The sequence below is a fragment of the Symphodus melops genome, assembly GCF_947650265.1.
Source record: "Symphodus melops genome assembly, chromosome: 3".
Taxonomy (NCBI): Eukaryota; Metazoa; Chordata; class Actinopteri; order Labriformes; family Labridae; genus Symphodus; species Symphodus melops.
Window position 1 is genome coordinate 16,606,942 of NC_136693.1, and position 57,872 is coordinate 16,664,813.

General features: G+C 41.1%; 4 protein-coding genes across 13 annotated transcripts; 1 reads left to right on the top strand and 3 right to left on the bottom strand.

Annotated features, from left to right (window-relative positions):
- Window positions 1-8,460: 8,460 nt before the first annotated feature.
- LOC306820796 (protein mono-ADP-ribosyltransferase PARP6) lies at window positions 8,461-31,075 on the bottom strand. Of its 7 annotated transcripts, none has more exons than XM_079338760.1 (23): window positions 30,755-31,075; window positions 28,164-28,321; window positions 27,578-27,655; window positions 25,781-25,875; window positions 25,472-25,532; window positions 25,177-25,267; window positions 24,937-25,003; window positions 24,489-24,638; window positions 22,002-22,152; window positions 21,569-21,622; window positions 21,080-21,175; window positions 20,756-20,848; window positions 20,376-20,501; window positions 19,942-20,007; window positions 19,688-19,755; window positions 18,990-19,038; window positions 18,738-18,850; window positions 16,550-16,622; window positions 14,809-14,878; window positions 13,325-13,404; window positions 12,579-12,642; window positions 12,038-12,122; window positions 8,461-10,735 (listed from the first exon to the last, which is right to left on the bottom strand). In XM_079338760.1, the coding sequence occupies exons 2-23, from the start codon at window positions 28,164-28,166 to the stop codon at window positions 10,633-10,635; spliced, it is 1,836 nt and encodes a 611-aa protein (XP_079194886.1). In that variant the 5' UTR covers window positions 28,167-28,321; window positions 30,755-31,075; the 3' UTR covers window positions 8,461-10,632. The 7 variants fall into 7 exon arrangements, with proteins under 7 accessions (XP_079194886.1, XP_079194884.1, XP_079194885.1 ...); XM_079338758.1 differs by having other exon boundaries at window positions 21,569-21,700; XM_079338759.1 differs by having other exon boundaries at window positions 25,781-25,890.
- A 3,263-nt stretch (window positions 31,076-34,338) lies between these two features.
- On the top strand, window positions 34,339-48,688 carry pkma (pyruvate kinase M1/2a). Of its 4 annotated transcripts, none has more exons than XM_079338763.1 (11): window positions 34,339-34,454; window positions 39,798-39,973; window positions 40,245-40,336; window positions 42,271-42,402; window positions 42,523-42,709; window positions 42,827-43,097; window positions 43,248-43,398; window positions 43,626-43,778; window positions 45,512-45,678; window positions 47,090-47,271; window positions 47,399-48,688. In XM_079338763.1, the coding sequence occupies exons 2-11, from the start codon at window positions 39,817-39,819 to the stop codon at window positions 47,503-47,505; spliced, it is 1,599 nt and encodes a 532-aa protein (XP_079194889.1). In that variant the 5' UTR covers window positions 34,339-34,454; window positions 39,798-39,816; the 3' UTR covers window positions 47,506-48,688. The 4 variants fall into 4 exon arrangements, with proteins under 4 accessions (XP_079194889.1, XP_079194890.1, XP_079194887.1 ...); XM_079338764.1 differs by lacking the exon at window positions 34,339-34,454 and adding an exon at window positions 35,035-35,242; XM_079338761.1 differs by lacking the exon at window positions 34,339-34,454 and adding an exon at window positions 36,399-36,685.
- A 138-nt stretch (window positions 48,689-48,826) lies between these two features.
- Window positions 48,827-52,567, bottom strand: dhdh.2 (dihydrodiol dehydrogenase, tandem duplicate 2). The gene is made up of 7 exons (XM_079340180.1): window positions 52,432-52,567; window positions 51,055-51,166; window positions 50,680-50,843; window positions 50,314-50,566; window positions 49,629-49,753; window positions 49,262-49,412; window positions 48,827-48,948 (listed from the first exon to the last, which is right to left on the bottom strand). The coding sequence occupies exons 1-7, from the start codon at window positions 52,519-52,521 to the stop codon at window positions 48,839-48,841; spliced, it is 1,005 nt and encodes a 334-aa protein (XP_079196306.1). The 5' UTR covers window positions 52,522-52,567; the 3' UTR covers window positions 48,827-48,838.
- A 1,360-nt stretch (window positions 52,568-53,927) lies between these two features.
- LOC306821639 (trans-1,2-dihydrobenzene-1,2-diol dehydrogenase-like) lies at window positions 53,928-57,148 on the bottom strand (the record flags this gene model as incomplete). Its single annotated transcript, XM_079340181.1, has 7 exons — window positions 53,928-54,151; window positions 54,486-54,636; window positions 54,822-54,946; window positions 55,567-55,819; window positions 56,585-56,748; window positions 56,829-56,940; window positions 57,059-57,148. 7 exons carry the CDS (start codon window positions 57,146-57,148, stop codon window positions 54,042-54,044), a joined length of 1,005 nt encoding a protein of 334 aa, XP_079196307.1. The 3' UTR covers window positions 53,928-54,041.
- Window positions 57,149-57,872: the final 724 nt, after the last annotated feature.

The following is a 57,872-nucleotide window of genomic DNA, read 5'->3' on the forward strand; positions in this document are numbered from 1 at the left end:
TCACTCACAGCACTCTGAGAGAGACAGGCAGAGCGACATAACGACAGTGAGAGTGAGATTTAATGGAAGAAAAAGTAAGTCAAAGGGGGAGAGAGCTGAAGGTAGTCGACTTGATAAACTGTGTGGCCAAAATATTTGGACACCACAGTGCTTATGTTGATCGTCTTGAGCTTTTTTCACCGTTTTGTCTTGTTCACTTTTTCACCATTAAAGTGAGTGTTAATGAAAAATAGTATGCCTAGATAAAACCGCCTGAGAAAACATCTTTCATGTGTCATCATGAGAATGTCCACATACTGTACACAAAGCAAGACCTACAAAGCAATCGAATGCAAGTTTACTCTAAAAAAAAAAAAAAAAAACAGTCTCGCAAAGACCCCTGACCTCAACTCTGTCACCTTGACGTGAACTGAAACATCCCTTTTGAGTCGATGATTTACATATGAAAGTGATAAATATGGATAAATAGAGCAAGATGAAGAGAAAGGAAGAAAAAAGAGAGCAGACTGCCAATTCATGGGAAAAATGAGAACAAAATGAAAAATCATGCGGGGGGAAGGGGAAAAAATGAAGCTTAACTTAAGAGCTGATGTCTCAGCGGAGGATCACAGGTGTGAATTTTGCTGTGACAATGGAAGAAGAGAAAGCTGAAGGAAGAGAGAGACGGGAGGGAGGGAGGGAGGGAGGGAGGGAGGGATGAAGAGCTGTTGCTGATGTTGTCAGGAGGATTGAGGGAAGAGGAAGGATGTGTCCATTACAGACAAGACTGTTGTCCCAGTGCAGCAGGAGACCAGACTGTCATCCTGAACTACCTGTGTGGGGTGTGAGTTTTGTGCAGTGTCTATATGCACATGCACAAAACACAAAAACACACCAATAATGGGCTCAAACATGCACACACATATTGATGCATGTGATTAACACATGCTGTAACAGCACAAGCTACTAAAGAAGCACATATTAAGATTCACCCACATGAAATGTACATGCATTAGCATCTTGTACATGCACACAGACATATAGACACCCCGATCCAGCTCTAACACAGATGGATATACGGCAGCACTATTAGCAGCTCTGGATTTACAGTGGCCCGTCAACCTTCAGCTTTTAATGCCACGTGGGGCCTGTTTTACAGCTCTGCCCCAGGGCCCCAATCGGCTTTCAATTAGCAGGTGAGCTGCAGCCCTGTTCCCAATCAATAGCCCAGTGCAGGCAAGCTGCAGGCACCCAGGGGCCCCCAGCTTGGAGGGAGGAGAGCAGAAGAAGGAGGGGGGAGAAGGGAGGGGAACTGGCAAGAAAGGCTGAGGTGGAATCATGCCACGCTGCCCGGCCGGAGGGCTGTTTGGAGGGGTTGGACCTGACACTTCCTCTTACTCTTTCTATGCACACATGCTCACAAACACAAAGCAAGAAAGGCAGCAAAGTGCAATTTGTCTGCAAATGCAATCTTCAATGGCTGCTTTCCTTGAACAAGAAGGAAACAGGCTAATAAAATCGACACACTTAGTGAAGAGTGTTGACATGCTGTTGGCAACATCAGAGGAGCTTGGAAATAACAGTTGTGTTTCTGTGTGGCTGAAGAAAGGACAAGTGAAAAATCAATTTCTTGGATTAAAGTATCAAAATGAAAGTTTAGCATTCTCAAAATCGACACAATCCTTTTCAAAATCCACAGTTCATTCGCACGCGACCCTAGGCTGGAATTAAAGGGATACTTCACCCATTTGCATGAAGCTTTGTATCATTAGAAACATGGTAGCAGTGTTGAATGGTCATGAGTCCAGCCCTCATTTTGCCCTGAGACGAGAAAAATGTGTTTTTCTTTGCTTGAAAGTGTTCTTCATGTGATGCAAAAAGCGTCATATTGCATCACATGAAGAAAACTTCCAGGGAAAGAAAAACTCGTCTCAGGGCAAAATGAGGGCTGGACTCATGACCATTCAACACTGCTACCATGTTTCTAATGATACAAAGCTTCATGCAAATGGGTGAAGTATCCCTTTAATCATGGCATTTCAAAGATATCTTTAATTGCAGTTTTCTAAGTTGTCCTGCATGATGCAAAAATATATATAGCTACTTGCTTTTTAAGAACATTTCAGTTAACTGAAACTGACTGGGTCAATTTGCTTTACTTTGAAAGATGGCTGATGTAAAGTCAGATAACAGGATGAAACAATACAAGCTGCGTATTTTGGGCAGTATATCTCTGATCAGGACGTTTAGGGAATCCGTCTCCTGCTTCTATTCAGGAGCGTCAATAAAACCAACATCACTCAAGTCAAAGTCAGCTGATAAACTGCCTGACAAGAGCACCACAATTTCTACACTTTGTGGTCAGGACATTTTAATGCTTCTTCACTGGGAGTGAAATTATTTATGACTTTATGACTGAGTACAAATTAGGCCACTTATTAGATTTTTGGCACTTCAGACAAATATCTACAAAAACAAGCGTTCTTATGCATGCACAGCTTTCAAATCCTCACTATCATCAAGGCTCAGCTCTGTCTGACTCTGCAAAGTGTAAGAACCAAGAGAAACTAAATTAAGTTGTTCACTTCTCACTCACCTCTCAGGAACACTATGGCATGCATGGCAAAATAGCCAAGTCATTTTAATTAGACTCCCAGAGCAGCACATGCTTTGGTCCCTACCTCCAACACATGAAAAAAAAAATCCATTTCCCTCACAGTGACAGCAAAGAGGGAGAGAGGAGGGGGGTCTGCCAAAGCTGTCAGCTTGGCACAGAATCGGCATTCGCTGAATAACGGAGCGGGACGCCATTTTACATCATGCTGTACTGATTGTCAGAAGAGCCATCCCTATCAAACAAATTCCTGTCTTCATTTCTGTTATATTTGTGTCTCCTCTTTTTTATAACCTTACAAGAAGCTGGTTGTCAAGCGAGAGGGGTGCTCAGAGGAGAGGTTAAACAAGATTGGAGGGGATAGAGGAGCAGGAGGAGGAGAGGGTAGAGGAGGAGGAGAGGAGCTTCAGGGTTTGAGAAGTGACATGGGTGCCTTTGAAGGCCACACAGCCTGGGGTGGGAGGGGGGGGGGGAGGGGGTGGAGGTGGTCTGGTAGATAGGGGAGAGGTGGGAGAGATAACCGGGGTCCCCTCCAACACCGTAACCCCCATCTCTCTCATCTTCTCGTTTTTATCAGAGAGGGGGCAATGAGGGTCTTTGAAGGCTTCCCAGCAGGAGGTGTTTGATTGTGTCATGTTTATGTGCAAAAATGCATTTGTAGAGAAGTTGATTGGCAAGCGACTCAGTAAAAGCAGCTAAATCATTCAGTTCAGAGCTGTATTTCATGTATATATGTGCATGCATTTTTGTGAATGTGTGTTGGGAGAGCAGCCTGCTACAGTGTACATCTCACTCTGAGCATTTGAGAAGCAGAGCTCAAACTGCTGGAAGGCGGAGAGACAGGCAGGCAGCTCTTCCCTCCACACATCTCTGTTCAAAGGCACCATCAAAGTCTGGCAGAAATGTCAGTGCTGCAGGCAGGGGACCGGCCTCTGAATGTCAGTCCTTCTCAGGTCAACATGGAGAGCCAGTCTGCCTTACATAGACGAGGGAGAGGGGTGGGTGGCTGAGATGGAGGGAGACAGAGAGACACAGGGTGTGGATGGAGATATTAAGAGAAATCAGTGGGAGTGTGATTAGGGGAACATGATGGAGGAAAGAGAGAGTGAGAAGAAGTCATGGAGAAAAAAAGAGTTGCAGAAAGGATAAAAGAGCAGCCTTTGTGGCCTGAGTTTCTGTCATTTCCTCAGTGTGTTTTCGGTGCATGCAGGACGTCAAGTGACTTCAGGCCAGTGATCTAGGGGAGACTTTGACTGAGCAAAACAATGGGAGAAGCAACAGAAACGAAAAGCTTAGCAGAAAGTGCGAAGTAAAGAACCATCCCTGCTTCTGTGTGCATTTCAAAAAGGCTGGGACACACTCGTACAGGCAGATAGATTTAATAGCAGACAGACGCGAGGACCTTGCACCCACATCCACACATGCACACACAAACACCAGTGATTGTCCCAGCGCAGGCCATGAGGAGCCTGTCAGATTACAGGAGGGTAATTGAATGGTAAGGGAGCAGACAACACATCTAGCACAGCCGGACTCCAGAGGCGGCCGCCACCACACCAGAGCTCAGGGGAAATTCAGGGCCCACTTAATAGTGAATTGGAGATGGGACATTGCATGTGTGTGTTTCTGTGCTTGTGTGTGAGAGTATACATATATATATATATATATATAAATTTGTGTGTGTGTCTGTGTGTATCTGGGTGTATGAGTTTGTGGATAAGTGTTTGTTAGGGGCAGGACAAAGGAGAGCGCCCATGGCAGCAGCAAAAATTGGTCCCTAAAAATCTGAGGAAGGCTGATTTAAGAAACCACTTGACATGAGCGAGGGGGGAAAAAACCTTGGTTGAGACAACCAAGAAAAACAACTATGAAGATTATATATGATAAACTTATGAGTCCATCTGCAAATGAGCATCACTAATAGCAGTGTTGTGAGGGAGTCAAAGACATGGAAGGTGGAGAAGTGATCAATGTTAGCACTTTTTTTTTTTTTTTGCCAGTGGTTGTTAAATGGCCATTGGCAAGTGTCAATATTGGTATAAATGACTAGGGAGGGCAGACATGACCTGCACAATGCATTCTGACATATTGTGATGGGGATCGAAGGAGATGAGGAAGTGTGCAAGACTGGCTTTTGAAAGCCTTTCTCTCTAGATAGGGAACCCAACGTCTGAGCGTAGAGCACTCTTCACTCTGGTTAGGAGAAAGAATCAGAAGAATGTACTGACATTGGTAAGGAAGAAAAAAAATTATTTAAAGCATGAAATGAAAGACATGGTAATAGCGAATAGAATAAGAGATAAAGAAAAAATAAAGGAGCGAGACAGGAAAAGAGTGGAGAAAACAAGAAGATCTGCTGGGTGTAAAGTTTCCCCTTGATATGATATGTGGATATGGGGATGTCATGAAGCCTGTGAAGTGGAAATAATAAAGAATTAGGATTGTCTCTGAAGACAGGGGAATTAATCCAAAAAGAATTACGAAGGGGAGAGAGAGGAGAAGAAGAGGAGGAGGGAAAAATCAACATCAGCTATTTCCTTTTCCTCAGCTTGGAGGCAGATAGGGGGAGGTTTGTGCAAGTACTGTGAATCCCATAAAAATTAAATTAATAACAAAGGAAAAACACACACACACACACAAATAGAAGCGGAAAAATTAGTAATACGGGGGCGTAGAGAGTGAGGTAGTCGAACAGAGAGCAAGGGTACAGATGGAAAAAAAAAAGAGACAAGAGAGAGAATTTGAGGGAGCTGAGGGTGGGCACTGTTGCTGCCAGATTGCACTGCTCTTTTGTTCCCCCTTCGTCTTTCTGGAAAGTGCTGCCGGTGTTAAAGAGGAGACGCCATGGAGGCCATTGTAATAAATGCCACTTGTAAAATTGCGTAGTGGAATTATACAGCGTGCAGATGAATCCATACGCCTGAGCAAAACGTGGCCAAAAAACCGGGAGCGATAATTAAGACTTAGGGGGTGAATGACAGAGCCATTTGTGGCGACGGAATATGGCGTCTCCCAGTTCTCTGGGAAACAGAAGGGCTCGGAGAGGCTCGGTGTCACAAAACATTACCCACACAGCTGTTGGCTTTATGAGCAGCAATGGTGCACTCCCTTTTCCTCCCTCCCCTCTCCCTTCTTCTCTTGCCTTCTCTCTTCCCCTTCTACTCTCTATCTCTTCTAAACCTCTACTTCTCCACCCGCAAACACCCGTCTCCCCGTGGTCACCACACAGAGGTGCTGTTCTTTTCACACTTTGTGTCATTTTAAAAACAACCAACCATCAATGCTTCACGCCACAACCATTGCCATTTCAGGGGGACTAGACAAGGACTTGTACTCCATCATTCATATCCAGGGAGATGGAGGAGGAGGAGGAACTCGGCATGCACACAAATATAGAGTAACACCCCGGCTGAAAATCCAATAAAAAGCCCTGACACTGACAGCGGTTGGTGCTGTTTTGAATGGGAGTTTGGGCTTACTGGGGCTCTGGGCTGACTGTAAAGTAGGAAAATCGAATTCTGTTTTTTTTTTTCCCCTTCCCTCTCGTTGTTAAAAGAAAACATTTTTGTATGCCATCCCGGCTCTCACAATGTCCGCACAACTCCATGCATGTTGCACTGCTTGTAAGGTTCAAGGATCATGTCTGTGCTTGTTCATACTGCAGCTCGTTTCAAGTTTTTCTCACAATAATTTACAGGACACTTTTTTTTTTCCCCGTTGACTCTCCTGAGAATTCATCCCACCTCCTGATTAGCAAGTGCATCTTTCGCACCTGAATGCTTATTTTGGTCTGTGCCACTGCATACTATCTCTGACAAAACACAACCTTAAGGAAATTCTTGGACATTTATCCTACTAGGCGAATAAAGCGATTCTGGTTGTGACGTATACCCTAAAATCTGCCCTTTAATCTCAGATTCTCTGTTCAGTCCATCTATCTCTCTGCGTGGCTGGCTAGCCTGTCTCCTGGTCTTGTCCAAACTCTTTGTCACTGTCCCTGGGGCCTGGGCAGGCGTGCAGAGTAGCCTTACAAAGTCTTAACTCAAACGAGACCCCTTCGCGCCCCGTTAAACCACCGACCTTCTCTGTCACTCATGTTGCCTGCTGCTGCAGACGACGGGGGCCTGAGCTGCAAGTTAAGAGACCCCTAGCTCAATAAAAGTGTGGGTGATTAAACAACTCCCTGTAATTGCTCCTTTTGTGCAGGAATCAAACGGTCACACTTATTACGGAGGGCAGAGGAGAGAGGGAGAGAGAATGGGAGCAGTCCCTTCCGCAGAGGGCCAGACACCCTTTGTGACCTTCTGGCCTTCCGTCAGTGCTCCTTTATCTGACCAAACAACCCCTTTGTAGTGTGTGTGTTTACCTTCATGAGTGTGTGCTAATGCCTAAAATGTGTGTGTGCCGAAGTGTGTGTAGAGTATGTAAAGAAAGCCCCTTGGAACCAGGCAAATAAGAGTAACACCAGAGCTCCCCTGAGTGGTGGATGTTGAAACTACACCACAAAAAGTACTGGTTGTGTGCTACCTGCCAGCTGGCTTTGGTAATGGGGACAAAGCCAAACCAGGGGACCGTGTCCAACATGAGGGCTGGGTTTCAGAGATCATACCAGCATGTGAACCATACACATCATCTGCTAGTCACACACATGTACAGAAATCAGTACAAGGGGCTTAGACACAGGCCCCCATCAAATAGGGTCAGCTTATGAGGGGAGGAGCCCAATTACTGTAGCCACAAATACACACATGAAGTGCCTTTCAAGAGTCCATGAGTGCTTCAGCTTCCCCTTAATTATGCTCACTCTCTACACATCCAGCACTTGTCATACGCATGCAGCGCCTCCTCTGCCAACAGCCATCAGACTGGACTTTTGCAGCAGAGTAGCAATGAGACAATGTTTGTAAGAGAAGAGCCTTCTGTGGTCTGAAAAAGGAGGGAGAGAGAAGTGGAGAGAGAGAGAGAGAGAGAGAGAGAGAGAGAGCAGAGTGCGCAATGGGCTGGTCAAAAACTTTTAGTGATCTGCTTTCTTTAGGCTGAGAGCAAACCTTGCCATATTCAACCAGGAGGGATTGGATGTGAAGAAATCAATGTAAACTTTAATGAATTTGTGATGCAATAAACTGAAAACTTTTAGATGTACTTTCAACTAGCCTTTAGGTAGTGCAGTATATGAAATATGAGTGTCCTGCACTCCTGAAGAAATAAATCAATAACTTTGAAGGAAAATAATTATTAAGGGTGAAGGACTGCGGTTTAATTTTTCTCTTATTCATGTGTTCTTTCAGGTTTTAGAGTTTAGTGTGATGTTTTTTTGCGCACAATAATCTCTGACATATCCTTTTTTTCATTCATTACATGTCTTAGTAATAAATACTAGCAAAGTAATTGCGTAACAGTATGTTTCCCCCTATTTTATCAGGTGCAATTGCAATTTTCCCATATTTTTAACATTTTTTAAGACAACTATGTTGAGTGACACAAACAGATATTGAATTAGATTTCAAGAAAATCCTTTTCCATATTTCTATTATTTACTGAAAGGAACGACTTATTGACTTCATGAACAGTAATGCAGATTGCAGGTAATTGATTGAGTCACCACATGATTCACAGGAGAAGGTCCAAATAAACTGATTATACAAACTTAATTCTTCATCTATTGTGAAAACTTGTTCAAGTAATTGTATCATTGGAGTGATGAATAGGGGGGAAAAAGCAGGCTAGACTCAGGGGGTCCGTGAATACACGTGGAGTAATGGTGCCCCCTTCTGCCCAGAATGCTCAAACAAAACCTGAATGAGAATTTCAGAATTTAATGTTCAATTGATTTCCGCATAAGACAAAAAAGAAAAGGAGGCTGTATATAAAACTGTGCAAAATCAGGCTTTATTCTTTTTTTTTCTCCTGCATTGTTGCCTTTCATCGTCATCATCATCATCATCATCTCCATCGTAATCACCATCATTGTCGTCGACATCATCTTCAAAAACATTACTTACAGACAGCCAGAGAAGAGATTCTCAAAGAGACTCGCAACTCAAATCTCTTGGCAAAAAAAACAGGCATCAGCTATTAGCACAGTCCCGCAACACAAAGAGTAAGCTGTACATGTCCATGTCGTTCTGGGCAGTACACTTCAACCAGGTCTCCAGTGTCCTTATTTACAGTTTGCTCTCTTCAGTGCCTCAGAGTCCATTTAGTAGTTCGACTTTTAAGTTCCAGGAGAAGCTGAAAGCCCATCTCAGTACAGACATGGTACAGATGTTTGATAATATAGTCTTGCTTTCTCAGGAAACACTTTCCCCCTTTCTTTTTCTCCAATAGCACCCGTCTACTGCAAGTCAAAGGACAGTCCATTATTCCAGCTTAGGCAAACTTTGAATAAGTGCAATGTCTATTATAATGTCAAGAAAATACAAACCCACACATACATACGCACATACACACACACACACGCACACACACACACACACACACACACACAGATAAAGTACATGACTAACTGATAAACTTGATTAGCTATACAAGGTTGCTGTTCTTCGGGTTGAAACCATAGAGGTGCACATTAGTGCAGATCTTTAACATCAAGTGTATGTTAGGAACGATCGGGGAGAATGTGAGCTCACCTCAACTGGATCAGTTGATAGTTCGATCAAATTGTCCATGATTTTCTGTACAGTACATTTTGTAAGGTGTGAATCCAATGAGAAGGGTCAAAAAGAGATGCAGACCACTGAAAGACATGACTGCTCATGTCATGACTGCTTGAAAAAAATCATGGCAAGCAACCCATTGAACAAAGGCAATGATGTGCCATCAGGTTAGATTAGATTCTCTGTCATTCTTTTTTGTTTTTCCAGGGTAAATAGTAAGAAATTGTTGGAACAAACTGTTTGGCTTTAAGAGGGACACCTCACAGTTAAATATTTTTGCCAGATTTAAGGTTTTTGTCTGTTTTATCTTCCATCAGCAAATTACAAAAACCATAAAGCCAAACAGTAACTTGGCCCCGTCACACCTATTCTTTGACAGAATTCCAGAAAAAAACAGCTCTCATAAATCGTTAACAGAGATGCAGAAATAAATCTTACTGTATGAGCACAGTAGTTGATGGAAAAAAAATGTATATGTGTTGTGGTTGCTTAATTGTTGTCAGTACTTTAGGAACACATTTTATCCATCAACAGATGTAAGAAATATTGAAGAAAAAAACTGTGGGATCTGCAGAAATCGCTGCCCTTTAAAAGGGAAACTGAGATTATGTTATGAGCCTTATTGAGATGGAGAGACTTGCTTCTCTTTTCAATTTCTGTCTGTGTGACAGCTGGGTGTTTTAACGTTTGAAAAGTGCATCATCAAGACTAATTCTGTACTGAAAAATTGTAATACTGTCAATGGCTAGATTTGTACATGTTTATAATGTTATGAAAACAAAGTGCCTACAGTGTATGACTGTAGTTCAAGTAGCACCTTGCTTATTGGATTCTGGGAGCTTCATCCAGTGAAAACATGACAGAGGAGTGTTGCCCCCAAGACCTCACTGTCACAGACCTTAGGTCATGTCATTAGTGAAAAAAATAAAAAACATTTTCTTTTTTGATAATACCTTTGCAAAAACAATAACAGGATAGACTTATATATGCATGTTAAACCAACGCTTGCTTCACACAGGATGTCATTTAGATTTTTTTTAAGAAGATATTCACAAAAAAAAGAAAGATAAACAGAGAAATAAGTACAAAGGATCAGCTAGGGTGCAGAAAAAAAAAGCCAAGTTGACTCAGTTTTGAATTAACTGAGAAAATTGACATAAGTGGCTTGAACCTTACAGTAGTGGGAATGAACATGTAACATGTAACACTCGGAGAAAATAAAGGAAAGTAAGGGAAATGAGCAGAGCAGAACAAAAGGAGTTCAGAAATGATGTGCTCGAGAGCTCCCTCAGCCCTTCTGTAACAGGCATGAGGTCAGCTCATCCAAACATTCACTGCCTGCCCGCCTGTGTGCCTCTGCCAGAAACTGTTGGAAAACCTCCATTAACTGGAGTAGATCTGGGTCCCAATCACGCGCATGATCTCCTTCTGCACCTTAGGCTCCTGGGTGTTGATGTTGGCGTCTCCTACTTGGCCGTCTTCATACCTACACATACACACAGATCAAACAAAAGGTTTCTCGTCATTCTCTCATCAACTGCTGCTATAGTTTTTAATCGCCCTCTCTTGCTGAATTCTTCAATTCTTTGTACAGTTTATTCAACGCAAAAGTTGATTCTATAGCGAATGATGGCATCCTGATGATAAAAAAGAAAGCCTTCTATGATAATGACCCTACTTATTTTATCAGAGAGCTATTGAATTAGGGTGTTGTTGGAGGTTTTTCCTCAAAGCATATAGAGCATTTCTTTCAAGCAAACTCAGCACAGGTTCAGAATTGATTTATATTTAGCTCAAATTCAAAATTTGATTGCAGGCCATCCCAAATCTAATAGAGACTTAGCCATCTGGTGAATACATGAGTCCAAAGTTTGGACTAAAAGCTCTCACATCAGGCGCCAGCCTGGACGATGTGTATTATCTGCTGAGCTACAAAACACAGTGTTAAGTATTTCATTGAAAGGTTTGAGCTGAGAGGAACCCTCTTTAGGGGAGTGCTGATACCACTTGACCATCAGCACAATATGTCCACAGATCAATTTGAAAATAAAAAAAACTATTTTGACTATGGTGTTAAGAATACTGGTGAAGCTTTTCATACCTTTGACGATGTTGGACAGTTCAGTGGGGACACAGGGAGAATTAACAAAGTGCCTATGTGATGAAGCAGGGGGATGCAGGTGTTTGTGGAGGGGAAGCTGCTGTAAATGGTGACAATCACGGGGGAAATGAAAAGAAGGCATTGAAGATGTTGACTGTGAATAATGAGGAGGTGTAACTGAGTTTTCGAAGTTGTTAGTGGATAGACATGAGAGCTCTGGGGTTGAAAGAGCCACAGTGAATTAGGTGTGAGTCATATGTGGACCTTGCTGTGTTGATAGATGCGTTGTGATATTGTAGATAGTCAGAGTAGGTTTTGAAGACTAACTGTTACACTGGTTTTCTTGTGGGATGTTTACAGCTGGCTTTTTCAGGATTTCATTTCATGGATATCAGGAGCGATCCAGGGGTGAGAGGGTGTGAAGGAGACAGTTTTGTTCATGTTCTGAAGGATTGTCTGACAAGGCGGGACAGAAGGTAGTGACTTCACCGAGAATAGAGGCAGAGGAGTGGAACCAGAGATGATGAATGAGCTTCAGGATGCTAACAGTGAACTGTGTTAGTAACAGTGATGATGATTTGAAATCTTGATAAGGACTTCAGATGCACTCATTCCCCAAGAGTTAATTCTATTATTCTTTGGCTGGATGGGAATCATGAACGAGCATGACATGTCGGGCATACTCACACAAAAAAGAAGCGAGTACAGACGTGGTCGGAAACTGGACACACCCAAATGTTGCCATGTTTCTGCAAATCCTTCGATGTGATTACTGTTAAAAAATAAAGACATGTTGAAGTATCAAATGGGTAAAAGTTGTAAGTTATTATACTTTCTTCTTCTACTATTAATTAATTATTCGTCCACTAGTATCCCCGATGTAATTATACTCCTTTTTAGTTTTGTTCGAAACAACATTAAGTATTTTTTCATTAGTTGGGTTTCTGTTTTTCTAACATGACAAAGACAGAAATTCTGTGACCATAATACATAAACAATAATATAAAAAAAATATATATATTTTTTTTAATATCCCTATAAAACAACTCGTAATGTGTTTGTGTTAATGCTTTACAATAACATGTCTTAGAAGTCTCTAAGACAGCTGACCTGGCAACTCAGCCAGTATGTTACTTTTATCACACAAAGCATAATGTTATCTTATATATTCCATGTACCCAGCTTAATCTCAATTGTCAGACACATTAGACCTGTTGTTTGTGGTTACCTTCACACAGAGCGATGCAGTTCAGATTCCTACTTTGGAGAAACCTTGACTGTATTGGGCGGCTCTGTAGAAAAACAGAGGAACCGTTTTAGTCATCTCTGATGACCTGAGGAGTGTTCAAACTTAAAGAATTACAAACACTGAGCCGGCCTCGAGTTCAGAGTTACTAAAGATCACTGGATTTAAAAGTCAATTTTAAAATACCAGCAGAAATTGATCAGTAGAAGTGCTGCTGTTTATGTGTGTGACTAAAGGGCAGACTGGAAGTCCTTTATGAACTCATCCATACTGTATATGCCCCTTCTAAAAAAAACAGGAACACACTGGACTGGATTTAAGACTTGTGTAAATTGATTTCTGCATCCTCAAGATAGGAATACTTGTTGTGCCAGAACACAGCTCATTTTATTTGAGAGCGACACAACGCGGGAACTAAAATGGTGCAAAGGTTGATTCTCTGTTTACACGCTGGGAGAGAAAATAAGAACTGTGACAGATGGAAAATAGTTCGCCAAGATGCTTACTTTGAAGTGTCTGACAGAACCCTAAAACTGTGCAAATTGAGCCAACATTCAACATTAGTAATAATTTTACTCTTACTGTCTTTTAACGTATCATCTTAATGTGTAAGTTGAATCTTAATTCACAAATCCCAACCGTCTCTTAAATGGCACAGTTTATTATTTCCTTTTCCTAAAACAAAGCAAACAAAGTGAGTTCGTAGTATGTATGTCCAGTTCTCTCACCTGTGGTATGGTGTTCATGCGGTTGTAGCGCTGCACCAGTTCATCTTTGGTGGGCATACGGTGCTGTCCTTTCCCCATCCCTGCAGGACACAGCACACAGAGAGCAAACAAGCATGAGTCAGAACGACCTCACCTGCAGTCACTCAAGCTGTGAAAAACCTTCCTCCAGTGCTCTTGAACCCCTTATACGGAGAAAATATTACCCACAGAGATAACCTTCAGCTGAAAGTTATCACTGTGGGTAACCTAAGGATTGTAAAAATCTTCAGTATTCACTCGATAAAGGCGACTAAAACGTGTTCTAATTATTTATGCCATCAACCAAAGCATCATTGTTACTTATATTGTTAAACTTCTTTTAACTGTCAGTGACAGTTGATCTATTTTCCAGCCTTTACCATAAAATAATTCCATCACTTAAAATAGAGAAACTTTAAAGGGACTATATGTAACTTAAAAAAATACTGTGTTTATAGCAATACCACATTGCTGTCAGGGGAACAACCCAACGGCATAATTATTGATGTATAAATTGTTTTTTTTATCACCCACTAATAAGTGAACATTTAACTAATGTGAACAAGTCTGTGTTGACTGTATTAAAAAAAAGCAATCGGGTCTCATTTTCCACCAAAGCTCCAGGCTGTGACATTTTTATTTGTGTTCTGAAGATCCTCCTCACTCCGCTCCGCTTCCAGAAATCAACAGCACAAACTAGAAACTCATCACACACTCCTGCTCTCAGGCAGTGTCTACCCAGACTGCCGTTTGTAGGGCGGAGAGTGAGACGCACAGACTCCGTCGCAGACTCGCACATACGTATGACATCTTACCTCCTCCTGTAAATATGCCGGTAAATATCCGGTATTCCACGGGCGACGTTGATGCTCGTTTGTGTACGTACACGACGAACACGCGAGGAAGAGTGAACAACAGCTAACTGGCTCAGTTTGCCCGACGCAGTATTTTTGAAAGTTACATATAGCACCTTTAACTAAGGGTTTGATTAATTGTGTCAACATGTGTACTCTTTGGCAACAAGACGTCTATAGTGAGACCATACAGCTAACCAGTGAAATCATGTTTCAGGGCAAACAGACAAAGGGAGATAAGGTGAGGCTGAAAGTTCACTCAAAAGGGTTCAACTCCCACAACAACAGAAAAAGTATGTAAAAAGAAAACCAAGCACAATGTAACAAGTACAAACCCACTGCAGTCCCACTTTAGGACAACTCAACATAGCATATGGTATGGTTACTGGCACACAAGCACTGAGAAAAATGGCCCCGGGCCCAGCACCCTCAACGGACACACAACACAGAGCAGCACAATAAGACGGCATGGAGAGCGCCCACGTGTGAAAATGAAGTGATCCTGGATGATAATCAGGCCATGGTACAAACACAGAGCTTACTCAGTCAACATGGGAGAAGAAAGGAGGGAACTGGACGGGGGCTGAGTGTCGAAGAATGAGCCGTTCCTACCTGAGTATCCAAAAGATATGCTGGAGATGGGGCTCAGATAGATGCCCTTTCCATACGCTGCCCCATGCAGCTTGGGTTTGAAAAGAGCAGGCAGGAAGGAAGGGTCACTGAGCGGTTACACAGGAGAGCCTCTCTCTCTCTCTCTCTCTCTCTCTCTCTCTCTCTCTCTCTCTCACACACACACACACAGTGCAATATGTACATATCCTAATACAGTTATATCACAAAAAAGCATGTATTTGCAAGTCTTTGTTTTAGTTTTGTAAAGTTGAACCTTACAGTCACAACAGAAAGGGATTCATGTACACACATTCATTCAAACACACACAATCCAGAGATGGTGGATAATCAGAAAAACCTAACTTTGTCATTCCACTGATCGAAAGCATCTCTGATAATCATTCCCTTAAACCCGCCTACACATTTTTTGGAATGTCACACGCCATACTCCATGCACTGATCCTAAATTTTGGGAATGAAACGTGATCATTTGTTCAAGCTTTCAAGAAATTCTGCCATGAGAAACGAGACAGTGCGCACTATCTTCAAAGTAAAAAACGGTTATGAATCACGGTGGCTGACAATGATGATGAGCCTCCACATACGAAAGTGAAGATTTGCAGGAAAAGAAGGGGTGCAACGTGAAGTCTTCACGAGCCACGGTGAAGCCATTGTGAAACGAGGAAGAACAAAGAACGTCTTGAGAGTTGTGGAGATGAAAGATGTGTGGAAGGTGCAGTGAAGGACGGGGAACATTTGGAAGGAATCAAAAGGAACCATAAAGGAGTGGTTTTGTGTGACGGCAGGAGCCGGCGACGGGCTCCATCATCCTTCTCTTGTGAAGACAATGACAGAGGGAGGAGGCGTCAAAGCTCAAGGTGAAGAGGAGAGGGAAAACGAGGAGGCAGGCGAGCGCTGAGGCAAGATCAAAGACGGGCAGGTTCCCAAAAAGTTGGAGAACAAAGAGCGGCATAAAATTGAAGCGCATCACCGTGATAGAGCAATCAGGGTGGATGTGAACGTTTCAAAGATCCTTTAGATTTAAGACTAAATTGAGTTTCATCTCTGTTTACGACAAGCCGCTTTATTATTTGTCATTACTTTACAGACTGGGGGGGGGGGGTCAACAGAGATCAACTCCAACCTTGGCAGGATAACGTAAAGAGAAAAACATGAGTGAAAAAGGAATACACATGGAAGAAAAGTATGGTCCTGCTTTTCTGCCTTGAAGGCACTCATCTAAATAAACGTTTTCAAATGATTAAAGGATATCGTCGTACCTGTGTTGATAGATACTTAGTGGTTCCAGTTACTGACCTTCTACTGAACCCCTCATTTGGAAGTCTATACTCACTGTAACGGAGTTGTTCCTCCTGCATCGTTCAGCTTCAGACCTAACCTACTCCATGCTCTACGTGGTTAAACCCCGCAGGGCACAGCAGCAGTTTCCTTGCATCACAGCCGACACCACAGCCCCCTCCCTTTGTCCCACAACAGGAAGAGATGTGCTGTCTGCTGCTGCAGGCTGAGAAGGCAAAAATCAGCCAGCATGTGCCAGGAAATGTCCTAGTGTGCCCCGCTCGCTAAAATGCCAAAATTGGAAAGCTGACGGAAGGGAAGCTGGCATCTATTAACTGCAAAAATGAATCAGCCGGACAGCGAGGCTGCTCTGTCTGAGAGCAGGATCCCTGTCCGAGAGGAGGTGCATCGTAACTTCCAGCCAACTGCCAGGGTTACGTACCTGCAGTTTGGTATAAGAGGCATTGACTAGTCCATTTCTCAGAACAGAGTGCCAGTTCTCTATATGGGAACCACTAGAGCAAGTGTAGAGAGAGGGAGAGATAAGAAAAAAGAGATAAAGCCAAGTTCCTTTTGGATAGAAATGGTGTGTAACTAGTGTGGAGCAGCCTGATCCATGATGTTAATGGTGTACTAAAATAGTCTGTCTGTGATGTCTGATCCGCTAATAGTGATTGATATGGATATTAACGAATATTTAACGTACCATTATATTATGAACTGTATCTGAAAGTGTCCGTTAGTCCTGTAAACTATCTACAAATGTATTTATACGTTGGTCATCTTTGGCGTCATCATCACAGTCCTCTAAGTTCATTCAATTCAACAGCACTTTTTAATACAATTTAATAATAGAAGAGTCGTAAAGATGAAGATCAAAGCTGACAGCCTGTCACTGCTGTGTTCCAGTAACAGGATGTGTACCGTAAATTCCGTACTATTGAGCGCACCTGGATATAAGCCGCACCGGCTAAAAAGAAGTAAATAAATGTATTTGTACATATATAAGCCGCACTTGATTATAAGCCGCAGGTGTCCACGCTATAACAAGAGCTATTTACACAGACGTAGGCTACCGGTAACATCCGCAAATACTGTAGCGTCCATACGGACGTTAAAGGACGACGAGAGCGTTCAAATAATAACTTTTAATAACCCGATCATTGTCGGCCGTGACCACGCCGTTTACAGCAGAGAGCAACACATAACTTGCTGTAACAATCCAACTCTCTCCCCCAGCGTTCTCTCATACAGCCACTCAACACGTTCTCGCTGGTGCATTCACTGACTCTCCACATAATCGGAATTATGAACACATTATCAACTACTGACTTTACAACATGAACCGTTACAATACGAAGCCTAGCCGACGGTGTCTGTAACACGGCTGATGAAAAAGATGACCGTAATATATTTCACAAGAAAAAGTCCATCCATTCACTGCCTCAGAATGACTTCATTACTCACTTCCTCAGTCTCTGTTGTCGCTGTCAGTGTCATCTTAACGTGCAGCAGCTCTGTTAGCTTCTTTGACAGCCAGGTCGATCGCCTTTAACTTGAAAGCTGCATCATATGTATTTCTCCGTGTGTTTTCCATCATGAGGGTGCGTGCATGAAGCGCAAAATGACTGATATTAAGATCCGACGTGACGAAGTCAAATGTTTTTGCGGCAGAAGCTCATTGTCCCCCATAAAAAATCCATGCATTAGCCGCACCGGAGTAGAAGCCGCAGTGCTCGAAGTGTGAGAAAAAAGTAGCGGCTTATAGTCCGGAATTTACGGTAATTAGAAAACATCGTCCTGGGCCGGTATCAGGACTGTCTAAAAATAGACTACAGCAGCCACAGCAGTGTCATGAGTGGGGATTTTTTTTTAACTGCTTTTGATAGGAGGCCCTGACTTCCAAAAATAAACAAGGAGAACTTATTCTCAAGCACTCTAAATCCTGCAGCTTGTCACTAAACTGACTCGGTATGCACTTATACTGACTTTCATTCTACTCATATCAGAAGAAACTGATGATGGTCAAGCTTTGGCATTTACTCTATAGATTTACTAAATTGGTACTACAACTGTATTAACCAGAGTTGTAAACACTGCTTGTGAGTTAGATGTACCCTGCAAGTCCACAGATGGGCTGTGTTCACTTAAAATATTCAGCCAAACCCCCATCTGCTACACTTCAAACCTTTATCTCACAGTGTTGGCATAACAAGGTGGTTTCTCTGTCCAGGAGAATAGCCACTGCCCTGTTCTGTTTGTTATGGTTCCCAAAAATATTAGCTTAAGGGACTCCTCCGTCAGCAACATAATGACCAGGTGTGACACTAAGAAGTGTTCATGTTTGACAGGGTGTACTGCTGTAGTGCTAAATTATACATGCATTCCAGGGACTATGCTTGATGCGTGATCAATTATTTATAGCAACTGATTTCTCACTTTATAACTGCCAAACCTCCACACGCCAGACAATAAAACTGCAAATTACTTTCAGGTATTTTATGAACAGATTAAATGATTTTGACTCATTAGCTGTAAAAACAAGCAGATTTAGATCGTAATTAAATGAAAACAGAGTTTCGATTGAAAGAAAGCTGTGTCAGCTAAGGAGAGGAGCACAGTGGACTCACTGGAAGGCGAAGGTGCTGCCGTAGAGCTTCTTGGCAGTGCGAAAACGAGCCTCCTTGGCAGGGGGGCTGCTGAGCAGCAGGAACTGGTGGGAGGTGTGCATGAATTTCAGTTGCTATCACAATGAGGTCATAAGGACCAAGTGAGGACGGGAGAGACAGACATAAAGACACAAAGAGAATAATTAATGAGCATTAAAGAAAAAAAGAAAAAAGATATAGGGCACTTTAGGTGATGTTGTTCAGGCTCCCTACCCTACTGAGAGGCAGCTTGACGATATGAGATCTGTTACTGGAAATAATCCTGCAGAGACACAGAAAGGAGCACAACATAAAAAAAAACAACCAATGTGTAGAACATTTAAAGATGTTGCCACTGAGCTGAAACTTTGAAGCACAATAATATATACAAAAATATGCCTTCTTTAGATGAGATATGTAGACGTTTGAGTTCGCAACAACACTCATGACATTAACTATGACTCTGCTCACTTCAAGTGTCCCAGTAAACTATGATAACGTCCCAATGAGCATATAAGCACAATTACATGACCGTGAGAAAAAAAGAGAAGCTAATGAAATTCTATCATTATATTCATTAAAGGGATACTTCACTCATTTACATGAAGCTGTGTATCATTAGAAACATGGTAGTAGTGTTGAATGGTCGTGAATCCAGCCCTCATTTTGCCCTGAGATGAGAAAAATGTGTTTTTCTTTGCCTGAAAGTTTTCTTCATGTGATGCAAAAAGCGTCATATTGCGTCACATGAAGAAAACTTCCAGGCTACTACCATGTTTCTAATGATACACAGCTTCATGTAAATGGGTGAAGTGTCCCTTTAAATAGAAACCACCATCAGACAGGTTGGATTTGATGAGCAGCAGTAAATGGAATCAAACCCTGTTGACATCAGACAGAGTGATCTCCATTTTCAAACAGTCTCTACTCACCACTGCAGCAGTGGATGGGCCAACGGGTCAAGTTTGTCCATCTGTTTCTTGATCTCTAGATATGAGCCCTGGAAAAGAAACAAAACGACCGTTAAAAAGCTTCATGAGAAAGTGTCCACAAACAGACACACCACGTGTTTAAGCTATTTTACAGATGCATTAATGCCGCAGTGCTTTAACCAGAGATATATTATTAACCAATGTCCCTTTGGTAAACAGAACAGGACTATTTCAATCGTTCCCCCGTCTTGTACCTGGGTCATTTCCCGAATGGACATGACGCTGTCCAATGCTTTCTGCAGTCTTTCATAATTCTTCTTCTGTGTTCATTGGTTGAGCCGAACATCCATTGTATGCAATGAGAAAGGGAACAACATACAGACATGTAAAATCCCTCATACGGGTAAGAGTGTGGAACAGACAATGGCTTTTATTTCTGATCTCTTTCTTTCAGCTTCAGGAAAACAAAATGTATATAGTACTAGTTGCAATCTATTTCACAGTCACAAATACATTACTCATTTTTGTTTCCTGAAAAATACATCTAAGTTTAGGACTACCTATTACTACTATAATACACCTATAGATATGCTATGACAGCAGCATTGCAAAAATGGATCGGTCCTCGTGAAATGCAGCGTTCATAGATATATTGAAAGATCACATCTGAAGTAGTGAGGATGCTGACCTTTGGGTTGAAGGCCAGAGTCTTTGGGTCATTGGGGTCAACGACTGAAGGGTAGGGCTCAAAGATGATGCTCTTACGGGGAGACTCAAGAGCAGCTCGACACATGGCCACAAGTAGGTCCACCACCTGAGGAACGACGGCTTTTAGATCTGCACTTCCTGCTTTATCTGCTGCAGCTTTATTGACTTAGTGTGATAAGTACAAGAGCCTGCCATTGTTCCAGCAGTATGAATGAATTACCACGTCAATATGTCGGACTCATAGTATTTCCTCATACAGGTTTTATACTTGGATATAAGAAAAATCACATTATTTTAATAACCGTAGACAATACAAACAAGCTGAGCTACACCATAAACTGTCTGCTGTCATGTTGTCACCTCTGCTCCAGTGGCCACCTCCTCTGCAGCTCCAGACATCACACCAAGAGTGTAGAAGGAAAACACACACAGCTCCCTGGTGCACACAGCGGGCTTTTGAAACACACATACAGAGAATTGAAAAATCTTACTGCATATACAGAGAGCACTCAATCATACTGAAACTCGCACCTTCACTCCCTCACATCTCTAATAATAGATCATCCATATACAGGATCACACAACTAATACTACTACTTATTCATGACTTTTCTTTTTTTAATTCTTTAACAAATGTGTATCACGTCATAAATCTAAAGCACGTTTCTTTCTTTCGTCTGGTACCTTTAGCATGGATCCGTTCTGAAAGACGTGCTGCTCATCGCACACCACGCAGTACTCGTTGAGCGTTGGAATCCTCTGCTCTGAGTACTTCATTATCTGTTAGTATAAAAAAAAGCACAGTTTTGTCCAAAGTTATCCTTCTCAGCTCTAGTGCTGCCAGATAGAGAACAAAAAAAAAAGACGAGCCTGGCAGCCGAGTTATACGACAAAAAAAAACTTTGATTTTAAATTAAGATTGCAGATGGCTTAACAATGTACCAGAAACCGAATTCCTGCATAAAAATCTAGTATACTCACTTATCAGATACATACTTCTCTTATATGCTAAACTTATTAGTTTTAATATCTTTATCGTGATTAACTCCTCCACAGATTTTGTCCATACCCACATTCTTTTAAAAATGTGAGGTATTTTTACTGTTTCTGAGAGTAGAAGGGGTCCAAAAGCACAGTTGGTATAAGTAGGCTCTTAAATCCTCAAGGTCTAACCTGCACTAAGAAGCCGTACTCCAAGGTAGGGATGTTCTTGCAGTGGCCGCCCGCCTGGGATGAGAAAAACAATTCAATCAGCTGCCTCGTGGTAATCTGCGCTGGGGCCCTGGCCGCCGGGACAGCCACAGTCTGATGAGTCAAGTGAAGACAAAGCATTATGGGAAAGGGCACAGCAGCCATGTTACCGTAGGGGTAAGGAAAGCCTCAAGTGGGAACAGTTCAGTAGGCGGGAGTGACTGAGAAGAGGTTCAGAGTGGATCAGGATGCATGAAAAAAAAAACCCCAGTGACTTAAAATCAGCCAATTACAATGCTGGAGAATTGGGATTTAAACTCCACATCAAGGCATCACGAGTTTCTAAGTTGGCATGCAAGTTAGACATAGAGGGAGGATAATGGACTGGTGCTGATTTGTCCACCATGTCACTGACCTGGCTGTTGGGTGGATAGCTGAAGAGCTCCCCTTTCGGGTTCTTCATGGTACACGAGATAGAGCGGTTCATCAGGCGGGTCACTCTCAGCTCCGGGACACTAAGCTTCCCCTTCAACACTGTATCTTGGATAAGAGGAAAACTTGGAGACCTAGAAAAAAACAAGAGAAGGCACACATGTGTTACTCCAAAATTGCACACTTTGACAGTCTTGTTTTGGTCCAAGTATTTACTCTGCAAGGTCCCCCATTAGTTTCAGAAGTGTATCTTTCAAGTTCAGTGTGTAGTGGTGTGTGTGATAGAAATACACACAGCACACTTGTACTAAACTTAAAGTTAGAGATGCACTGATCCACTTTTTTCTGCTTTGATCCGATTCTGATAAATACAGTATGTACTGATACATACAGTATGTACTGATACACACAGTATGTACTGATACATACAGTATGTATTGATACATACAGTATGTGCTGATACATACAGTATGTGCTGATACATACAGTATGTACTGATACATACAGTATGTATTGATACATACAGTATGTGCTGATACATACAGTATGTACTGATACACACAGTATGTACTGATACATACAGTATGTACTGATACATACAGTATGTACTGATACACACAGTATGTACTGATACATACAGTATGTACTGATACACACAGTATGTACTGATACATACAGTATGTGCTGATACATACAGTATGTGCTGATACATACAGTATGTGCTGATACATACAGTATGTGCTGATACATACAGTATGTACTGATACATACAGTATGTACTGATACATACAGTATGTACTGATACACACAGTATGTACTGATACATACAGTATGTACTGATACACACAGTATGTACTGATACATACAGTATGTGCTGATACATACAGTATGTGCTGATACATACAGTATGTATTGATACATACAGTATGTATTGATACATGTATCATAAAAGAGGAAACCATACTGTATGTATACAGTATGGTTTCCTCTTTTATTTTGGTGATGTCAACTGGCTGCAAGCGACTGTGGATTATTAGGCTTTTTCGGTAATGCCTCCAGAGAAGTTCACTCTCTGCTCAGCATCACCTCAGTGGGTTGTTTTGAGTTTCTTTCTGTTCATTTTTCAATCAACTAAAACACAATGACTGTAATCCTTTGTGTTGTTTCCATGATTATGTTCGGCATTCGAGCCAGCCGTAACAGTACTGATACCAACGCTGAAGGAGCTGCTCCATCTTGCCTGAACGTCTTGATGTCGGAACGTCAGTCTGAATTTCTTTAAAGCCAGAACTGCACAAGTTGTGAATGTTTAAAGTGCGCAGCGATCTGCCTTTCTCAGTGATGCGGATCAGCGCCATCGTTCCAATATCTAATATGCAAATATTAGACTGATATAAGATCTGATCTGTCCCACCTCTACCTAATGTATCTTATTCGCTCAGACAACTGAAGTCTGTTTGTGCATAATCTTTTGGTCAAACACTCTCAAGTAGAAGGACCAATGTCCACTGTCACTGTCCCTCTCAGCATAATATCTGTCAGGACATAAGACTCCTGTCAACTTTTGAAGATGCCATGACAGCCCAGTAGTTAGGGACGCTGGCCTCCTTCGAGTTGGCAAGGATTCACTCCCTTTGCACCAATAACTGTCAAAGCATCAAGATTACGACAGAGGACAGGAAGGCCTTTCTCTCCCTCGGGGGAAAGTGGTGTGTCAGATGCTGAAGTTAAGTCCATCAGCAACATGCTGTGTCAGAGATACCTTTCCCTCGCTTCTCCCTTTCACAGACGCACCTATTATTAGTGTTTGTCTCTGTTTTTATAGCCAGCAGTATTTTGTACGTATTGATGACATTTTGCGTTTGTCTCTCAGAAGCCCCTTGTGAGCCTCCAGGGTGTTAGCGAAGAAGAAAAAGAAAGGAAATTGTAAATATTTTATAAAGGCTGTGACGTTTTACATATAAAAATAGCAGAAATCCAATACGCACCCCCAAAATATCTCTGTCAGACATGACTGTCTGTATCAATATGTCAATATGAAGCTACAAGCAAACCAGAGAGTGCTATTAGCCTGCTAACACAACAATGCAGCTCAAGTTGTTTTGGTTTCATGCTGGCGCTCAGGGGCGACATCTACTGGATCAAAAAGTAGCATATTCAGCCTTCACAGATAGGACACTCAAATTTCTTTTCTGTTTTTCATTCAGGTACGAATTGAATTTTCTAAAGTTTTTGGATGCGAAATACACTGTGCAAGCACTCATTTACTCAAAATGTTTTTGAAGAAAAATAATCAAAAAACAGCCTTGGTTGTTTTTTATTATTTATCAAAAGACACTCTCACTTGACTCATAGCAAGAATCACCATCACAGTTTCCCTGATGATAAAACGCGCTCCATGCTATAAATGAAATCTCAGTACTGTTGTGTAGATGCCTTGAAGGATAAACAAAGAGAGAGAGAGACCTACTTGGGTATGGGGGAGAAGATGCTGAGTCCGGCACGGAACTTCTTGATGGTTCCTCCGGCTTTGAACCAGCTGTGCCTCTTCTCCTGCTGGGCTTTGAGGAACTCATTACTGAGGTGTTTCCACTGCTGTGAGGTGAACGAGCTCAGAATCCTGCCAAGGTACAAAAGAGGAAAGTCACGCGTGAAGACGTGTGCGAGATCCTAGTTGAGGGTGATGAAACTCACATCACATCCTTTTTGTTGTTGGCTTTAGTTGATTTATTTTTTTGTTGAAGTGAGACGATAACTAAATCAAATGTTTGAAGAGAAAAAAGCTTTTCACTCAATCGATTTTGTATGTCCATAGGTCTAGACTTGAAAAATACACAATCTCTGATTTGAATTGTTAACACACTGGATCTTTGTTTAAACACAGGATTACATTTTCACAATAAAACATAATAACTTACTTTTTGAGCTGTAGTCCCAGGCTGAAACCTTCTTTATTAGAGGGCTGGAACACTTCTACTGACGGCTCTGAGTAAACATGACTCATATTATTACACTGTCAACAGATACACACAGGCTCTTTCTTTCTCTCTCCCTCTTTGTATAGCACATGTTGTACTCACCTCCCACGCTCAGTGAGTGGCACAAATACCTAAAGTCCCTCCCAGAAAACCAACATCCACACTGACACCTTTACTCACCAGGTCCATCGAGGTACTGAGAAAGAGAAAAGCGCAGTCTCAGAATAATGGGCTCTGTTCTGATAACTTTCCAAGCTGTTGCAACCTCCTCCTGAGTCAGACACACACACACACACACACACACACAGAGACACACAGAGTTAGCATCCTAATTAGGGCCATTTCTCATGACATAAATAAATGATGAGCACAAGATACATTATAAATGGTGTGTTACTTTGCAAAATGTCAACATTAGAATGGTAATAAGAAAAGACTGAGGAGCTGTGCGCAGAAAAAGAGACTGCTGACTCACGTCTAAGAAACCGATGTTGATATGAAGATCGATGTCCACATCATCGATGGTTCCATACTCCCTGTTCAGAGACAAACAACTGACACAGTGAATTTCACAGAAAAATGGGATGCATTGCCCTCTGACCCATTAAAGTATTCAAACTGTCAATATAGAAAATGTACAATGCAGGTTTTTTTTTTCTTTTTATTGCAAGACATACCCAGTTAGAAACTGCCAACAGTGTACAGAAATAAAATTGCACACGTACTAAATGATATCACTGTCACAGATATGACTCCGGTTGTTGGGTTTGTGTGTGTTTTGTACCTAACAGAGACAGCGCTGTCAGTATAGATGTCTTTTACTGCCTCAATATCTGCATCCAGTTGAGGGTGGCGGTACAGATCAGCAGCACAGCTCCCCTGTAACAAGCAACACTGGACACAATTACAGTACAGAAAATGCTATAGAGTGGTTGTTCTGGAAGTGAGTTTTCACACAATTAAAGACATATATTATGTCTATATTATATGTTATATTTTCTACAACATTTGCATTTAAACAGTGAACTGTTGATGAGGTGAAGAATGCAGGAGTTGAAGCTGCTCAAGCTTTGAAGCACTGATCCGTTACTTTAAGCTATCTATCCCAGTTACTTACCTATTGCATCTGTCTGTTGTCTGTTACTTTAAGTAAACTATTTTAGCCAGTTAACTTTTACAGTTAGTAATACATTGTTGTTGTTTTTTTGTTGTTGTTGTTTTTTTTACCTTAAACCAGCTATTCAAACTATTTACCAATTAATCCTCTAAACTGTGCATTGTAATGTAAACTTAACTGGTTATATATATATATATATATATATATATATATATATATATATATATAGCTTCAAGCTGCCTGTGTTAATCATTTACTCACAACATGTGTTCAACACGCTTGTTACAACCTTTCTCTCGTCCCATACTCAACAATTCATATTTGAGTGCATCTTACTATTGCACTGAAAATTAAGTTTTATACAAAATGAAAAATGATTGTTGTTTAGACAATACGTTGTTTTCAGTTTGTTCTGTAAATGATCCTGGACCTGGTGTCAGAGTCTCTTGTCCTCAGCTTTGAGTGCTAAGAGCACATCCTACACTTTCATCTTTATCTTCACGACGCAGCTTTTATGTTCTTTGACTGCACAGAAATGAGCTTTAAGTCCCAGACTGGATTTACATTTCAATCACAAGGCTGGAAAGATAACAGTGAAAGAGAATGACTCAGATTAATATCCTGTATGGACATGGAGCTCTGAATTTGAGAAGCTGAGAAGATGGCAGCTGGGGAATTAAATTTGACGGTGTTGCTTGGTACCGATACTGAAGGTTGTATAGGGTGCTAGTGATAGTTAAGACATAAAGTACTACATGTATTTTAAGAAACAGGCATTGTACTTTACTACTTTGTAAATACTGACTTCGACATCAAGATTTTACATTTAAATTTTGCAAACATTTATATTCAAGACTTTCCCTGTATTTATTTAACTATTGACACATGCCTCCCACTTGAACAGAAACCACTGCTGCACATGAATTCAAATGTTTGACCCGCTGGCATTTGGAGGATAATGTCAAGTCAGCTAGTCCATCTGCTCTTCACTACAAGAAGAGAAATCTCAGATCAGCCACATGTCCATGACATTAGGTCTGAATATTCATAAATCTCTCAAAAGACTGATTTAGGTTAAAAATATATATTATAAAGGTCCAGACCTGAATGTTGTAAAAAGTATGACATTGCTGTGATGTGATAAATTGTGTACTTTTTTATTTTTTAACAGCCTACGATTTTTTTAAAAGTGTAGGCTGATTTTCTGATAAAATGATGCTATATTAATCTTTCTGTAAATCTGCAGTAGATCTTGTCAAGTCAAAAGTTACTGAACGGTTAGTTGGGAAATAAAATAATACAATAATGTTATATTAAAAAATTATTGATAATTGAATTTTGCCGTTCAAGTAAGATTGTCTTGAATTTTAAAAAGGATAAAAAACATTGATATTTCTGCAAACCTCAGATTACACATACCAATATATTACTGCTAAAAAGTGACTTAAAAGGACTCTTTTGTACCTGAATGCCGTACAAGAACTGTTCCGATTCATTTTCCCCATCCGACTCCTCATCTGTCCAACACTGGCCTTTGATGTCCTTTGAGCCGCCACGTTGAGTAAAGGCCATTATAGTGGAGTGGAGAAAAAAAATACAACCTCTTTCTATCATCCTTTCATTTCACATCCTCCCTCACATCTCCCTTTTTAGCCTTCCATTGGCGGGCTTCAAAACACTGCTATATATAGCATCGCCAAAAGAAGAATCATTTGTTTCAAAAAGAAAAAAAGACGAGATCCATTCTGAATGATGTCCACAAAAGAATACTCAACTTAGTATTAAACAGGACGAGTTATTAAAAATATGTATTTCTTTAATAAAAAATAATCATGTTTCTTGTCATTTCTGGCTCAGGCTGAAGCCCAGAGGTCACATTACATAAAGCTAGAGTATTTAACTACTTTAACACACCCAGATTAAGCTAATACAATATCTATACGTGTATAAAGTCTGCAATTCTTTAACCACTACAATATCTTTTTAATCGTCTTAAAGAAATGACACAGTTTAAACATTTGAAACACAAATAGGATTCTTGCTTTCTTACCATTGGGTCTGCTGTTCATAGGGCTCTCTCAGACAGCTACAGGCCTTTGAATACTGCCAACCATTGCAGCTTATTTCCACGAGGGGGGCAGGAGAACAGAAAACCAGAAAGCTTTGACTGACCGGACGTCTTTTCTCCACACTTTAGATCCAGAAAACCTTGGACAAACACAACAATCCAAATATAAGTAAAGGAAGAAAAACATGAAACAAAGAGTACATGCTCTCGTGATGCCATGCTTAAATAGTGGCCTCCTCCATTTTTCTTTAAATGGTCTGCACTTCACCTTGCCATGTATCCTAGCAACAGCCATCTCTGCCTCCTTTCAGAGTGGCATTAATCACTGTTGAGAGAATGAGTGGGAGATGTGTGCTGTACGTTCGGTACCCAGGATGTTTCCATGTTTTGTTTTTGTTGTTTTTTTAGGAATAACATGTTTAACTAGACAATTCCAGCAGAAATTGTGAGGGTGGTTGCCGTCTGTGTATGTGTTTCTGAGTTATACTGCAGTAAAACTGTTTAACTGTAGTCAGCTAACAGCTAAGACAGAACTCTGTCCCACTGCTATGGTCCCACTCAAATGATGATGTCATCACTCTCTGAATACCTGCTGCTCACTGATTGATAGAATGTTCTGGCAGTTTGGCAGATCAAAGCTGAATGTCAACCAAAGTCTTTGAATGGGCTTACCACTGCTCGCAAAACCTCAAATATCTTGAAAACTAAACATGGTATCACAGATCCGTTTGGACTGTGAGCGACAGAACAAATAGGCGCACGTTTTGATATATTTTATGTGTATTTAACATTCAGATTGGGACCACAGTGGCAATTTTAAAACATGAGTGAAAACTATGAAATTCTGGACATCAGCTAGAGTGAGAGCCCAATGTGTGTGTATGTGGTGCGTGACTGTCAAACAAATTCCTCCCCTGAGAGACTGAAACATTTTATGTTTTTACTTTTTACTTTATGAGTGAGAGGACACTCAGAGCTTTATTTTGATGTATTTTGTTTATATATGTGAGCAACAATGACTTCAGGATGGCGATTTACAAATATGTCTCCAAAACTTAAGTTTTTGGCCGTTACACTCTAGGATTTGAATTTTTGCCATTCATTTTCAATGGGGCAAATTTTTGTCGTTTAAACTCGATTTGTGTCCACATCGTGTGACCGAAGTTTCCACAAAGTAATAGCACCCATGTCATGACCGAGCCGGTCGTTTTGATACCTTTTTTGTGTGTGTGGCGCAAACGCTGTGGGAGGAGTAGCGCGCGTAAATTTGAGGATATAATAATAATAATAAGAATATTTACAATAGTAGTAGTGTGGTTTGCCTTTCAGGCAACCACCCTAAATATGGAAGCTTCAAAGGTTGGCACACCTTTATAGACACACTGGAAAAATAACCCATCTGTTGAAATCGCAGTAGAGCTAGACAGACGTTTTATATTTGCCAGGCGATAAAATAGAATAGCTTTTTGAAATAACACGTCATCTCCTAGCCTAGTATAAGAAGAGCACATTTTGACCACAAGTGTTGATTCAATTATTATGATAATTCAATAAGAATTTCAAAATAAATGTGTCACTTGAATAAAGCTGTTTAAGCTTTCACAAAAAAAGAGCTTACATATTTTTTTATCTTCTAGATTTAGAGAAAACTTACAACAAAATCAAAAGAAAATTAAATAACATCATTGATATAACCATGGCAACTACAGATCCTTGTGTTTTGTTTCAGGCATGTAAACAAAGCGCATGTTGTCTTTCATGCAGAATGTAAAGTTTTCGATGCACAGTTGCAGTTTTCAGGCTGCCACATTAAAATACACATTCAACTGTAAGTAGTCTTTTTGGGATTCAATTAAAATATGATAACAGTAAAGGTTTCAAAATATTTAACAGGCCTGAAGACTGAGACAAATAGAGACTAGATGGCAACACAGCTGAGCACCACACGACACGCTTCTTTCACCAAACCCACAGACATGAAAGGATATGCTGGATGTGGGTCACTGTAATTATTATTCATCAAATGAACAAAAAATAATCCAAATTTCCTCTGTTCGCTTTACCAACAAAGGACGTCAGTCGAATCACTGCCACAGAACAGGCCATTTTCTACATGTCTACACTCAATAATCATATAACAGGGTTTCCCTCTTCCTGATTATGGATGACTGTCCTCTTTCTGTTATATAGGTTGGCTCCTCTCTTGTCTTGAATAACCTACCAGACGTCAGCTTCACTCAATTAAATACAGCTCCCTTGTCAACAGCACGTCCTTCACTTCAGGTCCTCTCCTTTTCTCTATGTGCCTGCTGCCCTGCCATGTCCTCGCCCCTGCTAGCATTTGCATCCCCCCACCACAATACCCAGAGCCGCTGTCGTCTCACATACCAATAGAGCCGCAGACAAACTACCCCCCCCCCCCCCAATCCCCTCCCCAAACCCCCCACCTTCAACCACCGCCATTACTGTCCCAATTCTTCCGTATGTTAATATTCAACACAAACACAGATGCAGCCAAGTGGATTCCCCTCCCCCCCCTGCTCTGCACCCTCACCCCGTCCGTCCACACTTACCTCAACAGAGGATGGAGACTAGGATGCTGTCCTTGCCTCAGCTGCTCCCGCTCTTAAAGGGCACACCTGCCCCGCACTCTGTCAGAGGCTGTTTTCCACTGAAAAGATGGATGACAATAAGCCCATAAACACCAGATACTAGAGAAATCTGAGCAACAATCCCCCCCGTCCTGCCGCGCCTGTCTCACAGTGCTTGTAGTGTGTGTGAGTGTGTGTGTGTGTCTGCGAGCAATTGAGCTGGTGTGTTAGTCTGTGTGTTTATCTATTGCAGATCTCTGCTCCTACTGCTGTCTTATATTTTGCCTGACGACACAGAGGGGCCTGAGCATGCTCAGTGAGGCCAGGCAATCCAGTCATGTGACCTGCAGCTGACTGCACTGCTGCTGTGAAATAAAGAGGAAAAAATGGAGGAAAAATGGCTCTGCCCTTGTGTACGTGTTTGTGTGTAGTTTGTGTCAATAACAATCCTTTGGGAGGACATTATTTCTCACATTTAAGCTATTTCATGTCTTGTTTGACGTTATTAAAAAGTAAAAATACTTAAATAGAAATAATGATACATCTAATACTTACACTTAAGATAGCTTGCAGGCTGTCGAGACAGCTGAAACAGACTCTAATAAAGGAATAATACACTGAGGTAACAAAAGAATAAAGTAAAATCTTATACATGACTGAAACATTACAAATAATCCCACATGTTCTGGGGCTATGATACTGTGTGTCACTGGTTGCATGTGTAAGACAATGACCATTAAGTTAAGCAGTCTTTACCCTAATTATCTCAAGGTAATGTATCTGTTTAAGAACTGACCTAAAGAATGCAAGGATTAATGAATGGGTGAGAGGCTAACTGTGTGCTTACTGCTTGGCTGTTATCATAAAAAAAAAAGCTAACAGTTCCTTTCAAAGAGCGAGGTCAGTAAGAATACCCGGTTCTTCCTTTTTTATGACTTCATGTTCCAAGTTAAAATAAGGGACTCACGTCGTAGGCCTAGAAGAGCCATCTTCTTATACATACAAAACCAATATCCTGTCCATCAGTTTAAATCATTTCCCTAATATTGAAGTATCATTATACTCTTTGAAATCCGTGAAGCAAGGACTGGCTGTATTTTGTAATTTGGTAAGCTACTAACATATCTCAATCTACTTTAAAACATAATTCAGTATGTATTATGTCTCATGGTGTAGTTCTGCACAATGAGACTATATGTTGTGTTCGCAAATAGTTCTTGTGTCACATGAAAAGATTTTACCCAACTACTATTCTGGATGGAGAAAATTATTTTGGATATTGTCACAAATGTTTACAAAAATCTTCAATATCAGGAGGCCGCATCCCGTTAAGACCTTTTAAAGGATTCTGGGAAAATGTCATGTGAGTCCTTCAAATCTGGGATCTGAAAGAGGCAAAAATACCAAGGAAGGTTCTGGATGGTTCATGTTGTCGAACAATAATGTGAAAAACATGATGATAAGAGTTGGGATTTCCTGAGGGTGGAAGTTTCAGTGTCTTACAATTCAGTTAGATGTTTTACATTTGTGACAGAAATTGGCATTGACTGTGATGACTGTTGTTGTAGTTTACTAACAAAAAATGGAAAAATGTCAGACGAGTCAAAACTGGGATCTGAAGGAGGTAGTAAAAGTGCCAAGAAATGTTTGCATGGCTCTTCTCTGTAATTGTAAATTGTTTGTTTCAGTGATTTATTTTAATATTTCTCATTATCCCTCTGTCATAATGCTTTTGATGTTGTTTAAAGCACTTTGAATTGCCTTGTTGAAATGTGCCATTGTTGCCTTACCTTACCATTGTTATTCCCCTTCCCGTGTCTTATTATTGTCATATGATTGTGATATAATCAGTATGCATTTGCGCTGTTTTAGTTTTTCTGTTTTATGGAGTTGTGCGTATGTTGTGCTTTTTTGTTGGACTGTTTGATACCTTTTCATAACTACTGATTAATACTTAGTCACTGAGCTTGTGTCATATTATTACAGTTAGAAGCAAGAGAGGGCTACCTATGGGTTTATCTTTGAGATTAATCTGTCCATGTTCCCTCAGCGTCTTACAGTTCCTCATGTCTAATACTGACTGACAGTCGGGGCTTGGCCAGCAGACAAGGTGACTGGATGGAAGCTCTGTCCCTCATCTTCACAGGTGTGTCCTTTGGCTTCAGGTGTTGGAGTGGCGTACATCCAAGCAGAGGCTGCCAGCAGCCAGTGAGACAGCAGCATGGGCAGTGGAGGCAGCAGTGCTAACACCAAAAGAGCTGCTAACAGGTGAGAGCAGAAGGAGACAAAGAGAAGGAGACTATGACCATGCACCTTTAAAGTCAGTCACAGCTAATCTAGAAAAAAAAAAGTTTTCTGTGTCTGCCAACTAATTCATACTCAGAGGAGTTTATTTGTCAGGCTGTCTTTTATCCTAATCAGTTTGATGTTTACATGTTTCTGTCACAATGATAGAGGTATGGTTGGCATTTGTGTCTGCAATTACTTAGTTTATCATAGCTTCTCCTTGGAAGAGTTGATTATCACAACAACTACATTAATTGTTGTGACAGATGTCTATAGCGTGCACTGGACACCTTATGTCTGGTTATAGATGTGACAGATTGCAGAACAGATCAACAAAGGTTTGTACATTCTATCATAGCCTTGATATGTGGAAAAAAATAATACTTTCATGATATTCCTAATGTATTATAATAAGAATAGAAGAACTGCAATATCGATTGTACGTCGTTCTGGAAAATGGATGAAATGTGAAACAAATTAAATGCGAAGGAATTATTTGAAGAGCTATTCATAATATTCATTATTATATAATATAATATTTTTTATAAGCCTATTCAATATGAAAGATCCAAAACTTACCAACTTAAAAAGGAATTTCAGTGGGGGGCATCTTAAACTGCATTATTATTTTTAACCATTAGATGGAGATCTTGAGTTAAATACGGCATGGCACATTACGGGGTCTACTTTGAGTCATGACCCAAGCCCCCACGCCTTTGAAAAACGAAACATGATAATCTAAATTTTTACCAGCCTTTCACAATCAAACATACTGGAACAAACAATTGTTCTAGCTTTAAAAGAAAATGCTGTGAGTGAAACATGTGGGATCACGCATCCTATATGTGATTATTTGAAATCTGCTCTACTATGAAGCAACATAATACTTACATTGTGACAAATTGTGATTGTTTCAAAGTGGTTTACGGCTACATTCAGTATGCCGATAATAGTTACGGACATGCAACGACTGATGCATCTATGAAAAAACTACAACGCGCCATCCTCAATCACAATCACATGTCTGAGTTCATGCTCCACTGATGCTTTAACGCGACCTGATTGGCTACCCAACTTTACCTAGCACTTCCATAGAGCGTTTGCGTATTCCTCCGCGTCGTTTTAATGTTTGATGTTTTATGTCATTCATGAATAATACTAAAACATAGCACGTGTGTATGTGGCCTGATATGCGTGCAGTTTATTCTTACGCGTAAGAGAAGTTAATTAATATTTTTTCATCTGCCCATTTTTCTCGGATGAATATCTCTCAGCATCACTAGGAAGTAGTTCCGCAGAGCGAGTCGTGCATAGACTGAGGGACTAGAGAGATCACCTTCAGCTGAGCTCACGGCAGTCAGTCAGATCGGTCCAAACACTTCCTCATCCAGACAAGGTGGGTATCCTTAACAAGACCTGTATAACTTGACTTTTGCGCTTTCACATCAATTCCTTTTAAAGCATTTAGCTTTCTCCTGTATCTGAGGTTTCATCCTGTGACCCGGTAAGTGTGGGAAGAGACGAGTCGGTGACTCGTGGCTTGTTTCCTCATTCAACACAGCGTTTACTATCGAAATATTCCTATATATATATTAATATCTGGACTTAATTGATAGGCGTAGATGGACCATTTCCATTCCTGCTTTTGTGTGTTCCTCAACGTTGCATCGTAAAATGCAGTTTATTGAAGATAACTAGAGGAAGATGGACTTTTAGCGCACAAAACAGTTGCTTCTATTTCTTAAAACTAACAGACTTCACTATTAAGTTGTGGCGAAATACGGTTCTTACATCTAAACTGGTGAATTTAAACGTGATGCACAAAGTATGAAGCTTTTAAAAATCGCTTCCTGTTGCCTCCTGATGTGGGTGTGGCCGCTGCGTCTTCTCGGTCTTTCATTGGTCGGTTTCCGTGATGTCCTAAGATCAGGAAAATGTGACGCAGGATGAGAACGTGACCTTTAGCGCATCGTCAGGACGGTGTATCTGTGTTTTATCATTAGATACGTTTGAACCAAACACTTTAATTGTACCAAATCTTAAATTCACAGACGTTTTGAGAGTCATTTGTAGTTTTTGTGATCTTTTACACTGCATTTGAGTCGATAGATAAATTAATAGTCATTTTTTTCATCCATAGATTACATCTTCTCATAGTTTTTCATAAACTTTGTTTGTGAGGAGGTAAGAAAACGTCCTCAAATATGGTGTATTTAAATGTTGCATTGTTTAGGCAGCTTCACTGCATTTTGTCTGTCTCAGTATTTCCACAGATAAAAGGCCTTGTTTACAGTAAATAGTGTTTTCCCTTTAATGTCTTAGGCTTTTAGTTTTCTATTTGTTGTTTTTGTGCTATAAGCTACTTGAAGTTGATAGCTATTCCCGGCTTCTCAGCCTTTCCTTCAAATGAGGAGGCAGAAGACCAATGAAAGGGGCATTTAATGTTGAAATAGTTTATGGTTATATCTGCTACAACATACATAGCATATGCTTAGGGCTTAGGAGCAGCCTGCATAGTCTTTGTTTTGCATGAGAACAGGTTTCTTTGTGAGTAACTAAACTCTGGGGGACACTGTCATTGCTTTGTCCTTCCTGGCTGAAGGCCCTGTCGCAAAATGTGAAGTCACTGTAGAACATTTCCATTGTCGTTCTTTAAACATCACATACAGCTCTCAACACTGCTTATCTACAGATATTAACTGTTTCTGAAATAAACTAAAGCATTATATACTGCTGGGTGAAACTATGAGTTAAGCTATAGCTTTTGATGTTTTCTTCGTAATCAAAAAAGCATTTCGGCAGGTAAGCATCCAATCCTTGACCTGCAGTTGTTGGTAAGCTACTTCAGCTGCAGTTGAGCTGTTAGTCATCACAGTAGATAAGGCCTTTTGCAGCTGGCACTACTCCCATGCTGTTCGTCCCACAATAGCCTGTCTGCTGACTAATGCTACATCGAGCCACGAGGTAGAGCACAACCAATTATGGGTATTCCTCTGTTACTGCAGATATACTGGACTGCACACTGAACTCCATTTGATGTAAGGTGCTTTAGTCCAACATGCATACAGACGAAGTAAGCCTGATTATTTGTATTTTTAAAATATGCACCGCATTCTGTGCATTTCATGAACTCAGGTCCATGCATTGCCACATCGAAGCATTTGGAGTTTACAGTCCCACATAGTGTAAATACCACCGTACATTCTCCCTGTATTCAATTTCTACAAACAGACTCAGCATGCGGTGTGTTATATTTAGCCAAGACTCCATTTTTAACCCTAGGGGGTTGTATAACCTACGCTGGTCGGTACATTAATGTGACTGCTGTGCTGTGCTGTGTCCCAGTCGAAGTCTCATGTGCTCCCATGCTATCAGGTCATGGCGATTGCTTGGTCACAGCAGACGCTCTCCGTGTCCTTTATCCTCATTGAAGGGATTTACTCCAGAGCTCCTGGAAGTGTCTTACGTATGCACGCACGCTGCAGCGGTCACTTCTATCTGGACTGCTGTTGCAGGAAGAGGTTGGCTTATTAGAAGGGGGAGCTCCAGCACTCTGGGATTATATTCGAGGACACTGGTAGTGAGGTGTCTGTTTGTCCCTATAAAGAAGAGGAGGAACTGCTGGGGGTATGTAGAGATAACGTGCAATCTCTGTGAGTGAGTGTGCTTGATAGAAACCAGCTTCTGTCTCTGTCGCGAGCTCGGATTAGCCCAGTGTTACATCACATTCATAGTAGATGGTACTAAATGTCATGTCACACTGACAGCAGTGCTGCATTGGCTGCATATATTTGCAAAGACCTCGTTCAAGATAAGATAAGTGCTTTGTTTAGAGAGTCAGGAGAAATGTTGACTGTGTGTATTTTATAAGAGTGTGGCAGAAAGGTAGAAATTGTGGGAAGGGATTGAAGGGGATTATTAGCAGCCAACTCTAAAGTTAGCCCTGCATGTGTGTCAGGGTTACTCTGGCTGCTGTTGCTTCTGTGGTGGCTGTTCTAAGGTCAGACATGCTATCAGTGTCTGCCGGCCAGCCATTAAAGCCAATGATGTAATTCGTTTTACTAGAAGTTGGCAAGCCAGTTCAGGTAGATCATGACATTGTTGTACTCGGAAAAGGATAGTCACTGTCTCACCGCACATAACTTTCAGTTGTTAGATCAGGCGGACTTGTTTCCTAAGCCAGTTATTTTGCTGCTAATAGCTCCAAAAATAAATTCTCACCTTGGAGATGCTCGCTGTATTTAAGGTTGAGTGGCCTGGCAATGACTTTGTAATAAGTCGACAAAGATACAGGCTGTGAATTCTTCACTAACAACATCTGATCCCTTCATGAAAGTCATGCAGATAGCAGGAGTTCTTTTTTCTCCTTTCAGCACCAGGATGCATATTGGAATGGTCCACTCAGGCCGTCCTGCTATTTTTATGGGAATTTAGTTTAAAATCTGAATGTAGAAAAATGCATGAAGAACCGTTTGTGTCTGTTTCTCAAAGTTACCCGTGATTATTCTATGAATGGATAACACTGGAAACCATGCACTACCTTTCCTTTCCTTCCTACTGCCAGGTCTGAGTCACTCCTCCCCCCTCTGCAGTCTTTCCCCGTGGTTTAGCCCACTCACATCCCACCTCTGCGATGCACTGTGCTCTGCAGTGGTGAGATGTGACTGTGCTCACGTACAGCACTGGTATGGCACTGGTCTGCCCCATTGACTGGGCTGTTACATCATCAGTCCGTGGTTCTGTTGAGGGAGCGTGTTAGTTTAATGGCTCAGCTTGGAATCCCCCCCCCTCACGTGACGCATTTGTAATTAGGATGCGATGAGTAAGAGAAGAGCAAGTTTAAGACAGCTTGTCGAATGCAGCAGTAGCTGACGACAACATTTAGAGCAGTCTGACATTTCCATTTGCAACTTTCAACTCTCCTGTGTGAGTGCAGAACAGTTACTGTAGTGTGTGACCTTATACATGGGAGGGGGTCTTTATGATAGTGAGGGACCCTCTTTTGTAGCCCAAATGGCTGTCTTGCTTTTTGTGTCTAGGGGATCAGAAAACGATCAGGGGGCTTCTAGTGAAGAGAGTTCATTTGTTGTCCGGTTCTGCCAAACGAGCAACTAGTGAGAGTGTCATTTGGTGAAGCTCACTCCGATGTATAATTTAAACAGCCTGAATTTGATCCCTCCACTGGCTGCTTTGGACTCATCTAATGTTGGCAGGAAGTCATTTTATTCTGAAGGCAGTTTCGTACATTTAAGATGGGAATAGTAATACCCATTTGAATTCTCAAATTATAAAAGCTTTATTTTAATAATGTGTTATTGTAGCTATCTCTCCCCATCACTGTGTGGCTTTTTGAACCGAAGATGTGTGATCATGAACACATAACATTAGATCATCCCCTCATCTGTGATGATACACTCAACAGTGTTGCCTGCAGTAGTAAAAGCAGTGTATGATAAGTGCATCTAACACCAAATGGCTACAGATGTAGTCCGAATGTGTGCATTTGAAAATCTTTCTAGGAGCAACATTTTGTCCAGAAACGTCTAAATCACCGGTGATCACATAGCTTGATGCTTAAAATGTGTCAGCGCAGACGGTGTTTGAATTGCACAGATTTCTACTACTGGCTGTGTCGCCAGATTTACTGTTCAAGCAAGCATTTCAGCCCCCCCGAGCTGTGCTGTAGTTATGTAACCGCGACGACTAGAGCCACAGTCGAACGTGCCTCATCGCCGGTGAGCTGAACGCTGCACCCTGCTCAAACATAAATACCTTTTGACTGCATGCTGAGACAAGCCTTGATTTGAATGAGCTATTAAACTGCGTTGTATGGCATTGATAGACTGAAGGGGGGGGGGGGGGGGGGGGGGGGTGTCATCCCGGTGCCTTATGTGCACATGACAGAATTGATCCAATGAGAATGCACAGATTTTAGTTTTTGATCTTTCCTCTTTCCTCCTTTCACCACATGCCACTGTCTGTTCTGTTTTGCCATTTTCTGGTTTAAAAGTCGTGATCAAAGCTTGCCAATTCAACCCGGATGATGAAGATGTCGTTGCCATGGGTGACTCAGAAAGAAGTGGGTGGGGGGGTACAGAGTGTACCATATGGTGTAACTGCTCGATGGATTCATATATAGCTAAGAATTGAAGATTTATGTTATTTTTTCAAAACTGTTCACAGTATAGAGATACTTAAAAACTATTATTTCTATTGTTTTTAATTATTTTATGTGACATTAGTGAACATGCAACCTAAAGGCAAGTACTGAGTGAAAGTCAAACTAGATTACAATGTCTCATTCTTTAAATAGATAAATAAATTTAATCAGGAAGTCTGCCTTAATCTTGATTGATCTTTGTCTAAGTAGTGAGGTGAGTTATAAATGGATATGAGATCCACATAATTAATTGATGAATGCAAAAATATTCTCCGTCTGTGACTCTTCAGAGAAGTATGGTGGGTTATGGTGTTTTTGCAGAACGGGGAGGGATCCAGTGTCATTAAAGTCTGCTCATGTGTGACACCTGAGTATTAAAGAATTCCATGAACCTACAGAAGAGCACTCGGGACATCATACGTGAAGACAACCACTTTGTGAAAGTACTTGTCTCTTGTTAGTTTTTTGTCAGCCAAGTGCGGACGAGGTTGATTTTTTTTTTTTTTTTTTCCCACTTTGTTACCTTTTGAAAGCTGCGAGTGGCCTTCTCCGTGTTGAGGTTTTCCTATTTCTTTTCAGCACTTCACCAGTGAACAACATGCCTCATCCAAAGGTTCCAGACATGGGCTCTGCCTTCATCCAGACACAGCAGCTCAATGCTGCCATGGCCGACACCTTCCTGGAACACATGTGCCTGCTGGACATCGACTCTGAGCCCACCACTGCAAGAAACACCGGCATCATCTGCACTATCGGTTGGTTAACCTTAAAGGCCCTGTGATATATGGTTGATGTGAGGATTCTGCTCAGGCTGCACAAGTATTAACAGTCACAATTACCTTTTTTTTTAATTCAGAGGGAATGTCAAACAGACAATAACCAAATTAATTCCTGATGATAAAATATACAAACACAGCACTGCTCTAACTGATGAATTTAGTAGAAGTAAATTAATATTTAACTTAAAGAAAATGCCATAAATATAAATCAAAAGTTACACTATGTCTTTGTTCCCGATTGTCATAGGACCGGCCTCCCGCTCTGTGGACATGCTGAAAGAGATGATCAAGTCTGGAATGAACATTGCTCGCATGAACTTCTCTCACGGCACACACGAGGTGGGTCCTCAACAACCCTGTCCGTTGTGTAAAAGAGTTGGGAAAGTGCAGCTCACTAGTCACATTGTTCCGTGTCACGTTTACACTTTTCTGATAGTTTTCATCACGCCCGGTTCTGTGCTTTATCACACAATGGTATCGGTTGGTCATGTTGATCTACGTGTCAGTGTTTGCTTTTTTTTTTTTTTTTTTTTTTTTTTTTATCTTGTGTCCTTTTTAAGCATATAAAGCTCTGCTGTAACTCTACAGGAAATAAGTATGGTGAAAGTAATAGGTCAACAGCGCTCACAGTTAGCCCTCACGTAATTTACTGTAAACCCAAGTCAACTTCCCACATTGTGCAAGACGAGGCCAGCCAGCATGAATGGACATAAAGTAGTGCTAACATGGATAACAGTTTGGATAATATAACCGCATTGATAAGCGATGTGGCCTGATTAAGTGTTTATACGTGTGTCTTACCTGAGATCACTTGGTTATTTATAATCTGTTCACTGTGTGATATGAAATAGGAATCTCCTCAGGAAATAAGGTTTCACAAGTAAAGCTTCCACATTGGCGTCCAGCACTCTTTACCCTAGGTTCATTGATCTTGGACATTTTATAAAGTTTAGCTTGAACCGAGATCAAGATACTGCAGGACAAAGAACCGACTCGATCACACAATTGGACAAAAACAAAATCAGCTTTTTTATTTATTTATTTTATACACATTGCAAAAAAGAGGTGAAAAAACTACATGCGCCAAACCAATTAATCGTGATATTCAAACCAGTGGTGAGAGAGACTGGCTGAGTCCAGGTGAGGTGACAGACACACAGGGACACATTGAAGATGCTCATCCCATTAATCAACAGATTTAAAAGTGGGGTTCTTTGTATTTATAACTAAATTGTTCAATAGTTTCAATAAGTTTTTATAAAATGACATTCTGCCATGTGATGATGAACATTTTTGAATATGAGCTTACAGTCTTTTGACCTCTTCGTCAGGAAATACGAGAGGAGTTTTTCTACATTGACATTGATTAAATCACCATGATTTTTCTTAGAATATACATTTCAAAGGCATCCTGAGGCCTCGGTGGATAGTACCTACCGCCTGAGGGTTGTTTCACTAAAACTGAAGGCTAGGCTGGATTCAGAGAACAAAACATATGCTAGGCTTTGTTAGTTTGTTGCCATAAAAAACGTAGTCTGTGTCTCCTTTTTAACGGAGACTGAAAATAGACAATAGATTGTTCCAAACTCAGACAGTAACGCTTAATTAAAACAGCCTGAATAATATTAAAAATGCCATGTGGCATCACCATTTTCAACATCTGTAGCAGATAATTTTCAATTTTATTTTATTTTTTTCCACACTTTGTTAAGAATGTAAGCAATTCCAGACCACATGAGTTTTTTCAACAAGTCAGTTTATGTTCTACTAAAGGTTGGCATTTAGAAATGTCGGTTTTATTGAGTCTCTTGTTTAGCAACTTTCAGAGAAATTTCCCGAAACAAAGCACTTCCTCAATCTTGGTTTCTCTTTGAGAAATGCAGTTCTTAAAGGTAATGTTTGAGATGTCGCCATAAATGTGGTGTGTTTCAAGGACACATGTAAAATGGCATGCATATGATTGGGTCTGTAGGCAGTGTCACCTTTTTTTTTTTTTTTTTCTCAAACTACCGGTAGGTGGTTAATGAACTGAATGACTCCATGGTGATGCTGACAGTATGACTCATGTTAATGACCGTGTGAGCGAGTTGTCAGTCCCACTTTATCTTTTAATTACCCAGGCCTGATAAAGTCAGTATCTTACAGGAACTGTAATACACACGCGTCTGCTTTATTCCTCTCATTCAAATGTGTGTTATAGCAGAAAAACACGGCTTAAAAAAAAACATGAATGCTCCATATATCTTCAGTTATTTTTCTCTTCCTTTGTCTAGTACCATGCAGAGACTATCAAGAATGTACGTGAGGCATGTGAGAGCTTCGAGCCTGGAAGTATCCAGTACAGGCCCATCGGTATCGCCCTGGATACCAAGGGCCCTGAGATCAGGACCGGCCTCATCCAGGGAGTGAGTTTAGCATCGTCTGTTCTTGTTTCTACTCACTAAAAGGAATTCCTTTTTATGAGCTTTTTTTTTTTTTGCACGAGAACAAAAACGAGTCAAACTCTCACTTTTTTTTTCCGACAGAGCGGCACAGCTGAGGTGGAGCTGAAGAAGGGCAACATGATCAAGATTACCATCGATGATTCTAACCAGGACAACTGCAGCGATGAGCTCCTCTGGCTCGACTACAAGAACATTACCAAGGTGGTGGAAATTGGCAGCAAGATCTACATTGATGACGGACTTATTTCCCTGCAAGTTAAAGAGATTGGTTAGTGAAGGATTGGCAAACAAAAATAAAGAATCTCTTCTGCTCTTTAAGGATTCTGCACTGTATCCATACCCACACAAGGCCTCAGCTTATTTAATGCATTTCTCTGCACTTCAGGTTCTGATTACCTCACCTGTGAGATCGAGAACGGTGGCACCCTGGGCAGCAAAAAGGGAGTGAACCTCCCCGGTGCTGCTGTAGACCTCCCGGCTGTTTCAGAGAAGGACATCAAGGACCTGCAGTTCGGTGTGGAGCATGGAGTCGACATGGTCTTTGCCTCCTTCATCCGCAAAGCAGCCGACGTGCACGCCGTCAGAGCGGTGCTGGGAGAGAAAGGCAAAGACATCAAGATCATCAGCAAGCTTGAGAATCACGAGGGTGTACGCAGGTGTGTGTGTTTGTGTGTGCGTGTGCAAGGTTTCATGTTGGATGAATGGATGATTGATTCTTTGTTTTGCTGGACAATAGTGATCTGAACAAAAGTGGAACATCCCATGATAATTAACTTAAAATTAAGTTATATATATATTTTGTGCAGATTTGATGAGATCATGGAGGCCAGCGATGGCATCATGGTTGCCCGTGGTGACCTGGGAATTGAGATCCCCACAGAAAAAGTCTTCTTAGCCCAGAAGATGATGATTGGTCGCTGCAACAGAGCTGGCAAGCCCATCACATGTGCCACTCAGGTAATTCATAGGCAAAGGACAAAGTGTATTTCTGGTGTTTGTGCCTGACGATGACTTGCAGATTTCAGTGTAAATATCTGCAGTTTTTGTGAACGTGAAAAAGAGCAGCCTTAGTTACTCTTCATTAAAAAAAAAAAAAAAAATGATGAACGCATTCATCACCAAACGCTGTTATTTTGCGTCGTGTGAATGTTACCCTTTAACTCACTCACACGGATGACTTTCAGATGTTGGAGAGCATGATCAAGAAGCCCAGACCCACCCGTGCTGAGGGCAGTGACGTAGCCAACGCCGTGTTGGACGGCGCAGACTGCATCATGCTGAGCGGAGAGACTGCTAAGGGAGATTACCCCCTGGAGGCAGTGCGCACACAGCACATGGTGAGTCCATGTGTTTCAAACACAGAAAAGCATAAGCATTATAGTTGATGTAAAGCATGAAGAGTCATTTTAATTTAACCCAGGATTAGAGAGAAGAAGTACCGGTAGATCTTGCATGATTTATCACTTCTCTAACCCCTTCACTTGTTTTGGTCACAGACCAGTGGTTGGCTCTTTCTCTTTTTGTTTGCTTGTTCTTCACATGTGATTCTCAGTTGCACGATTCAGCAGCTTTTTTTTTTTCCACTTTTGCAAATTATCAGTTAAAGAAGGTGTCAGTGGAGTTGTTTGGCTAACCGGAAGAATCTATCATTGATTTATTTATTTATCCATTTACCTTATTTTAAATGATTCTTTTTTATTTAGGGATGATAAACCATAAACACATCATCATTTACCATTCAAACCTCAACAATCTAGAGACTTTAATAATGATTATCTTACATTTGCATCCCTGTGATTTAGTTTCAATGAGGCACAAAAAACTATGATAATTTACATAAGGGACATTTTTTAGACAGAGTGGTCCAACAAACCTTTGACTGTCCCTTTCCTTCTAGCAAGGACTCGGTGTCCGGCCTTCCGTAGCTCAAAAGCCTTGATGTGCTTTTTTTCCTCCAAGAAGTCATGTGAATATTTAACTCAGCCTTGAACACATCGATGTACCGGTACTTGTTTTTAAAAGATGTGACGAGCAGGAACAAGTAGTGCCTTAATTATATTTAAAAGGATTGTGATATTCTGTATACATTTTTGATGATTCAGCAATTTTTTGATGATTGACTAAGCCAATGATTTATAACAAAAAGTTCTGAAACATCCATGTTTGTCTTCGTCACGTCATTGTTTGTTTTGTCAGTCAGGGAAAGATTCACATTTAAGATCTCAACCCATTTACATTCACAAGATTAAGATCTAGTAATTTGATTTTATTGTAATCTTGTATTAAAAAGCAATTACTATGAATTGCATGGGAGGACTAAGCAGTTCATGCTGCCCTCCCTGACTATCTTTTATTGTTCAAGCCTTTCTTTGCTTACCTGCACTAAACGCAGCGACACTCTGCTATGCAGACGCTGATGTGACTCAGCAGCTGTTATTGAGCTCACTGTCCTTCCACTCAAGTTGCACAGGGCGCTTAAACAACCTGGAGTTCACTGCAGCTCTTCTTGGAGCTCAAACCATGTGTATTGAGACGCATGCACTGACTCAACTCTGCTTCCATGCCACTTTGACCTTCAAACATCACCTTGACACCTCAACCAGACTGGTTTCTTATTCTTTCCTCCTGGCTGTGTTTGCATGTGTGCAGATGTTTTGCTTTTTAACTCACAGCTTCCTTTTCTTCTCCACTCCTAAATAACTTCAGTCAGGTCCTTTTTTTATATATTTGTGATATTCTTCAAGGTTCATGTTAAATAGTATGGTTAGTTCAGCACTACAGTAACTTTGACTCCAGATTAGCATGGGCCGTGCTGCGCTACTATTTAGAATGTTATCTTCTCATATTTATGGTTGTCGTAATATATGGATCTGTTAAAATAACACTAACTGCACATCCAAACTCCCCCCCCCCCTCCTCCCCCATTTCTTCTTCTTGTGCCTTCAACTTTGTCCCTCTGTTTCCTGTCCATTCTCCTGTTTTCCACCCACTTTTCTCACCCATGTTCCATCTGCGTGTGCCTGGTGTGGAAATGCCTGTGTTTGATGCATCTTGCCCTCACTTGTGCCAGATTGCTCGCGAAGCCGAGGCAGCCATGTTCCACCGGCAGGTGTTTGAGGACCTGCGCCGCTCCACGCCGTACTGCAAAGACCCTGCTGAGGCTATTGCAATCGGCGCTGTTGAAGCCTCCTTTAAGAGCTTAGCCTCTGGGATCATTGTGCTCACTGGCTCTGGAAGGTAGGGAGCTAATCTTGTCCTGGCAGGTCGAGGAGGACAATGATACCGGAAGTTCAGGAGAGGGAGTGTAGGGTTAGACAGGGACTGTGTGCAGACATGACTGGGAGCACCTGGCAAATACATTAAATAAGACTGCTGGTTGATTTTGTTTTCCAACGTGAGTTGACTTTGAAGGTAAAGGACACAAAGCTAACCCTTTACCCATAAGCTTTGATTGATAGGCTTTAGCCTCTTTCAGTAAGCTTTAATGGCTATCATTAAACCAACACCTTACTGTTAACCAGGGGTCTAGTTAAACATTTGCCAGTCACTCCCAGTGGTGTGAGTGACTGTTTGTGGTAGTGGTAACCCCTCCTCCTCCTCCTCCTCCTCCTCCTCCTCCTCCTCCATGGTCCCTCTGTGCTCAGATAGCACGAGAGGCTGAGGCAGCCACCTTCCACAGACAACTGTTTGAGGAGCTGAGGAGACACTCCCAACTGACCAGAGACCCTTCAGAGGCGGTAGCTGTGGGAGCTGTCGAGTCCTCGTTCAAATGTTGTGCGAGTGCCTTCATTGTTCTCACCAAGACTGGAAGGTAAGGAAGAGAAGGATAGAGGTGGACATGTCTTCAAGGTAAGGCAGTCGCAGAATTAACAACCACCTGACTGACATGGATCATGATTCTCCCTCCAACAAAATCCCCCCTCCCTTGATTGTGTGTTTGTGTCTGACTGCTGCTGCCCAGGTTGAGGGAGATTGAAACAGATTAAGAAAAGTTGTGTTGCCTAGAGACGATCCTAATGTACATCCTTCAAACATTTGCAAAACATTTTGGAAACTTAAGTTGTACACACACTGCTTGCGGCTATACGCCACTTTGTCATAAAGTGGGGTATCGCCTGTTATATTCAGGGTGGAGGGGCATTTGGATTGAACATTTGACATGTCATTATTGTTTTTACTGATTGGACCTTTCAGGGCTTTATCTGCATTGACAAAATCTGTTCAGCGTCCTACTTTTTTTTTTCTATTCATCCAGTTGACACGCAGGAGCTCTGCTGACCCTAAATCGGTCAGAATATCTATAAACACATGCGTAAAATTGCATTGAATTACTGAATTGACTGGATTTGCATCAAACTAATTTTCATTTTGCCTGTGAAGTATTAATGTTAATGGTTTATGCAGTGAAAAATGCTTTTGAATGTATGTTTTAAAGAAAATGTTTCAAATTGCATTTGTATGCATCTAAATAATCCATGCTCATTCTTTAATCTATTCAACATGTTACTGTTAAAACTTCTTGGTGGACAGTAGAAGTGAAAGGACTATAAATAGCTGAATCCATCCCTTTGTTGTCATAATTTGGCCAATGTTAGAAATGCAAGTGTAAGGGAATCTTATATACGAGTGTCTCTCTGTTTCTGTGCAGATCTGCCCACCTGCTCTCTCGGTACAGGCCCCGTGCACCCATCATCGCCGTCACCCGTAACGCTCAGACAGCTCGCCAGGCCCACCTGTACCGTGGCATCTTTCCCGTCCTCTACACCAAGCCTTCTCACGATGTGTGGGCTGAGGACGTTGACATGCGTGTGAACTTTGCTATGGATATGGGTGAGTATACATGCCAGCTTTTTATTATTCTGTTGTGCCGCTCATAAGTATTGCACAACAGCAGCTTTTGAGACTGTGAACTTAATAAAAGCAACTGTAATTGTTAATTGATGTTTTATATTTTCAGGCAAAGCCAGGGGCTTCTTCAAAGAGGGAGACGTTGTCATCGTCCTGACAGGCTGGCGTCCAGGCTCCGGTTACACCAACACCATGCGTGTGGTTCTGGTGGCCTGAACAGCCAGCAAAGCTGCTCTGCTGACTCCCTTCATGTTCATCTTTATTTCATAGTGCTCCACTCCAGCTCACAGCCCTTTCACTCTAAGACTTGAGCTCATAGACTCAATGGCTGCAGAAATTTAGCATTTAGCCAATAATGCAAAGAATTAAAAATAAAAAACACACACATAGGTTATAGCCTTCATGGGCAGGGTGGAGGCCTGTTTCATACTATTCCAATTTATGTCTCTATTCCTTTCACATGGGTTCTCTCAGTCAAACCATTCTGCAGGGCTTCAGATGAATACACACTGACCAGAAAACTGCTGTATTTATTCACTCACTCATAATTATAAGTAAACCAACCAGTCTGAGAGTGAATACATCCTGGTCTGTGTGCATGCGCTTACTGGCTTGTTTAGGTTGCGTTTGTAGCGGTGCAGGCTGATCTCAACAGAGCACTATTAGTAGTGTAACAAATTACTGATCACACTCCTCTTTAATGAACAAACTTGTGGCATCTTAAATCAAAAGGATTGATCGTACACGGTGAAGCCTTTGCTCCACCTAAACAGACCCTTGTGTAGTGATATCTGTATGAAGTGTCCTCTCTTAAAGCCAGCCGTCACCGTGTTCATGTCTACCTTTAAGTGTTGCACTCCTTATCTACTCCAGACAACGTTGCATTCAATATTATACTTGACTTTTTTGAATGGTAAAGTTTTGTCTCGGGACATCCAATACTACTTATATTTTGTCTGACCTTAGAGAAACGTTAGTTTTGGATGTCTTACTGTTTGAGCTAGTTACTATGTTTTGTGTTACTAAATGTTTGAAAGCCTTTGTTTATTTGCATTTGGATTATTTCTAAGTCGGCGCTTGTATGAATATGGTTTGGTTCACTAACATCGAATGACGTGAATGAGCACTTGTAGGTTTTTGTTCTCACAAAAAGGAGCTGAGGAAAGGGCATAGCTGCGTCCCTCTCAGCCCCAGTGGGTGAAGGGCGGCCCCCCCCTCTGCTTGTTTTTCATCTGTGTTGATGACCCACTGTAGCTGTCTTCATGTGTCTAATATACTCTGGATTGTAACGCTAGAGTGTGAGAACTAACTTTATGTAAAGAGGAAATATAATGTATAGCTGGTGTACTGAGCTGTCCTAAAAGACTGGATTTCCATCAATAAAAGAGATAAGCACCAACCTTTCCTCGGCTTTGAATGTTTTTTTAATGTGAAAATGAATGACTATGATTCACGGTGCCTGGGTTACTGCAATCCCTTTAGATGTACAGTCAGTAAAGAATCGAAGGAAAACCAATTTCATAACATAGCATTTCTTTATAGTCTACATTTACTGGCAATCCTGGCTGTAAGTCACCCCCACCTGCCGGCGGATCTCGTCCTCGACCTCTGCCAGCAGCAGAGAGTCTGCATGGGAGAGAACTGCACTCTCCTTTAGCCCTACGTGGGAAAATGAAACTGTGTCAGTGCATGCAGGAATTATGCTAACAGGCCTGTAAGATTGCAGTACGTCTGATGCCACCTGGTGTTGAGTTGGTCTATAACAACAATGTCAAGCATTAAAAAAAAACCCTGCCTGATAATTACATACAGATTAAATGTTTTGAGTTCAACACCGTGATGATGCGGTTTATATCCAACCTCTCATAGTACTATGTGAACTTGATAAATAAACTAGAGGCCAAATGTTCCAGTCTTGACAGTGCAAGTAGTATAGTATTTACAGACTGAGACATGCTTCATGTCACATTACCTTTAAGCAAACACTGTCGAACCTCCTCTGCTTCGTAACGCATCCCTGTACTATTGAGGAAGTTGAGAGGCAAATAAGGTTCTGGCACTGGATACTGAGTTTCCTTCCCATTTACCTCTAAGGATGTTGGGCACCACATATGTTCAGGGACCTAGAAAAGAATGCAACAAGCTTTTTTCACAACAATAACAGCAGAGATATAATCACCTATTCATCTATGCAGTAACAGAAAACTCCATACTTGTGTTGCTGAACACATGAAGTTCCTTATATTTACTTTACCCAACTTTTACATTCAACAATGCTAATGCAGATGGTGCATGCTAATGCTACACTTAAACTATTTGAATTTGCTACGATGACCTACCCTGATGATGCCCTTTGTGCCCAAAATAACAGCATCATTGACCAGCTTCAGGCTAGAAGAACATGTAAACACTGCCATCCTGTTCCTGGAGAACTTCAGCGAAACAATTACAGTCTCATCAACCCCTGCAACATATTACAAATAACTAATATATTCATATTTCAATTCATATATAATGTAACTATTGTAACAAATACACTACTAAAGTAGTGAATGAAAAGATGCAACATTAATGATTCTTGTAGTGTCACATGAACGTCACCAACAAAAGAAAATGTTGAGTAAGGTCATTTCACTGTATACTGTGTTAAAGGAGGACGACATCAGGCGTCTGAACAATCAAACCTTACTGTTTATAGTGCCAAAATGAAACGACAGAGATATGAGCTGAAGTCTTATCAGGCCAGAGGACACTCCCTTGGTTAAAAATTCTTAACGCATACACAGAAGGAATCACGGTGGCAAAAAAAAAAGAAGACTATGAACCTCCTCTCTGTCAACATAGGCATAGGCACAAACACGGTTAAAAAATCTGCCACTGTTTTTTTTTCACCTGTGTTTAGATATTATTATTGTTAACATCATATGTCATCATAAATACTTTTTAAGCATTATTCTCCATCTTTGAATGCCAGAGTATCAGTTATCACGTCCACGAGACCCCTACTGGTCACTTTTACATTACCAGTCTCCAGGCACACTCCCATGGCCTTGATGCACTCGGGCTTCTCTCCGTTATACACCATGCAGATGAACTGCAGGCAGTAGATGCCGAGATCCAGCATTGTTCCTGCACCCAGCTCCTTCTGCGTTGCTCTTGGGATGTGCAACAGTGGGCTGCCAAATTCAGCTTTCACCATCTTCACCTCGCCCACCTCCCCCTGGGCCAGGAGCCGTCTTATCTCCACTGAGGCCGGGAAGAATCGGGTCCAGACAGCCTAGCACACAGACATGGAAGCATTTCTGAAAGCAAATGTAATTAAAGCGAGTGCAAGAGAAAGTTGGGCTGTATAATAAATGTTATTTTCTTTTTTTTCTTCTATGGCCATACTTCCATGAAAAAGACATCATTGAGTTTGGCAGAGGCCAGGATCTCCTTCACCTCCTTTGTGTTCATGGCAAGTGGCTTCTCGCACAAGACGTTTTTCTTGGCATTTGTAAAGAGAAGACAAGTCTTCAGATGATAAGGGTGGATAACTCCAATGTACACCACATCTGCGCTCACACAAAAACATAACTTTCTGTCAGTCAAAACGATAGTGGCAGTATAATATACACAGGAACAATAATTGTAGTTTGACAGCTGTCTTTTGTTCTAAAGTTTATCCCTGACTGAAATGTTTGATGCAGAAAATGTGTAATTGGAGGCTTGCAGTTATTTACCTAAGAAATGCAAAGATGCATCAACCAATCAGCAATTTCTCACCTACATCTGGATCTCTTGCCAGCTCCTCATAGCTGCCATATACCTTTGGGATGCTGTGCTTTTTGGCAAATTCCTGAGCATCCTCCAACTTACGAGCTGCCACAGCCAGAACCTGTGTATACACATTCAAACACTTTATTTCAACACAATGCTCTTGCTTCACCTGAATGAAAAGCCCTAAATTTACAAGAAAATATCCTTGTTGCAATCTGTAATCCTGACTAAAGGCTGCCTGACATCTGAGGCTTGTTTTCTCCCAAAAGCACCAACGTGGAGATGCAGCACATGTTCTGCATGATTCTGACAGGTTTGATGGGTTACTTGCACAGGCTTGACTCACTTTAGATGAGACCTACGAGGACAGCAATAGCCCATGTACCACTTAAAGAGTAAGGTCTTTTAGCTGCTTTTTGTAAAGTGTCCTGAGATATGCTAACACTTGTAATGAATGGGTGTTATACAAATAAAGAGTGATTTAGATTAATGATTAAAGAGGCTGCATCCACATTAATGTGTAACTCTAAGCAGTCATATAACCTGAACAGGTGAGTTGTACAATATTTGACCTTGGCAGTTGCCATAAAAAGGGCCAGTGATTATTTGTACCTGGCTAGAAGCAGTTTTAATTTGCAGTAAGGCCATGGTTAATATAAAGCCTTTAGGCTTCTGGAACTGTCTACTCTGGAAGCTCGAATGGCCATTGGAAGTATCTGGATTGACTTCTTTTTTAGCTGAAAGTTGCCTACATGATCAAACTGAAAATAAGCGTTATTTAATCTGAGCTATATTACAGTTACACAGCGGAAAAATCGTAGGGTCTTTTTGTTTTTAAGTTTGGATTGGAATTGAATGTCAGGATAAATTCAAGGGTCTTTGGAGTGGTTATTTCATGTTCGTTTTATATATAACAGACAATATAAATATTAAATATGACAAAAATGTCAAAAGCATTTATGCAATTTGAGCAGAATGTAGGCTTCCTTTAATTATTAAAAACAAAACAACAACAACAACAAAAAACTATAGGCTACAGTAAACTGAGAATTCTCAGGACAACAGTCAGAGACACGAGGAACAGGAATCCATTGACAGTGTCATGTTACTTTTTTTCCTACGGTAAAGTTGACTAAAGTTTATCAGGGTTAACACCTTGTGCTTCTAACACTAAAACTTGTACTAGTTTATGATGTCCCTCCCTGACGAATGGTTTCATAAGCTTGAAGCTTGCAGAATTACCAGTTCTAAACATATTTAACCTTTGGATTGTCGGGATCAGCAAACTCTTACAGTCAGCACGGAGCTAAGAAGTCTCGCTACAGTATCATACATTGGAAACACAGTATGAACCTGCGGCAGTGTAACTATGTGTTAATCTACCTGATGGTCTTCTGGAGGAAGAGTTTTCAGAGCCACAGTGAAGTCATGGCTGATCTTCCCCGCGCTGCAGATTCCCCACCTGGTTGCCATGTTGGACGACAATAATCTATCTGATTTAGTGAGAACAGTGAGTTCAAAATCAATACTGCTGCGTCTCTGCCACAAGATGGAGACAAAGTATTAATTTTGCCTGTGTGACGGAGCACAAAAATAACTTCACAGTGATGACGATTCATGCTGGCTGATCAAATGCATGACCTTCGCAGTGATTACAAGGAAACAACACGACTACGACATGTTTTCATTTGAGTTTTTCTGCTATCTCACAAACTCTCAGAAACTCAGGATGACTTTTTATTTATTCTAATTTAATTGCTATAGGCGTTTCTGGTTTTTTCTTCTTCTTTTTTTTAAATTTAATATAGACCATTTTCTATCCTAGTATTTGTAATGTGATTTTTATCAAGGTATCAGACTATAGGCTGTATAGTATTTTTGTATTTATTTTACTTTTGAATAATTTTTGTATTGTGCTAGATTTACGCAGGAATGTCAAGTTATTCATGAGTAACATGTATTAATGTTTTTTTCTTCTAATATAAATTAAAATAAATAAGAGTTGTACTAAAAGATATATTATCTTTCCAATTAATTATTTGCTATCTCTCTTGATAGTTTTTTCATAGCCATCTGGAATGTTGGATGGAGGTCAGGCCTCGAAAAAATATAAATTTAAATCTCTTTGTATTGCTTGAGACTTTCTGGTCCATTTATAATTCCTCCTCTTAATGTAATATTTCAAAGTTGCAGCACAGAGAAAAACATGTTTAACCCCCCTATTCTTTATGTATAGCTACATAAATCTGATATTATTCATTGACAAGCAATAGAGTGGGGGAAATGATATTGCATCAATTTTGCATTTAACAGGTTGAGTCAAACAAGACCTCCTCCTGTTTTTGAGATCTCTGAGCCCAAAAGGTTGAGAACAGTTATTCATGAGCCATGCTCTTTGCTGACTCATGAAGGTTTTTCTATGTCCAGACCATTCGATGCAACTTGTTTTTTATGGAGAGAATGCATCTATATTTGCACGGCTGCTGTGGCATCAGCAGAACACTTATATTCAAATGTGCCACTCCAGGTCTACTGGGTAATATTTGAAATAAAACAAGGCTTTCACGATCAGTCCTTTATTGGATTCATCAATCACAAACTTCCTAGTGACAATTTGTTTTAGGCCCAGAACTTGATGGCAGGAGGGTTACACATTACATGGTTGTTCTATTCGTATACATTGGGATGATCTGGTTGAAAACGTGTTTTACAAAAAAAAGTGTAATCTCACAGAGTTCATCATGCAGTGTATTGTACAGACATATACAAGCTGTTGATCGTGCTGACTCTGTGGTAGAAAAGCTCTAACTGGTTCATAAAATGCAAAAAGGTTTATTGAATTTACTGTGTATTTTATCACTGGTCTTGTCACTCATTGTCCATGAATTGTGTGATCTTCTCATCACAAAGAACTGAAGACTGCCTGGAGCTGCTCCGTCTGTTCTGCCTGAGTGGGTTTAGGTCAGGTGAAACAGACCAGCTTCAAGATGATGTCACTGGCTGTCCTGGCTGAAGGCAACTCCCACCTGCTTCCTGATTTCATCCATGATCTCTGTCATTAAGATGGATTCTGTCAGAGGCATCCGTGGGCTCTCCTTAAGTCCTAAACATAAAGAGGAGTTTACCAGGAAAGTGAGGCCATTTGAAAGTCAGTTTTTAAGGAGTCAAAAAATAAGCATATATACAATGACTGAAATTAATGAAACTATAGGGGTTTTATTCAGTATGCAAGAGGACATTTCAAGGACTAATTACCAATCTGATACATTTAAACTCATTTGATTATACATTCTAAAAAAAAGGCCTAATTAATGCAGCATTTCATTGAATTGCATGGTCTGTCTTTAACTTTACCTTTGAAATGTTGGTTTCTTGTTGTTCAAACAATTCCATTTCTTTGAAGCCCAATACACAACTTTCCTTTTATCATGACCTACCTTTAAGCAGGCACTGCCTCACTTCCTCTGCCTCATAGCGAAGCCCAGTGCTGTTTGTGAAATTCAGAGGGAGGCAAGGTTCAGGCAGAGGGTACTCCGTCTCCTTGCCGTTGACCAAAAGTTTTGTGGGGCAATGCATTGGGCCAACAACCTGGAGGTCAAAAACACAACGCATCTCCGTGTTCATCCAATCAATTAAACCTTAAGTTATTAGAAGCAGTGGGTATGGATGTCTGAATACTGAAGTTTAATTGAATGTGAAAGTAATCAGTAGTCAGCTCAGTTTTTGCATGTCTCAATCATTTCTTAATTAATCCAAATGTTCCTTGTACATACTTTAATGGAGCCCTTAGTGCCACTGATGACAGCATCGTTTGAAAGTTGAGTGGAGATTGAACAGGCGCAGAAGGCGATCCTGTTCCTGGAGAACTTCATCACCACAACCAAGGACTCATCCACCCCTGCCAAACATTTAGAAAAGTCAATAATTGTAACATGGAAAATAATACTTAGAATATTGCAGTGGATATCAGTTCAATTTCCTTTCAGTCTCCATTCATTTCAGATCACTTTAGGTCATTTCAATGCATTTTTGATCAGAACACTTCAATTAGGTCAAATCAGTTCAACTCTGTTCCGCTTTACTGCCATGAATTTTTGATTAAAAAAAGGGGAAGAAGCTCATATCAATGCACTATTAAATTGTCAAATATTCTGCAAAAAGGTAAGTTAGAGATAAGAAATGCTCATTACATGGATAGTGTGATGGTTTTACATTGAAGGATATCTTGCTGTGAGACATGCAGTTACAAATTCCCCTGCCAGTTTTGCTGTATTACTGTATTCTCGGGGGCGGATTTGGATTAGTCTGACATTTTTTTAAGATAAGTCTAGGATTTTCTCTGAGAGGAATTCTTCCCTAAGGTGTTTGCATTTTGGAAAGTTGATAAAAGTGTTTTTATTTTCTTGTGTTTGTTGAGTAGTTTCAATACCCAGTTTGTGATAACTGAGTCATGCAGTGAGCTTAATGATTCTAATCGACCTCCCACTTCTGCTGCATGACCCTCGTGCTGAATCATACCTGAGTCAAGCAGAACCCCTGTGGCCTGGATGGACTCTGGCCTCTCCCCATTGAACACCATCAGCACAAACTGCAGGCAGTACACGCCTATATCCAGGAGACCACCACCACCCAGCTCCTTCTGCACCGAGCGGGGGATGTGGAGCTGAGGGGAGCCAAAGTATGCCTTTACCAGCTTCACTTCCCCGACTGCCTCCTCCGCCAGTAGTCTGCGCACCTCACCGTGCAGGGGGAAACAACGGGACCAGATGGCCTGGGAGAGACAGAAAGGAAAGCCTAGAATCACTGCAACATTATAACTATTTTACTGAAACTCCACCTGAGCCGCAGTTCATTAACCCAGCTCTTTACCTCCCCAACCTCCCAGGATTGTTGTGGCATTTGTTCTGGTCACGACGAGATGTTTTCATGTACCATGAGCAATACAAAGTCCCAGGACAATAAGGGATTTTCTTCCCACATGACTCCCCTGTGCTGTAAATGCTCTCATTACAAGCACTTACGTAAATGTCAGTTTTTTACCAAAAAAGGCTGCTTGGTAGGATTTTTTTAACCTGGGCTACAACCACCAATGGCATTGCATAGCTTTTAGAAGCTAATTCCAAAAGTCAAATTTCACATTAATAAATGTTTCTCTAGAAAAATTGTTTTAATCAAAATGACTAGATTTTGTCTTACAGGGGGTTATAAGCTGACTTAGCTGGCAGCAGTTAGCCTACTTTCTTTTTGTTTTTCGTCATCACCAATATATGAAGTTAGAAAACGTAAATAAATAAAGCTACAGTGTGTGAAATATTCAACAGTAAAGATACTGGTAAGCATATTTTTTTCCAGAGCTATACAGTTGTACCTACATACACACAGATAATGTAGTTGTTTTCATTTGAATCAATATAATAATAATAATAATAATAATAATAATAATAATAATAATAATAATGTATATTATGCAATAAAACCTAAACCCATCTGCGGCCCAAATGCAAAGGTCTACATCAGTGTTACACTTCAAACTTACCTCCATGAGGAAGACATTGGTTTTTTTCGCTGAGGCAACAAGGTCCTTCACCTGGTTTGAGTTCATTGCGAAAGGTTTTTCACATAAGATGTTCTTCCCAGCATTCAGGAACAGCTGACCAACCTTCCAGTGTTCTGTGTGCAGCACTCCCACGTACACAATATCTGTTCGGACACACATATTCAAGACTCAGCTTCAAAGGGGAACGAACATTCATTGTGGCTGCCCATAGTGCTCAACTCACCAATATCTGGGTCGTTGGCCAGCTCCTCATAACTGCCATAAGCCTTAGGAATACCATGCTTCTTGGCAAACTCTTTGGAACGCTCCAAGTTCCTCGATGCAACAACTACGATCTAATGCAAACAAAAAAAGACATGCATGTCAGTGTTGCTCTGTTAGTAGCTGTGTTCAGAGCAAGAGAGAAAATCTGACTGACAATACAGGTATAGTAAGTGTATTCGTATAAAGTACCTGGTGATCTTCAGGCGGTAGAGTCTTCAGAGCAACACTGAAGTCATTGCTGATCTTCCCTGCACCGCACAGTCCCCAACGGGTTGCCATGTTGAATTGGATTGTAAGTGACAAATGAGCAAGGTGGTGCCTGAGTAAAGATCTGAGCTGCTGGCAAGATGACCTTGGTAAAGGTTGCACGTTCACGAGGAAGCAGCACACTTACCTGCTACGCCTCAGAGCCAGCAGCATTTTAGTGAGAAGGCTCCTGCATTTATATGCTGGGGATGGAGGATGTGTCACCTTCCTTCTGTTGTAACCCTAAGGTAGGGTACAACGCACAAATAAACACATACACACACACACAGGACCCTGTTGTTGTGCTGATGCTGACACGGGCCTTTTAACCCAGGTTGAAGTGGTTTGCACCAGTTGTCTCTAACAATCTGTAACAACACCATCATTGGGGCTCTTAATATTAACCGCTAAGAAGGAAAAGTGTAGTCTAATGTGTGCAGGGCAGGAGGCTAACCTTGCCCTGAGATCAGCAATCTTCCATACTACAAAAGTCAAGTATTGGGTCCAGGATCAGCTTTTTTCCCACTGAGGGGGCCACTGATTATCCTTCAATGGTTTTACAGCCCTACAGAGGTCAATGATTAAATCACAGGCTGGTGGGGGTTGTTGGGGGTAAATAGATCTGCTGGGTTCACCAAAAGCTCGTGGAGCCCACGGCAGTGCAATTTAACCAGCCAGTAAGCTGAGCCAGGATGACTATGGAAAAGCATCAGCTCTGTTGCCCTTGAGCTAAATATTATCCGTTTAGCCAGACAGG

Excerpts from the sequence above, each read along its gene's own strand:
- LOC306820796 (XM_079338754.1), bottom strand. The coding sequence starts at position 27,727 with ATGATAGAAAGAGGTTGTATTTTTTTTCTCCACTCCACTATAATGGCC. Across the intron at positions 25,533-25,780 it reads GACAGCGCTGTCTCTGTTAG|GGAGTATGGAACCATCGATG; the intron begins GTACAAAACACA and ends GTCTCTGAACAG. Across the intron at positions 20,502-20,755 it reads AGGTGGCCACTGGAGCAGAG|GTGGTGGACCTACTTGTGGC; the intron begins GTGACAACATGA and ends GTCGTTCCTCAG.
- pkma (XM_079338761.1), top strand. The coding sequence starts at position 36,414 with ATGTGCTCCCATGCTATCAGGTCATGGCGATTGCTTGGTCACAGCAGA. Across the intron at positions 45,679-47,089 it reads GTGCTCACTGGCTCTGGAAG|ATCTGCCCACCTGCTCTCTC; the intron begins GTAGGGAGCTAA and ends GTTTCTGTGCAG. Across the intron at positions 47,272-47,398 it reads GAACTTTGCTATGGATATGG|GCAAAGCCAGGGGCTTCTTC; the intron begins GTGAGTATACAT and ends TTATATTTTCAG.
- dhdh.2 (XM_079340180.1), bottom strand. The coding sequence starts at position 52,521 with ATGGCAACCAGGTGGGGAATCTGCAGCGCGGGGAAGATCAGCCATGAC. Across the intron at positions 49,754-50,313 it reads GGGAGTGTGCCTGGAGACTG|GGGTTGATGAGACTGTAATT; the intron begins GTAATGTAAAAG and ends AATATGTTGCAG. Across the intron at positions 48,949-49,261 it reads TCGACAGTGTTTGCTTAAAG|GGCTAAAGGAGAGTGCAGTT; the intron begins GTAATGTGACAT and ends TTTCCCACGTAG.